At 39.3% G+C, this 72,089-nt stretch overlaps 1 protein-coding gene across 3 annotated transcripts; it reads left to right on the forward strand.

Moving 5' to 3' along the window:
- Positions 1-10,576: 10,576 nt before the first annotated feature.
- On the forward strand, positions 10,577-46,928 carry TXLNB (taxilin beta). 3 transcript variants are annotated; one of them, XM_061207333.1, is made up of 11 exons: positions 10,577-10,592; positions 12,817-13,269; positions 20,001-20,092; positions 25,397-25,567; positions 29,571-29,765; positions 31,597-31,716; positions 35,490-35,564; positions 42,243-42,335; positions 44,450-44,545; positions 45,789-46,304; positions 46,653-46,928. In XM_061207333.1, the coding sequence occupies exons 2-11, from the start codon at positions 12,831-12,833 to the stop codon at positions 46,926-46,928; spliced, it is 2,073 nt and encodes a 690-aa protein (XP_061063316.1). In that variant the 5' UTR covers positions 10,577-10,592; positions 12,817-12,830. The 3 variants fall into 3 exon arrangements, with proteins under 3 accessions (XP_061063316.1, XP_061063314.1, XP_061063315.1); XM_061207331.1 differs by lacking the exon at positions 10,577-10,592 and having other exon boundaries at positions 12,831-13,269; positions 45,789-46,544; positions 46,632-46,928; XM_061207332.1 differs by lacking the exon at positions 10,577-10,592 and having other exon boundaries at positions 12,831-13,269; positions 45,789-46,457; positions 46,632-46,928.
- Positions 46,929-72,089: the final 25,161 nt, after the last annotated feature.

Genomic DNA, 72,089 nt, shown 5'->3' on the forward strand with positions numbered 1-72,089 from the left:
CTTCTTACCAATAAAGCTTCATAGTTTCAATTAAGTGTATGGTTTTTGTTTAATTATTTGCTTGTTGTTGCCTCCCCCCTCAAAAGATACTCATTCTTTAGATTCTAAGATCTCTGAATTTTACATTTTGAATTTTAAAAACGTTAAATATATTAGTAGCCTGCCAAGTGTGGTTTGTTTTGTCTTGCTTTTCTGTTCCTTGTTTTTCTGTTTTGTTTTGTTAATGCACGCACAGTTATTTATGATTATTCATATTTAAATATGTACTCTGGGGGGAATCAGTCTATTTTTATCTGCATCCTGTGACTCTAAAAGTAAGGTTCAGGCAGTGGAAGTGTTGATTTCTGTGAACAGACTTCTCCTGGCGAGGCCCCTTTTCCCGTTCTGTGTGGGACACTGCAGGACTGCACTTCCTTAGGTGAGGACCCAAACCCATTACTTCTAGGCTGTGCTCTTCTAATCCATGGGGATGTAGTGATCCATCTCAGGGACTTAATCTTATTTCCAGACAACCTATAGAAAACCTCTTTTCACCAATGGGGACCTCATAGGAAGGTAGATTTGGGGCTAAGAGTGGAAGTTTACAGCTGGGCTTTCATTACTTTTTAATAATAGTTACATTTTCCCACAAGAAAGTCTTTGAAGAAGTCATCTTTTGCACTTGGTGGCACCATACAGATAGCTGAGAGGATTCCCCTGCATTTTTTCTTCATGCTTTTAATGATTTTGCAATCTCTCTTGCATATCTGTGGGGAAGGCAGTTAGGAATTTGTCCTTTCCAAGGATACCATGACTGCATCTGGCCATAGTTCCAGGTTGAGTCTAGGACCATCATGTTGCAGAAAACCAGTGGGGCCCACATTTATTTTGTTTGAACGGTGACCCCTGGAGTTAGGCAACAAGGCAGCTCTGTCAGGATTCAGCTACAATTTAGGATCATAACTGATAAACAAGATTAACTGATTAACATGATTAATTTCATACAATTCAAATTGATACAGAATGGATTACAAAATGGTTTAAAGATGAATGGAAGAGGTGAGGTGCTTCCTTTCCAGTTCCTGAACTTGAATCAAGGCCCGCACATGGTAAATTAATCTAATCTAGGGACAACCAGTCACAAAAGATATTTAGAACAGGAAAGTGTTCTTAAAGGCTAGGCAGGCAGAGAGACAAACTCAATTAATAGTCTGTTTCTAAAATAACAAAACCTAGGCATCCGTGCAACACAGAAGGGAGGTAAGGAGGTGACATAATAAAGAGGATTAAAAAGCCAAGGATCAGAGTTCTAACCATTCGCTCACTCCCTCCTCTCCCACTGACCACCTCTGCCTTCTCAGGGTTTGTGTTGTTCCAGAGTCTATCAAAACCACATCAAATTATTGTGGAGAAAAAGACCACACACTTAGAATTTAAAAATAGGTCCATACTCTTTGATAAGAACTGCATTGCACGGAGGAAGGAAAAGAGTACTCACCACATCGTAATTAGGTGACCACCACACCCTTGTTTTTTAACACATCAAAATGACAGGCTTTCCTTTAAACATAATTTCAACCTTAGACCCCTTCTTAGAATTGCTTTGTGATCAACAGCAGAAGTGGAGCCTCATGACACTCAGGTAGGGGAAAGGAGAACTCATGAGCCTTAGGGAAGAAAATCAAAATCAAATCAATCAAAAACTAACACTAAAAGTGTTAGTTACCAAACCTTAAAAAAAAAAGCTATTTGAAAGAGATGCCTTTGGCAAACCTTTGAAAGGAGGCACAGTGCTTGTATGGCAAAACACCATGGATCTATCATTTTTGGAGAATTGATTCCTTTATTTAACTATTGGCAAGCAGTGCTGCCTTATTAGGAAGGGATGATTTTTTTTTTCATCAAATCTCATCTACCTGAGGATGGATCAGGGTGGCTCTGGACAGGACCTCTGAGTCCAAGGGAGGTGGGAAGATGATCTGTGGGATCCCTTCCCTTGTCAAGATTCTGCAGGTGCCACTATAACCATCAAACCCCAGAACAAGGAGGAATGAGAAGAGGGGATGGAGGAAAGAAATACACCTGACAGTCAAGTCCCAGTGCAAAACCACAGGTCCTCAAAGTTGGGAACATCAGCAACTGACATTTCAGTCAGTCTGCATCATTGCCTTCTTGTCATTAATTTTGGTATCTTATGACCAGAGTTCTTTCTAAAGGGATATATTTCCCAAGTCTCCTGTGGGGAACATGAGCCAGAGGAAGTGGGACACCATGAAGTGACTGTAACCCTGGAGTTCGGGAATTCTGCCCTCAGGGTTATGCTAGAGTATTCAAATGCCAGCAGGGTTTTCCCGCCAAGCTGCAGCAACAAGCAGACCACTACCCAAAATAGTATCCTAGAACACTGCTGGATAAACTGCTGGTGACACAGGTTTAGACAGGATGGAGGGGAGAAACATCACCATGCTTCAGCCATATGGTCTTCCAGCCCCCTTGCCGGCAGGTTAGAACAGTGAAGCCTGTTCTGGAGAATGTCATTGCTGCAGTCCTTGGCGGCCATTAAAACTCAGCTCTACCCTCAGTGCACACATTTCGTGTGAACAGGCAGTACACAGTCCCATGCTCCTGGGTCTCTACTACATTCAGCAATGCAGTAGGGAGGGACTCTTCAGAGATGAATCCAATATTACTGCAATATGACAGATTTTATTCTGACCTTCCTTGAACGAAATATTGACATGAGCCAAATCTCCCTTGTGGAATGCATGCAGCAAATCTTTTTAATTGAGATTAGAGAATCTGTGTAAAGGAGCTTACTCTAAAATTTATCTGCATTATTTATAAGAAGAAATTCATGATTAAATTGTTATCATGAAAAAATATTTAAATGTAAATATTTTTACACTTAAGAAGTGGAGCTCTTCTTTCCAAGTGTGGCACCCAATACTTATGCAAATTTCAAATGATTTATTTTATTCGTGAAAGCTACTTCACATTGCCCTTTAACAGAGACAATCCTTGTTTAACTAATTCTCACTTTAAAGTAATAAAACTAAATTCTTTTCATAGGGTGTGAATCATACATTTCACTTCTGGAGACCATCTACACACAACTAGTACAAATTAAAGAGGTATCACCATAGGAATCGAATATTGTAACTTGCTGCATGGTTTTGTATTTAGACTAATTGAAAATAATCTCTGCTTGGCCACAAGCCCACACTTTCCCCTATTCTAGAAACACAAAGGTGATGTCTGCTGAGGGAAACAGAGTGCACAGACTTGCTCCTTACCCCAAGACAAATCTAACCCAGGTCAAGTGTATATATACCATGACCAAGAAATGATAAAACAGATTCTCACACTTAAACTCAATTCTAAACAGCAACAATTTCAAAATGCTATTAGTTTAGAAAATATTAATTCCCATTTCACAGGCTTGACTTAAATGCATCATTACTGGAATTAGTTAACATAGTGTTCATTATATAGATCATATTTACTGTGTTAATCTCAGATCAACCATATAACATAGGTAGTCCCATTTTACAGAGTAAGAAATTAAAGCTGAAGAAATTAAAATAGAGCCTAAGTAAAAGACAGAACTGGAATTCATATGGAAGCTGCCTAATTTTCAGGATTATAGCCATAATTATTGTATGATTTCTGCTTCTCTTAAGCCCGTGGTAGAATTCATAAACTCTTATATTTGAAAGAGATCTTAAGTGAGTCATTTAATCTAATCCTCTCCCACTGCTCCCACCATGCAGAAATTTCTTCTTCAGTATCTTTAAAAGAAAGAACAACCAGGCTTTATTGGATATTTCCAAAATTGGAGCTTCTTTCTTTGGAAGATAGTTCATTTCATTGCTGGACTATTATAATGGTTAAGTAGATTTTCCTGAATCCAAGATGACATTATAAAGATTTTTTTCTGACCTCTTTCTCCTCTAAAATTCACTAGCAAACAAGAACAAGAAACAGAAATAGAAACTCTAACATCAATGAAATCAGAAGAACTGAATCCGTAAACCCCAAACCACAATGAATGAGGACTACAACACAAGACATAATGGCAAATGATCCCACAGAAAAAGTGTGCTTGACAGAAACGGGGTTGGATGGCCACAGGAAAGGCAGTCAGAAAGTGAAAAGCAAGCTAATTTGCCTGGTAGACTCTGAAAAGACTAAAGAATTTCAAGTTAATACTCAGCAAGTGGTGATACTATCAAAAGTAATAGTAAGGCAGGGGACTACAATGGGATCATTTGATGGCTAATCTTTTGTTTGGTTGGTTATTGTATTTGGTTTTTTAACTAGGAGAACAGTTAAACCGAAGAGTCCCCAACTCCACATCACAAAGTCAAGTAACCTCTCTCTACTTTTTTGGGAGACCTGAGGATTGTTCTCTGGAGAAAGTTAACCAAAAAGGTTCTGGACTCAGGGATATGAGGCCCAGAGGAGGACAAGGTGAGGAACAAATTATAAAGTGGGAAGGAGGTTAAATACATGAGTCTCCAGATTAAAAAACCCATTAAGCACCCAACACAATAAATGAAAAAAGGCCCACATCAAATTTTATTATTGTGAAGCTTCATGATATCAGAGATAAAGAGTAGATTCTAAGAGGTTCCAGAGAGGAAAAAAGAGATAGATCATACAAAGGACCAGGAATAAAATTTTAAGAAAAAATTTGAAATGAATAGACAAGGGAATAATGCCTTAAAAACTCTGATAGAGATGTAAAAAAGTTTTATCCAAAATTTTTTTTTACATTTTGTAAAAAGGTTTATATCTAACCAATTAATCAAGTAAGTACAAGAGCAGCAAAAAGGCATTTGAGGCGTACAAAGTTTCCCGTAAATGCTTTCTCTGGAAGCCAATAGACAATATGTTTCACTAAATGAGGAAGTAAACCAAGAAAGAGGAAGAATGGAAATTAGGAAGCATGAGAAAGGTAAAGGGAATTCCCAGGATGACAGCAAAGGAAGTGCTAGGACCACAGCTGTGCAGCAGACCAAGAAAGTTACCAAACTGGACCAGAGCAGGAAGTCAAGGCTCTGAGGGTGTTCGTATGTGGAAGTGATATCTCCCAGAAATATTAGAATGTATAAAATTACCTGATAGATTTGATCTTGGAGGAAACTGCATAGAGAGGTATTTTACAGAGTTCTTGTACAGGTTGGGAAGACAGAGTGTTCTCAATACTAAACAAATAAAAAGAAAAGGTAATCATTAACTCGAGGAAAAACAGAAAATTGCAAAAGAATGGAACTATTGTCACAGTGTTCTACCTGATTTAGCACTGAACTTTATTTCAATAATGAAAACATAGAATATGAATTAAAAATTGAGATGTAATTTTCTTGAGAAATAAGGAAAGGAAAAGTGGTGTAAATAATTTAAATCTTTACCTATCATTATGGGAAGACAATAGGTAATGTCAAAAATTGATGAGTTGACAGATAGCAATCTAGGTATCTTATTTACAAATGAGAAGGTAAATCACAGAAGCAATATCTGTAATAGTTTAATATTTTTGCCTGGGGAGCTTTGGGGAGCATGGCAAAGTTGGAGGAAGGGATAGTGGGGAGAACAAAGGAATACCGTTTCTCGTGATAAGCTTTTTAGTATCATTTTCAACTATTTTCTTGTAATACTTACATAACAATGTTATTTTCAAAAAATAAACTTATTCCTTACAGTAGCTCAAAGATTGATTTTATAATAAAGCACTGAGCTCTATTAATTTGTCTTTGTAGTTACCTACTCCAGTTCTTTGAGCCTCTACCAGGTTACAGATAGATTCTTGGGAGCCACTAGTTAGTGTGTTTGTATATTCATTTTAATTGTAATTAATATGTACAGGCATACCTCATTTTATTGAGTTTTGCTTTACTGTGCTTCACATATATTGCATTTTTCACAAATTGAAGGTCTGAGGCAACTCTGCATCTAGCAAGTCTATTGGTACCATTTTTTTCTAACGGCATTTGCTCAGTTCATGTCTCTGCATCACATTTTGGTAATTCTCCAAATATTTCAAACCTTTTCATTATTATCATATTTCTTATGGTGATCTGTAATTAGCCATCTTTGATGTTATTATTGTAATTTGTTGGAACACCACAAACCACGCTCATATAAGATGTGGAACTTAATGGATAAGTGTTGCTTGTCCACCGACCAGCTGTTTCCCTGTCTCTCTCCTTCTCCTCAGGCCTCCCTATTCCCTGAGACATGACAATATTAAAATTAGGCCAAGTAATAACCCTACAATGGCCTCTAAGTGAAAGGAAGAGTCATACATTTCTCACTTTAAATCAAAAGCTAGAAATGACTAGGATTCGTGAGGAAGCCCTGTTGAAAGCCAAGATAGGCTGAAAGCTAAGTCTCGTGCACAAGTTGTGAATGTAAACATTCTTGAAGGAAATTAAAAGTGCTATTCCAGTGAACACATGAATTATAAGAAAGCAAAACAGCCTTCTCGCTGTTAGGGAAAATGTTTTAGTGGTCTGGATAGAAGATCAAACCAGCCACGATATTCCCTTAAGCCAAAGCCTAATCCAGAGCAAGGCCTTAACCCTCTTCAATTCTATGAAGGCTGAGAGAGGTCAGGAAGCTGCAGAAGAGAAGTCTGAATCTAGCAGAGGTTGGTTCATGAGGTTTAAGGAAAGAAGCTGTCTCCATCATATAAAAGTATAAGGTGAAGCAGCAAGTTCCTGATATAGAAGCTGCAGCAAGTTATCCAGAAGATCTAGCTAAGATAATTAATGAAGGTGGCAACACTAAACAGATTTTTAGTGTAGACAAAAGTCTTATATTGGAAGAAGATGCCATCTAGGACTTTCACAGCTAGAGAGGAGGAGTCAATGCTTGGCTTCAAAGCTTCAAAGGACAGGCTGACTCTCTTGTTAGGAAGAGAAGTTGAAACCAATGCTCATTTACCATTCCAAAAATCCTAGGGCCCTCAAGAATTATGCTAAATCTACTCTGCCTGTGCTCTATCAGTGGAACAACAAAGCCTGGATGACAGTGCATCTATTTACAACATAGTTTACTGAATATTTTAAGCCAACTGTTGAGACCTACTGCCCAGAAAAAAAGATTCCCTTCAAAAGATTACTGTTCATTGACAAAGCACCTGGTCATCCAAGAGCTCTGATGGAGATATACTATGAGATTAGTGTTGTTTTCATAACTGCTAACAAAACACCCATTCTGCAGTCCATAGATCAAGGAATTATTTCGACTTTTAAGTCTTATTATTTAAGAAATACATTTTGAAAGGCTATAGCTGCCATAGATAGTGATTTCTCTGATAGATCTGGGTAAAGTAAATTGAAAACTTTCTGGAAAGGATTCACCATTCTAGATACCTTTAAGAACATTCATGATTCATGGGAAGAGGTCAAAATATCAACATTCACTAGAGTTTGGCAGAAATTGTTTCCAACCCTCATGGATGACTTTGAGGGGTTCAAGACTTCAGTAGAGGAAGTAACTGCAGATGTGAAATAGAATTAGAAGTGGAGCCTGAAGATGTGACTGAATTGCTGTAATCTCACGGTAAAACCCTTAACATGAGGAGTTGCTTCTTATGTATGAACAAAGAAAGTGGTTTTTTGAGATGGAATCTACTCCCGGTGAAGATGCTGTGAAGATTGTTGAAATGACAGTAAACGATTTAGAATTTTACATAAACTTCGTTCATAAAGCAGCAGCAGGGTTGGAGAGGACAGACTCTAATTTTGAAAGCTCTACTGTGGGTAAGATGTTATCAAACAGGATTGCATGCTACAGAGAAATCATTTGTGAAAGGAAGAGTTAATCAGTGCGGCAAACTTCACTGTTGTCTTATTTAAGAAATCACCCCAGCCACCCCAGCCTTGAGCAGCTACCATCCTGATAAATCAGCAGCCAACACTGAGGCAAGACCCTCCATCAGCAAAAATATTCCAACTCACTGAAGGCTCAGATGATGGCTAGCATTTTTTACCAAAACAGTATTTTTTAATTAAGCTATGTACACTGGTTTTTTTTAGACATAATGCTATGGCACCCTTAATAGACTACAGTACAGTGTAAACATAACTTTTATATACACTGGGAAACAAAAAAGTTCATGTGACTTGATTTATTGCAATATTAGCTTTATTTTGATGGTCTGAAGCTTAACTCGCAATATCTCCAAGGTATGCCTGTGTAAGTCAATTCTGGATTATCTGGGTAGCTGTCATTTCGGTGTTACCATGTATATCGTTCATTTTGTGCCTTCATTATCATGTGTACATCTAGTTAAGTTAGCACCAATTATTTTAATAATTGTAGGAAGATGAGAAAGAGCAATAAATGATGCATTAATATCAAAGGAAGTCCAGTTGAAATTACAGCAGGTCATATGAATGAAACTTATGTAGTAATCTGAATGGACCAAGTGTTGATGAAATTGAGTCATTTCATAAAGCCTATTGTAGAAGAGTGCCAGGAACTCAAAAGGACCAGTAGTCAGTACCATATTCATGTTGCAAGTAGCAATTTGGGTTCAGCAAAATATTATCTGTCACATAAAAGTAATGTTGTTATTTTGAATTGTATTTATTGGTTCTGTAGGGTTTTCTAAATAATATATTTTTAAATTGTATCATATAATAACTAAGTATCAGAAGTTTATACCTATTTTTGCATCAGTATATATTGGTACAAATAATAATATAACTTGTTTCAGTCATGGTGAGTTCTTTTTCTTCCTGTTGAAATTAATTTCAACATTAAGTTATTCTGTTAAGAGAATATGTACATTACTTAAATTTGAGAAGCACTGACTTATTGTTTGTATTTACTGAGAGATCTCTCCGGGTTGGTTTGCTACAATCCAATATGAAGTATCACTCACTGTGGCCCTCACCAAGTACTCACTAACTTCGAAGGAAGTACTTTTTTCTCTCACCCGTTTTAATTCACCAACTTTATTATCAAATGATGTAGCAAACAGCTTCACTGTCTCCCTCTCTGGAATTTCTTTATCCTGACCTCCACTTACTGGGTACTCATCTATCTATAACCTATGCCTTCCCTGAACTCAGAGAAAGGGGTGAAAAAAAGTTGGGGAGTAGGATATTTCAGTTTCCTCTTGCTACTATAACAGGTTACCACAAATCTAGTGGCTTATAAACAACACAAATTTCTTCTTTTACAGTTCTGGAGGTCAAAAATCCAAAATGAGTTTCACTGGGCTGCAATCAGGTGTCAGCAGAATTGCATTCCTTCTGGAGGATCTCAAGAAGAATGTGCTTCCTTGTCTTTCCCAGCTTCTAGGGGCTCCTCACATTCCTTGGCTTGTGTCCCTCCATCACTCTGACCTCTGCTTGGATCATCAAATCTTCTTTTCTGACTCTGACCCTCCTGCTTCCCTCTTTCATTTACAAGGACCCTTGTGATTACAAGGGACCCACCCAGTAATTCTGGATAATCTGTCTACCTCAAGATCCTCAACTTGATCACGTCTGCAAAGTCTCTTTCACCATGTAACATAGCATATTCACAGGTTCCTGGGATTAGGATGTGGAAGTCTTTCTGGTGGCATGATTCTGCCTAACACAGTGGGTATCAATATGCCCAGCCAGTCCCAAGAGCAGAAACTCTGATGGGGGAACCCAACTTGGAAAAGTGTGGGAACACATTCTCCAGAAAGAGAAGAAAAGGGGAATGGACGTAGGTTAAGAGAAAGAGGCATTATATGGTGAATGAAGAGGAGGTTCTTCTGAGGAGGAGGATTAAGGAACAGGTTGAAGGCTTGAGAAGGTGGGAAAGACTTGGAAAAGTCGCTGTGGAAGGTGGGAAAGCCTGCAACTAAAGAAGAAGCAACTGCTTCCCCAGGGCTTATCTGAGTAAAGGCAGTTACCTGAGTAAGACGTGGGGTCTGAGGTCACGCCAATTAGCATGTACATGAAGATGGCACTAAACCCGGTGCCAAAAGAGCTGTCTAAATTTTTATTTCAAATTTTAGAACAAAACCAAACAATGACATCAGAATTAAAGTGCTTCTACCATCTCCTTTTTGTTATGCCATGTTTCTTCTTTTTCCTTGATTCCTATAAGAAACTTGACACTAATTAAGCTAGCATAAGAAGGTGGTAAAAAAAGAAGATGAATCATAGACCACACTGGAAATAAACCAAGAAATAAGAAAAACTGATCTCTGCCCCAAAGAACAACAATGGTGAAAAACCGCGCTAGCAAAGGGGCTATGTACTGAGAGTTTAAATTTTTTAAAGGACAAAACATGGAGTCTGATAAGATGTACCAGATGCTTCTCTTTTCTAAGACATTTGCCCAGGAGACAGCTACTAAAGCTTGGGTGTATTTCTCTCTTGCAGTGTCACAGGATGTTCCTCTCCCCTCTCCACCCCCTCCCTGCTCTCCTGCTGCGTGTGTGTGTGTGTGTGTGTGTGTGTGTGTGTGTGTGTGTGTGTGTGTGTGTGTGTGGGTTTGGTTTCTCTCTCCCTCGTAGGAACTCAGCCCCCGCCTGTCTCCCGCTGTTTGCTGCTGCTCTGACTAGCTTGCTGCCTCTTGCCTCTTCTTTCTCTCTCTGCTTAGCGCCTTGCCTTCTGGTAAGTATGACAAACACTCCCCCGAGCGCTGTGAGATGATGTAGGGTGCGGTTTGTGGTGTTCGAAACTTGCAACTTTGAGACTGCCAGTGAACTGTTAAAGAACTTTCCATTGTTTTATTTACAATTAAAATGTGTTGCTCAGGAAGGGATGTGTGTGTGGTAATCTGGTGGGACTGCCAGGACAAGTGAAAAATTCTCTCTCAGAGGAGGCAAAAGATGGGCAATGAAGTTTATAGAAGATAAAACAGAAATAATTTCTTGCTGTAAAATTGATTGATATAGAAAGAGACAATTTAAAAGTAACAGAGTTCTTTGACTTTGTTTTTTTCCTCTTGTGGATTTGTCTTAAGGCTACTTTTAGGAATTGAGTTGTCCTGTGGTTTACAACGACTCAGTTATTCTGTTTTAAAGTAAATGTGGAGCATGAGTTTAAAGGAGATCCATGGACTTAATATAAAAAACATCAATGATTATGGCTTCTGATGAATGAAGAATAAATCAAATACAAACAAAACACTTGCATTTAGACTAACCACACTAAAATTCCTAGGGACAGTCGGTTTTAAATTCATTGCTTTGAAGTTTGGTTTACTTTAGATTTTATTTCATCCTCAGGAGGCTCCCTAACACTTTAAAACCCACATATGGGTTTAAACCAATAAATGTTTACTGTTTTCAATTTGATTTAAAAAGTATTCTCTTCCCTTGATTTCCAAAGATGAAGTGCTAAAGGCCAGGGCTCCTTTTAGAAGAGCTTAAAATAACTTCTGGCTGGACAGCAGGTGCCATGTGTCTTTCTCCAAGTTCAGGGGAAGCATAAGTTATATATAGATGTGTGTGCCCAACAAGCAGGGGTCAGGATAAAGAATTCCAGTGATGAAGACAATGAAGCTGTTTACTGCATCGTTTGATAATAAAGATGGTGAATTAAAATAAATGAGAGAAAAAAGTACTTCCTTCAAAGTTAATGAGTACTTGGTGAGGGCCACAGGTAGGTGGCAATGTCTGTACACTGAATTTTCTGCTCTTGTTTGCATTCGAGCATTTGACATCGCCTGCCCTAAGAACCAGAGGAGGAAGCTGCACAGTACATGGAGCAGTAGGTTTTAGTTTTCGCTTTCGTGCCACCGCAACAGCAAAACCTGTGTGTTATTAGGACCCTGCTGCTAATTAGCAGCATCACCATTAAATATTATTTACAAATAAAATGCACCATAACTTAAAGGTCTAAGCCAAAGGTATTGCAACACTAGAAATGGTGATAGCCAGAAACCCTCAGCCCATTCCTCACCCCCTATTTCCAAAGAGCCCATATTATACCTGGATTATTCCCCTAGTTCATTCCCTCCCTGCTTTTTAGACATTTCTACTTCTTAAAAAGTATTGTTATCCTAGAGCTCCTTGACTGAGACAAGAAAGTTGTAATCTGTTTTTTTTCTAAAAGAAAGTCAGTTTTTATATCAGAACAAAAAGGTATAGAAACTCAAGGAATTGTTATTATGAGCATCACCATGTTTCCATACAAGTTCATTAGTTAATTTATACCTTTCCTCATTCTCTCTTATTCCAAAAATGAGGCTGGTTTGAACCTCAGAAAAAAAAAAGTGTTTTTCTGATTGACAATTACACGTTGCTCATTTGGGAAAAGGAAAATACCAGACAAGCAAGTATCTCCTGTATCCAATATAATAATTCATTTATATTAATGGACTCATACTAATCAATATGGATTAAAATAGAGTTTAGAGTGTTATCATTATGAATGATTTTAGTAAGGTCAATGGCTCTTGTATTCAATGTTTTAACTTTGGGGAAAAAAGCACCAATTTAAGTTTAAACATTAAATGTATACATCTATGTATTTATAACGATTGTAAATCTACATAGAATTATATAAGAGAATGGTAACACAAACTGGCTATTCTAAGCAAAATGACAAATATGACCATGAAAAACGGTATCTTGAATTACTCTGTTAACGTCAATAATAGAAGATACTATTGGAATTTAAAGACCAAAACCAAAAATATGCTCATAGTATGACTCGATTTGGAAAGATGCTTTTCACTGTTCCTACTCAACTAACTGCAATATTGATGGTTTGTGGAAGTACATTCATTCTATGTTAGAAACTGTAATTAGTAGGTGCCCATGTGGGAATAGCCTTACCATTTACCTGTAACTGGGTTAACTACATCAACCCTGGCTGTGCTTACCACCAGATACCACTCCCAGTATGGAGACCAATCAGTCTGTACAGCTGTCGGGGGAGCCACAGTCAACACCTGTGGGGGACAGTTCAGTACTGCCCAGTCAAAATGGCCTGGAGAAGCAAGATGATCAGGACTCCTCAACCCCACTCCCAGCACCTGAGGAGGAGGCAGGTGTGCAGCCTGAACGGGGAGCCCATGATATCTCTGAAGAATTGAACCGACAACTGGAAGACATCATTAACACGTACGGGTCTGCTGCCGACACGGCAGGGAAGGAGGGTCCCACCACGGCCAAGGAGCAGCCTGAGAACACAGAACCACCCGACAATGAGGACAGGGGCTGCGAGGAGACCACTGAAGAGACGGAGAGAGACCCTCCGGCCTCTGGAGAGCCACCCACAGCCAAAGAGCCTGTCAGCAATAAAGAGCAAAAATTGGAGAAGAAAATCCTAAAAGGATTAGGCAAGTAGTTACGTTCTAATGTATGACTTTTCTTTGAATTATTCCTAAAAAGGGGCACTTCCTCCAATCTTTGCTAAGAGCCACATCTCATATTTGGATTTTACCACAATAGCTTCCTTCAGGATCACCAGTACCTTACTGTACTTATCCTCAGCCCCTTAGTAGTGTGTTCCATTACTACATATATAAGATATTTTTTAATTTAACAAAGCTCTTCAGAAATGTATTAATTATAGAATGTTGAAAATCTCAGAAAACAATTTTACTCTCATTAGTTCACTGGTTCAGCAAATACTTACTAATGCCTAGTCTTTATGAGGTACACAAAGATAAAAAAGTCTTTGGTTAAGGAGCTCTAGGTCTGGAGAGAAAAATAGACATGTACACTAATTGTTATATAGGATAAGTGCTACAACAGGCACAGGAAAATTGTTAGGAGAGCATGGAGGATTGGTAACACCAAAAATGGCTGTGAAAGAAGGATGAGAGAGTCAATTTTTTAGCTACAAGTGAGAGCATGTTACTGCACATAGGAGCGTCCCTCTGCCTGTCTTGGTGAATTTCACTGAAACACTCACTACAATCACCACCTCCTATGTGATACATTCCCTGACACGCCCAGGGAGAGTTAGCATCACCTTCCGTAGTTCTCCATGAAATTTTCTGCAGCAATCATTTGTTTATATACCTGCCTCCCAAGCTGGAGGAAGAATCTATTGAGACAGTGGTCACATCTTACTCATTTCTGGAAGACAGTGTAGAAGAGTAAAAGATCATGGGCACTGGAGTCAGAACTGGGTTCAGACTCCAGTGATACAGGTTACATGTAAACCCCAAAGTATGTCTATGCTGTCATAGGACCTCACTTTGGCGCTTGAAACCACTGCTGGCAATGCTTTCAAGAAGGGCTAAAAGACACATTCAGACAGCTACTTTACGTACTCAGCATAAAGATTAACCCAGGTAACACCAAGTTCTAAAGTGCAAGATTAGAATCACTTTAGTGTTTTGGAACTCTGGGAAACAGAATAAAGTTGCTCTGTGTTACAGAGCTATTTTTTCTTCTCTATCCAAGGCATCTGAGAAATAACCTTTTGCATTAGTCATTGTTAAACTTTCCATAAGATAAAACAAAATCACATCGCAGAGGTAAATGATTTTAAGTATTCCTAACCAGGAAAGTTCTTTGGCTTTATCACTTTGAAACTACTTCTACATAGGAATTTGTATGTGTTATAATGGGGGGATAGGTATGAAGAAAGCAGGGGTGAAGTTAAAGATGACCAATTTTGGTTTCTACTCTGTCTTCCATGAGTTATTTCAAAGTCTGTATTAACCTCATACTTACCAAATAATCAAAAAAATTTTTAGAGAAAGAAAAAATTTCACAACTAATTCTGCCACTTTCTATAAGTTACCAAAGTTCAACTGAATGTGTTTATCAGAACCAATGTTTGTGATCAGAGTGCCCAGGTGGGTCCACTCTAATTACATGTGTATAAGCTGCTGACACTTTCATGCTGTTCCTCTGAACACTATCAGTATATTCTTCTAAACATTGTACTATTTCAGCTATATTATGAGTTAAAACAATATTTTTAAGCTAATTTAAATATTTTAAACATCATTTCAATCAGCTGCAAGTGGTTTTAACAGGTTTCTTGGCTATTTATCAATTAAATGATACTACACTATGGTCTAGACCAATGATTTCAAACTTACTGTGCATTGGAATCAAATGCAGAATTTGTCAAAAATGCTGTTGCTGAGCAGAGAGGTTCAGAATTGGTAGGTCTGGACTGGGGCCAAGGCACCCTGGGTAATTTTTTTTTTTTTTTTTTTTTTTTTATTTATGGCTGTGTTGGGTCTTCGTTTCTGTCCAAGGGCTTTCTCTAGTTGCGGCAAGCGGGGGCCACTCTTCATCGCGGTGCGCGGGCCTCTCACTGTCGCGGCCTCTCTTGTTGCGGAGCACAGGCTCCAGACGCACAGGCTCAGTAATTGTGGCTCATGGGCCCAGGTGCTCTGCGGCATGTGGGATCTTCCCAGACCAGGGCTCGAACCCTTGTCCCCTGCATTAGCAGGCAGATTCTCAACCACTGCGCCACCAGGGAAGCCCCCACCCTGGGTAATTTTGACACAAACAGATTGTGGAAGCAATGGTTCTGATGCTTCAGAAAGTTCTTCCTCCACCCATTTGGAGAAAATATAAAGTGCCAGCTGTGGTCTTCTTTTAGAAACTATTTGGAGCTTTTATAGAATATTAGTATGTCATTCAATCCATACCTAAAGATATATCTTTAATCTTTGCTTACATATTTGATCAAAGATGAGTCTTTAATTATTGTATGTTTATCAGATAACATTTGCTTTATGGATATTTTTGAGATACCGAAATGTTCTGACTCTCTAACCCCAAATTTTCCAAAGTATATACTTTGGGATATTTGAGATTTCAGACCAAGCTTGTTTCCTAACTGCCAGAATTCTCTGACCTTTAATATATACAATAGTGAAAAATCTCCAATAGTGATGGGCACAGTTTACAACATTTCCTAAATTTATTGGACCAAAAACACCCTTCTTTCACAGAACACCTTTGAATATTTGGGAAATGTCTCTACAACCCAAGCACTCCAGACTTGTTTTTCCTTTACAGGCTGCATATCCTCCCACAGTTAACACATTATACACTGGAGCAGTTGGGGGAACACTTTAAAATCTCTTTAGTTGGTGGAGTCACTTTCTCCTTGGCATTGACCAAAACAAAAAACAGATTCCACATTAGACAGCACCATGACATGTCCTCTTAACATCTAAGTATCCCCCTTCCTTCCCCCACCCCATCTTCCAGCTCACAAGTGTCTTATTAATCTCTTCTCTGTCAACATTATGTGGGCTGCACAAGTCCCACATAGTAAGAAGCACAAAACAATGATAAAATGTAATGTCCCTTCTGATATTTAGATTGATAACTGATTGAGTAGGAATTCATAGGTTTGAAGCAAAAACCCACGAGAAAAACAAAGCTGATCCACAGGTCCATTCTGAGCTCAGAATCTATCTAGTCAACCCACTGATTTACTGAGAGGGAAATTAAAGCTTAGAGAGTTTTTTTTTTTTTTTTAATTTATTTATTTATTTTTGGCTGTGTTGGGTCTTCACTTCTGTGTGAGGGCTCTCTCTAGTTGTGGCAAGTGGGGGCCACTCTTCATCGCGGTGCGCGGGCCTCTCACTATCGCGGCCTCTCTTGTTGCGGAGCACAGGCTCCAGACGCGCAAGCCTAGAGAGTTTTAAAGTCTGCCCCCCCAAAAAAATTATTCAACTAATTGATGTGGTTGTGAGATTAGTCATAAAGAAAGCAAGGTGCAGACCTGAAGTCACTAATATTACAGGGCCAAAGATATATAAAAATAATTGGTATGTTGGTTGAGGAGCATTTAATTGAGCTATAGTTCAGTTAATTGGTTTCATCTTTCCAGTGACAGGTGAGTTTCAGTTCTACCTTCTGAGTACCATCTTGACTAGGACATTGATTTTCTAAAATCTTTTCGGCCATTGACTTACTCTGCCTTAGAATGGTCACCTTCCCAGGTAGTCTGTTTTATAAGATTTTAGCTTGATTTTTCTCTAGTTTCACTCTGAGAAGGAAATAAACTGTTGCTTTGATACAAATGCTAAATTTTCTGGAAGAAATGGTAGAAAACCAGAAGAATTTAGGAGAGAGAGGAATCCACAGAGACTGAAGGGTCCATGAGTAGATTCATAGAGAAGCTCAAACTTAGGCCAGATCCTGAAAGGAGAGGAGGGTTTAGAGGAGTAAGTGAAATAAGGGAAAAAAAAATTTGTCTTGGGCAAAATGATTAGTACTTTCTTCTGACCCAAGTTGGGAATGGATTTATTTATTTCTTACTGCTTTTTCTGATATTATTCTTTTTTATTGTAAGGTTTTGCTTTATTTTGTTTTCCCTGGAATAATCTCCTCATTATTAGGCTCAAAGTTGTTTTCTTTTTAAGAAAGTTTTCTTTATAGTTACAGCTAAGAAATTGCTAGCAGTTTAAACACATAAAGCCGATTTTTCCTCTTGTGTCTGACACTGTCACCAAATGACCCCATTTCCTAAAATTGTAATCATAGCCTTTCTTAGAAGATGAGTGGTTCTCTGTCTATCCCCCTCCTCAACATAATCCCACACAGCACTCTAGCCCAGTGAAACCAATGGAAGTTTACAAATTAAGCTCTCTGATGTTACAAAGTTACGGATTCTGTACATGCTTGTCTCCAGTTTCTTGGATTTTTTTGTTGAAATCATTTTTGAAGGGTGGACTGATGCATCTGAATGTTAAACTTCTATACAAAATAAGAGAATATGAGAGCAGAAAGACACCTCAGTGAGTGTGACAATTAAAATAAAAACAAAAAAACACCTGTTCTCATCATTAAAGAAAACAAAAGGGGGAGAAGATACTGAATGTGGAGAGAAAAAGAGACCCACTGGACTCACTCAAGACACGATACGGTTTTCTACGTCGATACTCACACTGAGAGGTATGCTAAGCATACATTACATGTCACAGGGGAGAGCAAGACCTGTCTTCCCTCTAGTTGATCACAGAGTTGTCTTCTGGACAGTGTTTACTTGACTTACATGATATTAGTGTACAGGTTGGCTTTGTTCCATTATTACCAAGATTTACTAAACACTTGCCATGGGCCAAACACTGTGCGGGGTCCTGGGCCAAATCTGACCAACAGTGTAGTCTCTTGCCTTTAATGGATGATCCTCCAACTCAGGACAGCAGTCATCACGTGAGCACAAACTGAAGACAAGGGTGAGGGGATGGCCTGACCAACACAAGTCCGTCCCTGCTGCTACAGAAATCACTCAAAGCCACGCCTGGTGGCGGCAGAGCGCAGAGCTTACCAGTTTAAAGGCAGTGTTATGCCACAGGCCATATTGGATTGCTGGTGGGGCACCACTCACCCCCACCTTCTCCCCTGTCTCAGACTGTGTCTCTAATCTGAGCTGACTCACTGGGCAAATATAGATGAAACCAGCTGTTAGGAATGAGGTCACTTTTTTCAAAAAAAGTTTCCTTTAATTTCTCTAGGTTTCCCTGGCATCAAAATTCCACATGGGAGTGGAGTGATTTAGAGCAAGTAGACAAACCTTGGATTCAAGCCTTGGCTCTGCCAGTACTGATTATGTAACTTTGGACTTCTCTGGGCTTTCGATTCTTAATCTATAAAATTAACCAGTTCTCTGGGTGCTCTTTGAAGTTCCTTCTAGACCTAAAATTCTTTGATGCCGTTAGTTACCAGTTTTAGCAAATGAAAGTACAAGCTGCCCAGGGAACTTTGAATTTCAGATAAACAAACCATTATTTTTTACTACGAGTGTGTCCCATGTCCTGTATTTCATCTGGCAACCCTAATTCCATGATACATCTGCCTCTCCAGGATGAAAGCAAAAATTCCAGCAAAGGAGACATGGCTGTTCTTGAGGGAGAGGCTGTCAAAGTTGTTAATATTCTTAAGCAGATTTATATCAGGGAACTTGGGCTCCACTGTATGGTCTGACCTCCCAACCCTGATTAGAAAGGGTGGCTGTCACAGGTGGGTGAGGACGGGGCAGCTGCTCCACCTTGACCCTACTGTTGGCAAAGATACATTCAGTGGTACATACACGTAGGCCTCGGGGTCCGGCTCCTGCCTACAACGCTCAGCCCAGTGGGCACTGAAAGACAAGATTTCCAGGCATCACAGAAAGGCTGACCAGGCAGTTTGAGCTGAAGAGGACAAAAGGAAGAACAATGGGGAAAGAAAAGAAAGAATCTGAGGTTCACTGTCAAATAATCATGAACAGATGAGTTTTTAAATGTAGCATAAACTCCAACTGGAAACAGAACAGAGATTAAGGCCTGGGTGAGAGAAGGGAAGACCCGGGGAGGCTAAATCTGCAGCCAGAGAGACACAAAAAGGCCTGTGAAAAAGGCCCTGCCATGTCTTGGGTCCATTTTCTCTATATTTTGACTTTATTCCCCACTTGTTAGGAAATACAATCAGAGTCATTCCACCCAAACTTCATGGAGTGGGCTCATGGACAGAAACAAGAGAATTGGTTCCCCCCCAAAAAAGAGCAAAGAGGTACTAAAGGAACAAAACCAAAAAAATGGGCAGACTAAACTGTCATGTTTCTCTGCTTCCGGTTGGAATTTTAACAGCTCCATGTATTAATGCTGGCTGTTTCACAGTAGTCAGATATTTGGATAGGCTGGTTTGCTTTTTTTTAGATAATTAACATGGGGAAGTGGATGATTTATTCTTTCATAAAGTCAGTGTTTTTTATTCTTTTGAATATTTTCAGAATGTTCAAAATCCCTTGGAATATTTAGAACATGGGGGGAACTAACAAGAATGGAATCTTGGGATGAAAATTTGGGGACTACCCTTATAGCAGACATTTATTGAGAATCTACCATGAGCCTGACACTGTACCACACATTTTTACAAACTTCTCATCTAATCACTTATTCTGCAAAATAGGTATCATTCCTTCATACAGGGGGAAAAAAACCAAAATTACATCTGCGGCTCAGACAAGTGAAGTGGCTTGGCCAAGGCTGGATAGCAGCTAACAAGCAGACAACCTGAGATTCTAACTCTTATCATCTGACATCAAGTTCAACACTTATTTTTTAAAATGTCTTTATGGTTTTTGTTTTCTTTTAAGGCAAAGAAGCCAATCTGCTAATGCAAAATCTGAACAAGTTGCAAACTGCTGAGGAAAAGCTTGATTTTTTATTCAAGAAGTATGCTGAATTGGTAAGTTCTTTGATTAGCCCTTTTTGTTAGGAAGATTCAAGCTCTGGTTAGAGCTGAGAAAAGGATGCTGTTAGTTTTTCAGGTATATCATTATAGCTGGTTACCTCAGACAAGTCAAAGCCAGAATTCATAAAGGCAGAATTTTTAAAAAAGAAAGAAAGAAATAAAAAGAAACAGAAAAACTGAGGCATAACAGCAAAAGGAAGAAAGAGGATACAGTTGGAGTCTACTTCACCTTCAATTATGTGCATAATTTGGGAGATGGAAGAGAGAATCATAGATAATTAAAAATTGTGACTATTTAAAAGTTCTTTTTGCCTTTGCAATAAAACAGAAATACACTAGAATAAAGGCAAACTTTCATCCGGTTCTTGTACACAGATTTTTTGAGGGGGTGGTCCCCTCAGGAAGGCAGAGGATTGAGTTAATCCCACCCCTCAGTTTGTGACACATTCTCATTTATTCTTGATGACTTTATTGATTGATTCATTCATTCATTCTCTTTGATCTACATTCTTCTCCTTGTCCCCCACGATGGCAAAGCATATGACACGGATTGTTTTGTTTCTGGTTATAGGTCCTTCCATGCAGTCTCCCTCTCAATAAGGTAGGACTACTGGCAGGAAGGGAAGCCACTCCCAGCCTGCAGAGAATCTGTGAAGTGGATGGTCTCCTGGCCAGTACTCTTATAATAGGCCAGTTGGAAGAAAGAGGAGGGTTCAGTGAAGCCAGCCCCCCTAGTTTCAGTGAACCCTCACAAAAACTGGCTAAAGGAGTTGCACCTGAGGTCCGTGCACCACCCCTGAGGTGTACGAGACCCACTGAGGAGATGTGGTGTCCTCTCAAGTGAGGCTGGGCAATGTACCTCTCTCTCATTTCTGCTTCTTTTCCTCATTTTTTTCCACTTTCTTATTTCTTTTGGAGAAGCAGTGACAGGAAAATGAAACTTAAGCCCCTACACACAACAAAACAATTCCTCCAGGCAGTAGATTGAACTGCCCCTGAAGGCAGATTTACCTTACAGCAAAGAAGCTTAAGAGTCAGTGCCTCTCACTTGCATGGGCCCCTCTGAGGCCCTGAACATAATGCTCTTTTTTTAATTTTTTCCTTTTTTTTTTTAAAGAAGGTCTCCAAAACTGAGACCCACAAACCCCTCAGGTCTCTGCCTGCATCTTATCCCTATTGATGGAGTAGAGTTTAGTGAGTGATTTGTTTTCCTTCTTTTTTTACTCTAATTTTAGCACTGTGATCCCTATTTATTCTTTCCTTTCTTCCTTGTACCTCGATGCATCCTGTTATGCTGAACTGTCATGCAATAGACCCAGAGAAATTCTGAAACCCTGAATGACTAGTGATTGTTTAACTCTACCAACAATACTTTTAAATTATTTTTTAATCACATAAACCACATCACAATAATATAAGGAAAATGCTGAATACACAAGTAAAAATATCTCTAATCCTACAGTCTAAAACACAATCGTTGATTTATCTGTCTTCCTTTCCAGTTCTGCCATACATTCAGACATACCTTTTGTATAACTACCATCATAAGGTGCATATAATTTAGTATCTGTTTTTTTGGCTCATATGACAGACATTTTCCCATGTATTTTGTAGTCTTCATAATTATATTTTGTCAAAGCTATGTAATTTTCCATTAATTGACTTTATCTACTGGTTCTCTAATTTGGGGACATTTAGACTCCTTCCAGTGTTTGTTTTACCAAATGCTGCTGCAGTGAACATCATCATGCATGAGATTTGTTCGTTCTCTTTTATGACCCTAGGAAAAAGTTTCAGAATTGGGATTACTAAATCAAGCAGTATAAATGCTTTTTTTAATGGCCATATTGTTTTCCAAAAGAATGGTAGAAATTTATAAAGCAAGTATTACTGTATCAATTTTATTGCAACTTGTTTAACATTGGCTGTTAAACCACTCATGAACAATTTCAGTGCCATAAAATGGTAGGTGTCAAATTTAATATTTTTCCCCCAAATCTGGCCCCATCCTCACCTGTCCATCCTTGCTCTTTTCAATAATTACTACATTGATTTCCCTTTGCCCTTCAATTTACTCACTCATACCAAGGCCATTCATATTTAGTTCCTAGTGCCATGTTCCATACTTGGATGAACTGGGCATCTTGTAGACTACTACTCTTTATGTTGCTGTAGCCCCACAGCAGAATATCGGGAAAGAACCACTTATCCAGTCTTTCCAAGATTTTCTTCATGAGCCAGGGCTGTTCACCCTGGTCTCCAGGAACTCCCCAAGCCCACTCACTCTCCTAGCCAAGAAGTCAACCCCAGAGAGGTCATTTTTCCAGAAATTCTACTCAATTCAAGTCTTACTATACCTTGGCATTTGTATCATAACCTATAATAAACTTTTAAACTCAAAAGATCATTCTAGAAAAAATGAATAGGAGAAAATTGACCCCCAAACCCCATTACATATCCTTTTCAGAAAGGAAAAATTATGAAGAATTTCAATCTTTTACTTGGACACTAAAAGCTATTTTCCCTGCTCACTGATTCAGATATTAATACAGAGAGTGTCTGAAATACAAGTGTTAACATAGAATAAATCATTAAATTCAAGGTTGTGAATCAAACTGTCACCCTAGCTCACTCCTCCTTACAGATTCTAAATCCTGTAATATCTTCAGCTATTGTATTTATTAATAAATAAGGACAAGTTCATTAATAAATAAGGACACCTCATGACTAAATTAAGAAATGACCTGGAAGAAATATTTTTTGCAAATTTCCTCCATTTAAAAGTAGTTACAACGTTACTACTTGGCATTAATTTTACTTTTTTAACTTAATAATAAAAAAAGAAAGAGAGAACAAGAGAAATTCCAGATAAAAATCTTATATGCCTGTTATAATTGTACAGAAGACACATGTCTAAGGGTATTATTAAATCACAAGGCCAGCATTTGACTGAAGTTGACCCAGCTGCAATATGTTTGCTTTCATTCATTAAGAAAACCCATATGCATTCACATAAATCTGAAGTATTGAACAAAATTAGCCACACTCTAAAAAAAAATCGTCAGCAAGTTAAGGGGTTCTATTTAGAGCAAAGCAAGACAGACCTAGCTATATGTCAGATGTGTATGATCCTGCCTTAAAACTAGAACATTTAAATGGCCAGTGAGGTATAGCACAAATCATCTCTTCCAACTTATGAAACACATGCAAGGTATCCTCCTCCTGATGCTCAGATAAATCCACACATAGGGCAGTGTTCCCCCAAACAGGGAAGTTTTGCCAACCATGCGCCAGTAGGCAATGTCTCTGGAGATACTCTGGATGTCACAGTTGGGGGTGCTACTGGCATCCGGTGGGTAGGGGCCGGGGAAGCTGCTAAACAGCCTACAATGCAGGGGACAGCCTCCACAGCAAAGGATGATCTGTCCTCAAATGTCAACAGTGCTAAGGTTGAGAAACCCTGACAAATGGTTTAATCTTCCAAAGGTAAAGTCTGAACCAAAACGGCAATAACAATAATAACAACATATAAATTTCAAGAAAGGACAATAGGTCATGTAAAGTACGAACACAAGCATGAGAAGTTTCACCCCTGTCTAATAACTATGGTGCAAAATGAGGTTAGCATGAGAAATATATAATAAAATATAATTGGTTTTCCAATTGAACCTCAAGAAGGATACCAATTTCAATCAATATTTATAGTAATATGGACTTAGATTTTCCTGATGCTAATTCTCACTAATAAGTAAAAACTATCCTGAAGTACGAAGATAGAATATCATGTATGAATACCCCCAGCTTAATCTGGCAAGGGTTTATCATGGACATTTCAGGCTGATGGGAGGGAGGGAGGAAAGGATTAAAATAAGATGCAAACTGAAGAAAGTGTGACAGTCCTGTTCATCTAGTTCAGAAAGAACAAATGCTTTTTCAAGACAGGGTAACTGAGACATGTATCAGGGCTCACATTGTGTGTGTATCCATTTGCATCTGGCTCTGCGAGGTACCAGGAGCACCTGGGGTCCAGAAGCATCCAGAGGCTCCCAGGCCTTTTCCTCTTCATTAGCCAACAAGGTCATTATTAGGACGAGTACCCTCCTGGCCTATGCACCATTCAGGTTCTAAGGGAACTAAGTGCAGCAGAGGAAATGGGTCTGGAAAAAGGCTCCAGCTTGTTCGTGGCCACACTGATCGTCAATCTGGGATCCACACTCCTACTACGCTAGTTTCTGGAGGCTGAACCCCAAATTCCCCCCATTCCAACTAGATTTCCATAAAAATGTGTTGCCAAATTTACCAGATAAAAATACAGAACGCCCAGTTAACTTTGCATTTCAGGTAAACCAACAAAATTTTTTTTTTTAGTAAAAGTACCTACCATGCAATACTTTGGATATACTTTTACTAAAAACTTATTCCCTATTTATTTGAAATTCAAATTTAACTGGGTGTCCTACATCTTACCTGGCAACCCTACCTCAGAACTTTAGCATCCCGAGATGGAAAGCCCAGGGGTTCATTGGTTTCATTTTCCATGCTGCCCTTGATTTCGATACTTTAGCTGTGGCTGCTGGAGGAGTGTGAGAAGAGGCCCCACCTGTGCTCAGCAGAAACAAGTGTCATGGTTTATTCACCATAAGCACAGAGGGTGAGGGAGATGGGCAGGGAGCAAGGCTTGTTGAGCATACTTGCCATGTGTGCTATTGGGTTGTGCAGTGGCTATTTCTGAAACTTTGGTGACAGATCATCAATCCTTAAGTAGTCGTGGGGTACATTCTCCGCTCCCCCTTTCTCATAACCACAGACTTCATCTTCTGTTTGCTAGGAAGCTGCTTTTCGCTTTCCTACTTTTAAAAATAGTTACTAAAGCTTGTCTTGAGAAAGAATTGGGAAAACTAAATGTAAACCAAGCAGACACACCATTGACCATCCTCCTAACGCAAGGCATTATCATGAATTCTGAGACATGCTTTTCTATACTGACTGACTTCATTAGACTCAAGAAAGATAAAACTGTTTAAAGACCACCAAGAAGGAGATCAAAGCAAAAGAGATCAATAATAAGAATGATGAAGGAAAAAAACCCACAAATGTTATGCTCTTAAAACCATATCTACAGGTACTGCCAAGTTAACATTTATGAAGTTCTTTTGATTCCAGAGGGACAGTGAAAATAGCAAAACATTTTCCAAACAACCATACAGGGGTCTTTAGGCGTTTCCTCTTTGGGTCCTTTTCTGCCAACTCAACAGAGATCCCTGCCGTTTTCTTTCACATTTGCATCCCCACATCCAGCTGGATGAGCATCGCACTGAGCAAAGGAAGTTAAAACTCCTCCAGAAGAAACAGGCACAGATCCAAAAAGAAAAGGACCAGTTACAAGGTGAACACAGCAAAGCTATCCTTGCACGAAGCAAACTGGAGGGTCTGTGCCGGGAGCTGCAGAGACACAACAAGACACTGAAGGTATGTGTCACCAAGGCCCCACATAACACACCCTCTTGCACGCTCTGTAGGCACAGGCTTCTGCTACTTATGCTAAGGGTGTGAGCTCTAGAATCAGAGAGAATTGGGTTCAAATAGTAGCCCTGCCACTTGCTCACCTGTAACTTGCAATAAATTATATTACCTCCCAAGCCTGTTACCTCATCCATAAAATGGGGATTATACCAACTTCGCTGCGTGATCAGGGAAAAATTAAATGAGGCCACACATGTAAGGTGCTCACATAGTACCTGATGCGGAGCAGAACTTTAGTAAAATGTGTGCCATTCTTCTTCCTTATGTTGAGTTTGTTTTGTTTTGTTTTTTTAAGGTAGGCCTTAGTTCTACTCTTTAAAATACAAATTTATAAAAATTCAATATTTTTTGTATGATAATGAAATCTGCATGACATGAAATAAATTGACACAAAGCTCACTGACAGAGTAAGGCAAGATTCAGAGCTAAAATGTCAATAGTCATCTGAAAAAAGAAGCTACTCGAAAAAACAATGAAGCTCTTCAAGCTTAATTATTCAATCTAAAAATAATAGACTGATCACTTCAGTCAGTCTGCATGGGTTTCATTAATTACAGCGTAAGCCTCTAGCAGTGTGGTTAATCTGATTACACACAGACACTAGCTCCATTCAGTGAAGCAAGATGCAGGGCTCTCCAAGATAATACTGCATGCATCCACAATCCCCTTTCCAGCTGAAGATCCTAAAGCTTTTGACAAACAAGAATTAATTAGATAGCAATAGTCTTGTGAGATAGTTATTACACGTGTTTAAAAAAAGATACTTTAAGAAACAGATTAAGATCATTGCTAAGTTTTTACAATGTAGTTAGGAAGAAAAATAGAATAGGATAATGGCTCCTCATATTCCAAAACTGTTTTCTGATATCTGGGAAATGAGAGGCCAGTGTGATGAACTCTAACTCTCAAATTACGAGTTGTAGGAGATGGGCTTCTGGCATCTCTTTAATCATTGCACTGGGACAATCGAAACCCAGGTTATATGGGAATGGGGTCGTCATCCTCAACTTCAGATATGTAATCAAGTAATAGCACTCTGTGCTTACATAAATCTCCTGGCTTTCAGTAGTGTTGTATAGTAAGGAGATAAAAGTTAAATTTCCTTTAATGATGTGGATGGAATGATGTGGCTTGATCTCTTTGGACAGCATTCAAAGACAGAATGACGGAAGTGGCAGGAGATCCTGTAGCTATACCCACACACCCTCAGTAATGGCTTCCAGTTATGGAAATGGAATTAAGTAGCATTATTATGCCAGGACTTGTGCTGAGTGCTTTTTACATATGCCAGGACTTGTGCTGAGTGCTTTTACATACACATTAGGTGTAATGTTGCATAAGTAACAATTAGCTCTAGATCATTTATGTCTTTACTGAATTTTTGTCTTGTTGCTCTATCAATTGCTGAGGGATGGGTGTAAAAAATCTCCTACTATAATTGTGAAATTGCCTACTTCTTTCTTTTAATTACATCAATTTTTGACTATAGGAATCATCTAGTTCAAGCTATTCATATGTCTATATGTAAATTAATAATTTATTGATTCATTAAATAAACATATACTGAATACCCATGGATTGTGTCCCAGGCACAGCACTGGTTCTAAGATGCACAATGATGCTTGAAAAGTTTTCTTAGTTATTTCAGATTTTGTCCCTCAATTTTCTTTGCATTATTAATTTTCACTTTGAATTTTGTGCATGATAAAGAAAATTTTATCTCAGACATTGTCCAAATGATTGCATTTTCTTTACCAGTGGACTCAAATTTTATGATTGCAGTACATTTATTTTTCTCTCATTGAAAAACAATGTAATGTAAAATGCAAGACGCCATTCTGTGGGCCAGGATTGGGTGCTACGATGGTTTGACATGTGTTTAATGCCATATTAACAGCCATACCTTCTTTCTCTAGCCAGTGGCCAGTGAAAAACTCAGACTTGCTGGGTAGCATGGGGTAGTCCTTTCATTTACTCATTCATTCATTCATGGATGGAATAGTTATAAATGCAAATGACATTCAGATCATGGAGTATAATTATACGACTAGGAGGTTGTTGGCTTCTAAACCAATCGGGAACAATAAGGAGACAATCACTATCACATGTATATTCAACTGCTCTTAACAGACGCCAAAATCACTTTTAGTGAAATACATATAGTAAGTGTTAGCATTCAAAGTTCAGGGAAATAACATCTCCGATAGTTAATTTCTTCAGATTAGGAAGGTAGATTTCTTCTACAATGTCCCTAAGAAATTTCCACTCAATAAATGTTTATACCATGAATAAATTATGATTCTGATATCAGGAGTCATATTAGAGTTAGAAAATATGCAAATATTGTAGGAGAAAGGGGATATGTAATGATAAATTAAAATATTTCCAGAGCAGGTATTTTCAGCATCAACTTTTATTTTGATCACATTATCCTACTGTCATAATAAAGACTTGCACAATTACTTCTGTTTCAATCAGCATTTCTTTTTAAAAATCCTGTTACATAATTTGATCATGGTAGGCAACTAAATGCAGTATAATTTTACTTGCCAACAATGAAGCAAGCTTTCATAATAACAATTAATCAGAACTAAAGGAATCCTAAAATGTCTGTATCACTTGTCAGCAGTATCTCTATCTTTGGTATGATGTAGCGAGATTAAACCCTTTTATTTTAAAAGAATGAGAGGAATAAGTACAACACAAATAACTCTCAGTATAGATATGGGGTAAATTTGGGTACATTGTTAGCAGTTAGCAATGAAGGGGGACTTTTGATTTAGGAGAAAAGAGAACAGAAATGATATAAAAGTTAATTTTCAATTCTTAAATGTTAACAAAGTAGAAGAGGGGAAAATTAGATATTTCATTTTCGAGTTAAAGAAGATTTGAAACATAATATTGCTTTCAAATTCAAAATTTACACTGAACATTTCAATAACCCTATGTGACACACTGGATGATTGTTCCTTCAAAAAATATCCAGCATAGGGGACTTCCCTGGTGGCACAGTGGTTAGGAGTCCGCCTGCCAATGCAGGGGACATGGGTTGAGCTCACGTCTGGGAGGATGCCACATGCCGTGGAGCAAGTAAGCCCGTGCGCCAGAAATACTGAGCCTACACTCTGGAGCCCGCGAGCCACAACTACTGAAGCCTGCGCGCCTGGAGCCTGTGCTCCGCAACAAGGGAGGCCACCACAAAGCCCGTGCACCGCAACGGAAAAGTGGCCTCCGCTCGCCGCAACTAGAGGGAGACCACGTGCAGCAACGGGGAGCCAACACAGCCAAAAATAAATAAATAAATTTATATATAAAAAAAAATATCCAGCATATTTTCTAAGATTTCCTTTTACATTCTTGAATTGCTGTAATTCATCTATGGTTATCTTAGTTTCCTTTTCAAGCTTTTTGATGAAAGTTTTTTTTTTTTAACTAAAAGAAAATTTATATTGTGATCACTTATATTTTAAAAACTTGGGGAATACAATTATGTGATTAATATGCCATCATTTTTATAGAGACATAAGATCTATTGTTCTTTCTATACCAAAGCAAAGGAACACATGATATGTCCCATCAATCAGTAAAACCAAGTGGCCTTTTTTTCCAGGCTATAGCCAAGAGATCAGAACCTTAGGGCTGCATGTCTGTTAGAAATCCCTGCAGTTTATTCACTCAACAGGGGACCCGTTGTCTTTAAAACAAGCCTATTCATCACCAACTATCAAATTCAAGGCCCTTGCTGCACCTGCTCTGAGTGACCGTGTATTCACAACCGAAACCTTTGCTCAAACATTTATTTTGGGGCTGAGCAATGTTACCTCTAGAGAGCTGAGGAAAAACATCCTTCTTACCCTGCACACTAATCTTTCATTGACCAAACCCTGAGTTCCGTAAACCCTGGTGCGTGTAAACCAGCATAACAAAAGAGTTTGCCTTCTATCCACAGGAGGAAACCCTTCAGAGAGCACGTGAGGAAGAAGAGAAAAGGAAGGAGATCACAAGTCATTTCCAGAGCACCCTCGCAGATATCCAGGCCCAGATCGAGCAGCAGAGTGAGCGAAATATGAAGCTCTGTCAGGAGAACACTGAGCTCGCAGAGAAACTGAAAAGCATCCTTGATCAGTATGAGCTCAGGGAGGAGGTGAGAACCACATCAAACAACTTAGAAGCACTGCATGTAAAACCGGATCTGGGGTGTGAAGGTGGGGAACTTGGTTAATGACAAAGTTATGGCCAGCCCTCTCGATTGATTAATATTTAGGATTGGGTTTCTTTTACTAGCCAAAATAAAAACAGACGGTATTACAAACTACCTGGCTGAAAGTCATACAGGATTTCTTCAAAACTGGAATCACTGCAAAGCAAAGGTAACAAATAGAAAGTGGTGGGCCGTGAACACAGTTATTCTTGAAAATAGTATTTCTCAGCCTTTTTGAAATTCTCTCTACAGAACCAAGAAATACCTCACACACTCCCTCTTAAGAATTACTATGTCATCTAAATTAAAAGTCTGCATTGTATACACGCCACAATCAAATAATATATAAAATATTACTATATATAGTAATTATAGTAATAAAGGCATTATTATTTATGCTTAGCTTGTGCCAGGCAATGTGCTAAGTATTATACTTTACATACAATATGTCATTTAATTGTCTCAACGATCTTATCCACCAGATGATAACATATTATCCACATTTTATAGATGGGAAGAAGAGGCTACGAGATTCAATCACTTATCCACAGACACAAAAGCCAAAGAGTTTTGTTGTCAATGGTTTACATTAGGGGAACTATAAGGATCTTTTATTATTCCAAAATTATACTTTAATATTCAATATGTTTTTTAGACTCCAGATGCCCCCTCAGGATTCTGATATATCATATCCCTTTTCCCATCCCACCCAAATTTTAAATATCTGCCTTAAAATGTAATATAACATAGTCAAAGTAGCCCTGTTGGCAACATGCTAAGGTTTTATCAAGAAAAAAACTGAGCCAATAGAAGGTAGTAATAGCAGTTAGGTAAATCAAGAAACTCCTCACAGTAAGCCATAATGCCATGCTACCATTTTATCTTGTCACGAAGATCAATCCTGCTCCGAAGTGGAGGTTCAGGAGAAAACAAAAGGGAAGGAGCTAAAAAGAAAATGTCCATACTCTTCAGAGAGATCTCATATGGGAATGGCCTGGTAGACTAGTTGTATATTCCTAGGACTGGTTCGAGGTAAGGCCCAAGGATGGAATTCCACATGTCCTCTTGCCAATGGGACCTCCTAATGACCAAGAAATTCTCCACACTGAGGTAGAGTTGGAAGTTTCTCTTCACCAAGGTAGTCAAGAGGTCAAAAGGCATGGAGGAGGCAGTAGCACATCTGCGTGTCAATTCACCTGTGACCCTCAGCCTTGTCTTGCCCACCAGAGAAACAGAGCTGACGTCAGGGGCTCCTGTTTCAGTCCCAGACCCAAGGCCACAGGCTGTTACCTCAGGGCTTCCTCACCACCCTTTGAGGCAAGCATGTAGAGGAGAATTCACCATGATAAACTGAATTAATGTTGTGATTAAAAGTGGTTTTATATTCACAGAAAGAGCCAAAATACCAAGTGATAGTGCTGTAGCCCTTGCAACATACATCATTGTCTGTGCTGCCTAGCATAATTACTAGCGCCGTATCTAATAGTTACCAAATTTAGAAAAATACTGTTAGGGCCTTTTGGAGTTAGCATTGCTGAACTCTGGTACCTCCACCTTTTGCAGCCACTTTTGTGTAGTGCAGAATGCAGGGGACTCCACCAATTTATGACTTTCATATAAAACCATAAGCGATGCCAATGCATTTATTCCCCTTTTTTTTTGTAAATCTTAAAACCCAGCGAACACGTGTTTATGTCAACATTACTTTTTTTTTACATTTTTTTCAGCACCAATAATAAGTCAAGCTTGATATGTGCACTTTATTTTTCCTTAGCACCTGGACAAAATATTTAAACACAGAGAACTGCAGCAGAAGCTGGTGGATGCAAAACTCGAGCAGGCGCAAGAAATGATGAAGGAAGCAGAGGAGCGACACAAACGTGAAAAGGAATATGTACTTATCACCTGAGTCTGTGTGCTTGTCTGGTCTGCCTTGGGGTCAGAGAACCCCTGAGAATGTTGTTTTTGACAATGGTCATAGAGCACTAGACTGATGGAGAAAGAGCCTAAGCTTCCCTGGAGAATGAAATTGGCTAGCCCAGTAGGAAATACTGTACCTCCACTGTTTTTTACCTAAAACAGTCATGCATCCATTCACCAAACCTTTTTCAAACACCTTTCATGAGCTATGCACCCTTCTAGGTGCTGGGGTGTAGCGGTGAACAAGAAGGAGAAGGCCACACTCCAGCATGAATCTAACTGGGAAGAGACGCAATAAACAAGAAAACAAATAAGGAAGGATAATTTCAGATAATAGTAAGTGCTACTAGGGAAATAAGGAGGAACCTCGAATGGGGCAGAAGGAGAGGACCTACTTTAGACTGGGTGATAAGGAAGGCCTACCGAGAGGAGGACGCTTGCGCTGCGCCCTGCCTGATAAGAGGGAGTCAGAGAGGAGGTCTCCAGCAGCAGTGTCTGTAGAAGAGACAAAGATCCTAATGCTGGAACCAGCGTGGCATCCTCCAGAAATTGGAAAAGGTCAGGGTGGCAAGAGCAGGTTAACCCAGTGGGAGAAAATTTCAAAATAAAATTGTATACGTAAACAGGGGTCAAATTGTATAGCTTTGTAAGCTTGAAATGTAGTTTGGATTTTATTCTAAATATAATGGGAAAGTACTGGGTAGTTTTAGCAAAGGAAGTGACATGATCTGCTTTGCATCTGTAAAAGCTGAATTTGGCTCGTAGGTGGAGAGTGAACTAAAGAGGGACAAGAAAGCAAGAAGAGAGCTAGGCAGCAATCTGGGCAAGATCTGATGACGGCTTGGATTGGGGAGGTGGCAGTGGAGAAGGAGAGCTGGATGTGGATAAAAGTTATGTTTTTAATGTAAAACCAACAGGCAATGCTTTGAACAGGAAGACGGTGACAGTGAGGAAAGGAAGGAGTCAAGGATGACTCCTGAGTTTTTGGTTTAAGAAACTGAGTGGTGGCTTTTACTGACATCTCATTAACCCCAAACACTCCAAAAGAGATGAGAGAATTGAGGCTCAAAAAGGATATGTGACTTGTATAAGGTCACACACTGCTAAGTGACCAAGATGTGTTGGTCACGTCTCCAGTGTATCTGTCCCTAAAGCCCAAGCTCTGTGATAGTACATCACACTCAGAGGTGTGTTTCAGAGTCATGAGTTAAAGCACATGTCTGTTGCTGGGGAGAGAGATTTGACATAGTCAATGGACCAGTCGTTCAAATGTAGCCATTTAACAATTGATCACAAGCTCTGCATTTACCTAAAATCAGACTACAATCATTTCAATTTGTTAGAATAGTAATTTTTTTTAAACTTCAGTTTTCAAACTTGACAACAAAAGGATGAATTCTGGAGAACATAACCTGGTGGACGTTGCATAATTTCAAATCAGATGTCCATGTGCTCTTAATAAAAAGACTAATTTATTAAATCCATCTACAACCTAGCTCTCAAAGTAAGAAATAAAGCATTTATTTATTAGTCAGAATCCAAGAAAACAGATACTCCACTGTTGATGTAATTACTCTCAGGTAAAATATGCTTCCTACAGAATATCAGTACCTTTGGTATTTAATATATGAGGCATGACAGAGGAACAACTAGGCAAAGATTCATGTGAGAGAGGCTGGGGGGCAGACACGGAGTGACTCAACCTTAGCAAGAAACTAGCATGCTGCCCCCTTTTCCTTCCCTGATTTAGCAAAACAGCAGGTACAAGTCAAAGAAAGGTAGTCCCCCTCAGTTCTTCAAAGCTAGCGGCTACCTTCCTGGGTTCCAGCTCTGACACTTCTTTTTGAAAGTGATGAAATATCAAGTCAGAGCTGTGGGATAGGGGAGGGGCCATTCTTCATTTCAAGAAGAACAGGCAGCCTCCTTCTTCCTTCTTCATCGGGAACCACCCATCACAACAGGGCCCCTGTGTGTCAAGCAGGGGCCGGCCGTGTACATTGCAGCCACACAGCTCAGATGGCCAGAGGGAGCGCTGCAGGTCTTCCACTCCGCAGCTGCCTCAGACCTCTCTTACAGTGAGTCAATTGCACTTCTATAATAATTGATCCTCACTGCTCACTGGGAGGCATGGAGGGACATATACAACCCCCTTTTACAAATGGAGAGGTCAAGACTAACTTGGATAAGAAAAAAGATGCCTCCAAGTTTTTACAAATAATGATTTTATTATTTTTGGTTCTGATAGCAAAAATGAACATTTTTTTTTTTACAACATGAATAAACAAAAAAAAAATTTATATCAGCCTATCTTGAAATAAAATAGAAACTTCTTAACTGACAGCCACCTGACTGACTAACCAGGTTATCCATGACGCTCACCGTTCTCTGGAAGCACGCTGACAGATGCCCATAGCGTGCTGAACCCTGGGGCTAGTTAGCCACTCTGGAATATCTATCTACACGTGGTTGCCCATGTTAAGTAAGATAGAGCTTACTAAGAATCGGGTCTTTGCTCCCAAACCTTTTCTTCCCAGTTATCCTTGGTTTTGTATTATGTAAATCAACAGAATGATACATAAACTGATGAAATATGTATTAAAAGAAAGAGTTGTTTCTAAAAAAAACTATGCTTAATGATTTGAAAGCCTAGATGTAGGCCAATAGCAAAAAAACAATTGTCAACTTAGATGTGAGCAACTATAAAAGACCGGAAGAAAGTTGTAAAGCTCTAGAGAATTATCCAATCAAGCTGCTTTACAAACATCTTAGGTCTTCAGGTTCTAGCAGTATTGTTTTAAAACAATTATAAATCTTATATGCCATATTATAGATATGATTTTTGTAAAAACAAGCAAAAACCCTCCGAATTCCAATCAGAAGATCCATACCCAAAACAAAGATCATAGCCCTACATCAAAATTGATAAATAAATGAACATACATCTTAAGTTAAAATAACATGTCTTACATATGTATGTGTCATTTTTACGCCTAAAACGACTTTTTCAATTTAACCCATGAGTTCCAGTTCTGATCGTGTTTCACATGAGGGCTTTGGTTGTATCTGAAGGGCAGCCTTATGGGAGAGGGGTGAGACTTCTTTTGTAAACCTTATATAGGATTTGGAGTAATAGGTCAAATTTCTAACCTGGTGTTTCTCAAAGTATAATCCATGGACCACCAATAACTTGGTGTTTCTCAAAGTATAATCCATAGACCACCAATATCCAAACCATCTTGGGTATTTGCTCTAAGTACAGATTCTAATCACACCCTATACTTCCTAACTTATTTTCTCTGAGAAGGATCTGCAGTTTAACATGCCCCTGAGGAGATTCTGATGCATACTATGGTGGAGAACAGTGGTCTAATATAAAGGAACAGTTACTCACAACAATGCCCCAGGTGGGAATATTATGGAAATGTTCAAGCAGAGGCTGAATGACAGGTTGGCCAGAATTGCTACAGACAGGTCCAGAATTTGGTGGGAGGTTGAATTTTGTGTGATTCATGCTTGAGTTGGAGACTTTTTTCCTTTTTTTTTTTTTCCATTGGAATCACTAATTTTTAGTTGAGAATCAAACTTTTTAAACTAGTTGTTTTCTTAGCTTTCTTAGATTCTTTACAAAGTTCCCCCAAAATTACTTAAGAGGATTACTTAGAAAGTAATTAAGTTTACACACAAGTTACAACAAATGGTAATCTAAAAGATAATTTGACAGTCTTTCCATGCATTCTCTTCTCACAGTTGCTGAACCAGGCAGCAGAGTGGAAACTTCAGGCCAAAGTGCTGAAGGAACAAGAGACAGTCCTGCAGGCTCAGGTGAAGTAGGGGGACAACAATGCATGGGGGTGCCCTCCTTGCTGTGAACCAAAGGTAGTCTGCAAGAGGCCTTCCATGTGGGAGGGGAAGTAGGGACAGGAGTTGGAAATGAAGAATAACTTCATATTTATTATTTTTAAGTAAAAATAAAAGTACAATGTTATACCTAAGAAAAATAAATGCTCTGCACCAACAACTTCTAGTCAAAAGGTCTGTTGACATATCAATACAAATGAGGGTCAACCAGAATAAGCTGGTGGCCAGGTCCTCGCCTACCTGTTCATATGTCCTCTCTCTCCTCCCCCATTAACCTGTCACGGTAAGGGTAAAATGTAAACTGTCCAGATGCACCATGTATAATTGTCAATACTGAAAATTTCCTTACTTGTTTGACATTATTTATAATAAAAGGAAATTAGAAAAATAGAGTCAGCACCCATGTTTTTGTGCTATCAGAGGTTGGCCTTGTCAGTGCCAAATGATTAGAGATGGCAGACGTCAGAAACCATTTTGATTTGGCTTCGTGATGTTATGTGTATGTTTTGATTAGACTATGGGAATTCGTATTTCAGGCTCAAAAATAAAGCCTCATGCAACAGCTGGCTCTAGAGGAAAGCCAGACCTATCCATCTTTCTGGTGCCCTTGGGGCTCTGCCCCTCCTGGCAAACGTTCCCTGTCAGGTTCCAGGAGCGCCATCCTGCCACAGAGGGGCTCTAGCTCCCCTGCTGGGAGAAATGCCCAAGTGCTAAAGGGACTGTAAAATCTCACAGAGCAAATTCACAGAAAGCGAGAAAATCAGAAGCCTTCCAAACTGGGCAGCATTAATTTAAGATTTGAATAATTCACTTGTAAATGTTTATGTGCTGACTGCTGAATATTTTTTCATTGTGAAAAAAAATGAACAAGTTCAATGAATACGAGTTCATTTTTTAAAAAGGAAAGTAGGAAAAACAAGAAACTTAAAATCACAAATTATACCACTACACAGACAAAAACATAAATAACATTTTGATATCTAACCTTCCTAAAGCACACCTTTCCAATGTGTGTACAAAACGCAATGATGAATTGTTTCCCCCACTAATATATCAAAATAATTTTAAAATATTAATTACATAGAAATACGAACCGTAGTTTTTTTTCACTATTAATAGAATCGAAGGACTCAGAGTTAAAGGACTAAACTCTAAAGTTACAAACTCAAGGTCATCCTTTAGGCAGTCACGGAACACATCATATCGTGGTGTGGGGTGGGTGGCAGGCAGTGGCAGTTTTCTAACCAGAGGCAGGCAGGGGGGAAAGGAGGTGTGACCTCATTGTCCAGTGGTGGGGGGCTGCTGGGGGGAGAGTCCAGAGAAGCAAGTCAGGGCTTCTGGCTCTATCTCTGTCCCATTCACAGCACAGAGCCTTGAGGGGTACAAAGGCAGTATGTGAAGCTATTCATTGTTCCATCTGTTATAAGCAATCTCTATTCCTCTATGCTAAATGAAGAATAGATGAATACCATTAGACTCTAGGCTAGAGAGTGATTCATTTGGCTGGTATCAGAAACTAGGTCTTTAATGACCTGTGAAATAACATAAAGGTGTAATCCAATTTCCCACCTATACCCACTCAAGTTTGAAAAAGTATGACCCAGGGTTCTAGACTTGCCAGTGTTCCTCGTTCATCCCTCAATACTGGGTCGAGCCCAGGGACCAGGGTCAGAATCCTGGCTCTTCTACTGTGAAGCTGTCTGATTCTGTGCAGCTCACCTAAACCTCCATGGACCTAAATTTCCTGGTCTGTAAAATAAGGATGCTGTAATGGATCAATGATCCCAAGCTGGAGTCCTCTGACCTCTGGGAGGCCCATTACTTTTCAGTATTTCCAAAACCTAACAGCACATAAGGCAGCAGCTACTATCTAAAATGTAGTTGCTTTTGACATTATATCAGCTTTTGCTTAGCAGCGTGGATGGCAGTTATTCATATGTTTGATTAAATTTATAGAAGGAAAATGAGTTAATGAATATGTAGTATATGCAGTTTGTTTTCAAGTTATGCACTCAAAACACTTAGTTCAGGGCTTCCCTGATGGCACAGTGGTTAAGAATCCGCCTGCCAATGCAGGGGACATGGGTTCGAGCCCTGGTCTGGGAAGATCCCACATGCCACGGAGCAACTAAGCCCGTGCGCCACAACTACTGAGCCTGCGCTCTAGAGCCCACGAGCCACAACTACTGAGCCCGTGTGCTGTAACTACTGAAGCCCGCACCTACAGCCCGTGCTGCGCAACAAGAGAAGCCACTGCAATAAGAAGCCCACGCATCACAACGAAGAGTAGACCCCGCTCACCACAACTAGAGAAAGCCCGCGCGTAGCAACAAAGACCCAACACAGCCAAAAATAAAAATAAATAAATATAAACTAATTTAAAAAAAAAGAGTAGACACATTCAACAATTTAAAAAAAAAAAAAACACTTAGCTCAGTGCCTGCCCCCATAGTAAGCGTAATTAATTCAACTAATATTTATTGAGCATCTAAGTGCTAGGCATGGTTCTAGATGTTAGAAATATAGTACTTAATAAGAGAATCAAAAATCCTTGCCTAATTAAACTCACAATCTAGTGATAAAAATAATATTAATTAAAATGCTAACAACTGATTAGTGTATGAGCTAATATTAGTATTATTTCATAGGTAAGGATCCACATAATGATATATGAGACAAAAGAAGTCTTTATTTGAAAAAAAGTTTAAGAACCACTGGAAAAGATGATCTCAAGACCATGTTCAGCTCTAGTTTATGAATGTAGAGAATATCCAGAGCTGAAGAACTCAGCTAAACTAGATAACCCTGCCTCCTCCATCACCTTGCTTTCCATGGCATGTGGCTCTCTCTGTAAGGACCCTCCCTTGTCTATCTCTTTTGTCTTCAAGGCATTTTCAGAACTGCAATAATTACTTAATCATCACGAAGAATATAGAGGCCCCAAATCCCTATGTGTAATAATGTTTAAATGAGCTCATCTTGAAAAATATCAGCATTATATTTTTAAAATGTTTAAACCTTGAAAAACAAAGTCTATCACAGATGATCTTGCAAAGCACTCAAACACTTCCTTTGGTTTGACAATTAAAGGAGTCGGATGGTAGGAAGGAGAAGCCTTAGTCCCCATTTCTATGGTCTGAGCAAAGGAAATATCAAGGATAGATTGTGTTTTCCTAGGCGGAAGTCACTTTTCAGTCATAAGACAACAGCTTGCCAATCTGGGGCATGATTCTCACTTAGGGAAGAGATGTCTAGCTTTCAATTATACAAACCAAGCCAATAGAGTAAATGTCAGAGATGATCAATGGGATACAATTGTGGCTACAAATAGAGTGTTCATTGGATCGATAAGGATGAAGATGGTAGTAGATGTGGGAAGTCAGCAATACCAACACAACACAGCAACACAGACACAAAATACTACCCCAGGGGAAAGATCAGTGAGTCAACTGTTAAAGATGGGTAATCATAGTCTTTAATCTCAGAAGGCCTCACCTTATCTATATAAGATGAAAGGAGATTCCTCTGCAATTACTATTATAATTGAAATCTCGCAAGTTGGCTAAGACAATTCCTGGACACATTTCTGTTTCATATATGCTATGAATGTTTGTAATTAAAATTTGTGCTCAGGTAAAAGAATGTGTGTGCCGCTCCGCCCATTTAAAAGTGAAATGTCAGGGCAACTGTTGCTGTTACTAACCCTAGAATAGTTTGTTTCTATTTCTGCCTCTGGTAAAAATACTGAGGAAGACCTCTGGATGTTCCTTCCATGCTTCCCTGAAATACCAAAGTGAAAGAGGGAATATGACACATCAAACATGCATCATGTCAGCATAATAGTGAGAGGGAAAATATGACCAAACACATATCCATAAAGTAAACAGGAAGTGTGCATTTTAGTTCATATCAATAAAGAGTGTCAGAGTTGGTTACCTGAGAAAAGTATAGTCCATACAGGTTTTGCCACCTATGACAAAGAGGTCAAATAGGAAGAAAAGCAGACTATTAAAAACAGTCACTAAAAGGAAGAAATGGAGAGCTATTGTTTAACAGGTATAGAGTTTCAGTTTTGCATGATGAAAAGTTCTGGAAATTGGTTTGCACAACAATGTGAATATACTTAACAATATTGAACTATACACTTAAAATGGTTAAGATGGCAAATCTTATATTATGTGTATTTTACCCAATTTAAAAGATGAAAAGAGAGAAAAAGTTGATGGTCACCAGAAAAAAGCCAGAAGTGGTAATGAAGTGAGACACTACTCCTTGGAACTCTGGTATATCTGTCTTCTCCATGCCACAAGAAAACGTGGGGAAGGGAAACAAAATCTGCCCAATTTATACACCAAAAGAACATTTTGCCCAAAGAATGGGGAGAGAGCTGGCCGGGGTGGGTGTGGTTGCCCCCGTTGAGCCTGTCAAGGTTGCACAGGTGAAATGGACCGCACACGTGCCCACTCCTTCCCTTCCCGTCTGCAGCCTACAGCTAGAGGGCTGCAGGAGAGCGTCTGGGAGGACCAGCTCAGGAGACCATATCGCGAACCCCCTGTACTTCTGCTGGAATTACTGAAAAGCTAGAAAAAGAAAGAGAAGAAAGTAAGGAAAAGAAGTCAACAGGAGGCTTGGCCAAAAATACAAATGAATGGATTTTGTGATAGGTGAAGAGGATCAGCTGGGGGTAGCTGTCCCCACCCTACACCACTAGACCACGGGCGGTATAGGCAGCCAGTCCCACAGGAGCTTACCCTCAAGTTGAGGGACTTGACCTATTCATGCACCCTGAAATCAATTCAGTGGATCTCAGCCAGTACTTTGGGAAAAAATGAAACAATTAAATAGAATATGTCAAGAGTGCATTGCACCTAATGAGCAAGTACAGTTGACACTTGAACAACATGAGTTTGAACTGTGCTGATCTAATTACACGTTGATTTTTTTCAATAGTAAATACTATAGTACTGCAGTATCCAAGGTTGGTTGAATCTGCAGATGGGGAACCGCAGATATGAGCACCCGGGAGTACAGAGGGCTGACTATAAATTATACACGGATTTTTCACTTCATGGAGGATCAGTGTCCCTAACCCCCTGAGTTGTTCAAGGGTCAGCTGTATTGTCTTATGCACTATGTGTGTAAAACCCTAGGGTACCTTCCTGGCCATGAATTCCCTTCTGCCACTTTACCCAGTCTTTTAAAATCTGTATGCCAAAGAATCATGAGAAAAATTTTAGGCCACTACAGTTACCTCAAGTTTTATCACATACCCACAGTGCTAATGATTGATTTCAAAATGATGGTCAGCTGTTGTTTGACTTGGGAAAATCTGTGTCCTATGAAAAGTTTTACGTTATTTTGTTGTTCTTGTGTACTGCTGTAAAACCTCTGCTCTTCTGAATCATGTGAGAATGAGCCATTCTAGATAAGCAAATTTTCTTGGTTCTAGGGGTTGTTTGATTCCCACACACTCCCTCTAACTCCCATCCCCAAGACTGGGAACTCTCCAACCTACTGGCTTTCGGTCAGTCACTCTACTCTGCTTTTGAAAGGACAGTCTCACAAGTACCACCAGCCAGTTGGCACCCAACTGAGGACTTGAGGCTGTTCCAGACACTCAAGAGTACCAAAGTCTCATTTGAAAATGGAAACTTTCCATGTTAGTAAATAAGAATCATCCATATTAAATCTCCACTCACTCAAAACGTGCTATCCTAAAATTATTTTCAAAAGCAAGATTTTATTATTGTATCACTGTCAGTAACAATCAAGTATTTATACACCCTCCTTCCCTATCCTGCCCTATTCCTACCCCAAATACTAGCCTCGGAATTAAGGATGTGGAGGTACAAAGGCTCTTCTCCATACTCCCAAGCTAACCTGTATGATGTTTTTTTGGTGCAAATTAGAAGAAGGCATTTCTTCCTCAAGACTCATTATTTCCATCTATAAAAAAAATTGGTATAATAAACTGATTTTGTTGAAAAGGGACAATTAACTGCTGTTAGCTAGAACACTGTATTCATAAATACACAAAACCACAATGTCAAAAAGGGAAATGACAATTGCTTATAATAGCACAACCTGCATAATGGCAGCAACCCTAGTCCATGTCTGGCCCATACTTGTCTACATTCTTGCTTCCCTCAAGATCAAGTTCAAGGCTCACCTTCTCCACAAAAATGTGGCTCAAATGATCACCTGCCACACTCACCTCCTTCTCTGATCAGTACTTAACTGACTTGGTACTTTGTATTCACTGTCCTATAATCAAGTTGTCTTTGGGACTATCTTCCTGTCAGGAGTGCAGGTCCCTCAAAAAAAGGAACTACAGGTTAAATGCTTTTGTACACAGAGTCAGTGCTTATGTTCAGTGCTCAAAAAATGTTTGTTGGTAAAAGTTATAATGAAATGGTGATGACATATTTTATTATTTCATTTTTCTTTAAAGAAGTACTTCAATCATACTCACTGACCTAGGCTGATCTCGTAGTAAAAAAAATTGAACGTATCATTAACATTGTATTAAAAATTACCTTAAATCATTTTTCTTCTCAAATAATAAACAATGACATGTTGTTTTGTTCTGGAAGGATTCTGAAAGCAGTCCTAAAACAGATCTACTCTTTCCCCTGTTTACAGCTTACTGTCTACTCTGGAAGGTTTGAAGAGTTTCAGAGCACGCTGACAAAAAGCAATGAGGTGTTTGCCACCTTCAAACAGGAAATGGAGAAAGTGAGTATTGCTTATCCCCCACGAAATACTGACATCTTCTAGTTTGACAGGCAATACTCCTTTGGGTTCATTTTTCTCTTGCTAAGATATTTCAGTGCATTTCATGAAGTAATGAAACACTTATACATGCAAATGAGATTTGGACTGTATTTTTTTATTGGTAAGTATCTGGTGAATTAGTCTTAGGAAGAGTCCGAAAACACTAGGATACATTTTCACTCTGAGGAAGAATATTTTCTTTTTCTAGGCCATGGAGAGGGTAAAAAGAAAAGATAAGAGCTAGAAATTTAATATTATGTTGTTTATACTGAAATTAAAAACTAATCTTTTAAAGATTAAAAAAATTAACTTTCATACAAATATGCAAAAGCAGAATGTTAGAGTAGAAAATACCATTTCATAGGATCCTTCTCAGAAGAGAATATATGTAATAAGATATAACGGACAGGGGCTTGAATGAGAACATGAAGTCTGGGTGTGTTTTTACCCATCAAGTAGCAGTGAACAATTCACTTAACTTCCCCCTTATCTATAAATTAAGAAACGATTTCCCTTGCCTACTTCACAAGATTGCGAAGTTCAAATAAGTTAATGTATTTTTAAGGGTCTTAAACTTTTTTAAAGTCTTTTACAAATATGAGGTGCTAATATTATTATTGGACATACTGTTCACATTTTGTTTAATTCAGTGTCTTCCCAAAATAAAATCAGCATTAGAATTGTGTTTCTGAACAGGCACTGGCATTAACCCTCTTTAAGTGTAGAAAGCATTCTTTGAAAAAATTTCCATAAACTAATATGATAAATTTCACAATTCATTGTGAAATACAATGAATACAGCTTTCCCACTCCACGATGGATCCATCCATTTAAAAAAAACTTTTTTAATTACAGAGTTTTAATTTGGAATAAATATTAGAGTAGGAAAAATGCTGTTATTTATTGCAGAATTACATAGTTTTAAGATTGGAATAAATATTAAAGGAGGAGTTTTCTATCTGGAGTTCATTTATAGGTTTTTAGTAGAATTAGCAAAAAAGTTTGATATGCATATTGCATTTCTTTAGGTGTGGGCTCATGGATTTCATCAAATTCCTAAAGGGGCTGATGACTTTTAAAAGTTTAACTCAGTTAAGAAATGATCAAAATAAAAAAGCACTCAAGGCTCACGTAACTTCTCTATAGGGCCCAGGGGCCAACTGTCTGGGCCCAGCCTCTAGCCTCCAAGCAGACCCAGCCTCAGGCAGGTTAGCATGAAGCAGCCAGTGCCCAGGTGTGGTTCATCCAGGGTAACTGCACCTGAACACACGCCTTGTCCTTCACTTCAGGCAAGCAGAGAGGAGATCCTATAACCAGGAACGTGAGTAGTTTCAGGTCTGAAAAAGCCAGGCTGCATTTTATTAACTTCTGGATGCCCTACACCCAGCCCCGGCCTGGCAACTAGCATGCACTCTGCACATGTTACATTAAATGAAATAACTCCAGCCCTACTCTTCTGCTAACTCACCTGAATACTACTCCACCTCTCTGAACCTTAGTTTCCCCGTTTATAAAGTGGAGGTGAAAATAGAACCCTCCTTGGGGGACTGTCTCAAGGATGAAAGCAATAACGCATGTAATCACATTCTGTGAATCCTACTGCACTCTACAAATGTGAAGGCTGAGAAAATAGAAAGTTGCCTTTGTGTGGCTACTTCTCAGATGTGCCCAGATATTATCAACATTTTAACATCTGAAAAGCCAGGCCGACTTTCTCACTAATAGTCTTCCATTCAGTACAGTAAATAATCTAAATTTCAAGCTTATTCTTGGAACTCAATAAAGCTATTTTTATTTTAAACAAAAGAAAAAGCAATGACAAAACAGAAAGGCCCTAAGTAGTTTTCCTTTCTCCTTAATTGGGTCTGGTGCAAGTAAGTCTGTTCACCACTGACCTAGATGATTCAAAAATAAATCATGACTCTCTCCACTCAGTCATCATTTCTTGACATCGAATTTTTGCTTGCTTCAGCAGCTGGTAACGAAAGGACTTTTCTTGAAGTCACATACGGAACTGATAGTTTCTTTGATATATTAACTCTTCAGAATTAACATTAAAACACTCATTTTTGTAGACCACTAAGAAAATGAAGAAGCTGGAAAAGGACACAGCCACGTGGAAAGCTCGGTTTGAGAACTGTAACAAAGCTCTGTTGGACATGATTGAAGAGGTGAGGAAGTTTTTCCCCTTGCTCATCTTCCCTTGTCTAGTCAATATATTTATACTCAGAAAATAATTATGGCCTAATACCACAAAATAATTACTTTTGAAAAAGAGCTGAATTTTTCTGGGATGTGGTATATGATATTGTAATAAAAATAATTAGAGCAAACGTCAATTTAGTAATTTAGTCTCAGGTCCAGACTCATAGTGTTGTGACCCTAAGTCACATGCCTATTTGTTGATGCCAAAGCTGTCCCCAAAGCAGCACCACACCTGCTGGACTGTGAATGCCTTAAAGGCAGGATGAGTGTTTTACCTGCCCTTGAATTTCCCTGGTGCCTGACACATAACAGGCGCAGAATAAATTAATTAGTTGATTTGAACATAACTGAGAGAAGACACTAGCCCAAGCACCCAGGGTATGTGCTATTTTATAGACAGATATGGAGATATATTGTTTAATTCCTCCAACAGGTATTTAAATACTGATATTACATCAGGCTCTGGAGATTCTGAGACCATAAAGGCAAAGATACATGGTCCTTAACCTGAGAGGCAGGGCTTTCAGGTGAAGGCCTCTCCACGTAAAGAAGTGGAAAAAAAAAGTCTTAAAAGGTACAGAGTAGCACAAAGGTGGGGCTGAAGGAGTAAGATGATTTCGTGCACAAACACACCAACATTTCTAGAGAAAAGGAGAATTGAACAGTTCGAGCAGCATCATGAATGAGTGTGTGGTGAGTTTCTCTGGATATAATTACTGTTCTAACAATTCATCCCAAATTGCAACCAATTCCAAAGAGATGTGCTTATTATTCATAAACATAAATCAAACAGTTGCTGGATTAGCATATAGCAGTTTATCTACAGAACAGATAAGGTATTGCTGATGGCCAAGACCCAGTCTCTCTCAATCATTTTGCCATAAGCTTCTACTTATGCCTTCTAAGTCTTAGAAGCAGAAAATTCATCTATTATAAGATTTTAAAAGCCCTAGACTGAAGCAGAGAGAAGCTTTGCTATCTTTCTTCTCTAAAGAAAAGAATACGTGGATTAAAATTCTACCAGAGTCTCCAACACAGTACAAAAATAGAAGTGATGTCCCTGACCAAGTATCTGTCCAGCCACCACCCTGTGGTCAGAGCCTAATAGACAAATTCCTGGACAAATGGTTTTGCTTGTCTCCATAGAGCATCCTGGCAATTTTGCTTTTCATGTCGTTTTATGAGTGTGTGTGTCTGTTTAAATCACAGAAAGCATTGAGAGCTAAAGAATATGAGTGCTTCGTGATGAAAATTGGAAGGCTAGAGAACCTCTGTCGAGCTTTACAAGAGGAGAGAAACGAACTCTATAAAAAAATTAGAGAAACAAAAATGCCTGAAAAGGATGACCAAGGTCAGCTCACCTCTGACGACGACGAGCCAGAGTCAAATACCTCTGTGGGTGAAGAGGCAGAGGCGGAGGAAGCCAACGGTGTTCACAATGCTGTGCAAAATCTGGCCGCCGCCTTCATGGTCATCCATCGTCCAGAGTCAACCCTCGATGCGTCCAAAGAAATCCAGACAGAAGTCAGCAGTCCTCAAGGGGGTGGCGGCACGGCCCTCAAGGGGCTGGAACAAGCCCCTCTGAGCTCAGCATGCCATTCAGGGAGTCCCCTGCATCCCCCAAGTCCTCAGGCTGAGGCGGAGGGAGGCAACGAGGCAGAACCTCCCCTCAGATCAGGGTCAGGAGCACAGGCCCAAGGCAATGGTCCCCCTGCTGGACCACAGGCTGATCCGCAGCCACGGAAGCCAGAGACAGCATTTTCCAGCCGGGCCCCGGAGCCTCCGGCAGAGGCGTTTCTACGGGTGATGGAGGCCAACGGGCAGCCCCGGAAGCCAGAGGCAGCAGCTTCCGGCCGGGCCCCGGAGCCTCCGGCAGAGGCATTTCTATGGGTGATGGAGGCTGACGCGCAGCCCCGGAAGCCAGAGGCAGCAGCTTCCGGCCGGGCCCCGGAGCCTCCGGCAGAGGCCTTTCTACGGGTGATGGAGGCCGACGGGCAGCCCCGGAAGCCAGAGGCAGCATTTTCCAGCCGGGCCCCGGAGCCTCCGGCAGAGGCCTTTCTACGGGTGATGGAGGCCGACGGGCAGCCCCGGAAGCCAGAGGCAGCAGCTTCCGGCCGGGCCCCGGAGCCTCCGGCAGAGGCCTTTCTATGGGTGATGGAGGCCGACGGTCGTGCCCCGCCGCCGGCAGCGGGAGAGCACGTGCCAGCTGGGGGGTCTAGATGTGAGCCCAGGAGGCAGCCCCCAGCAGCAGCAGCAGCAGCAGCAGCAGCAGAGGGGCTGCCAGGAGGGGCCTCAGCTGGGCCCCCACTGCCCGAAGTGGCCGACACCAATCTGGAAGGAGCCGACTAAGCCTCCTCTGCCTTCTGAGGCTGTTCTTCCCGACTTTCCATCGTCCTAACAGATTGTCTCCTGAAAGAGGCATTAAGGGCTGGGGACGTCTAATGGAAGAGACTTATTTAGAATCAAGACATTTTAAAATGTTATGCGGAGTACCTTCAGCCTTTGCTATTTGTTCTCAATTTATAACTGATTTGGAGCTTTTCTATTTAACACTGATAGTATAATTTTCTCAAATGGCAACAAAACATACGAGTAGCAAATTTAAATTAATTTGCCATTAAGATGTTACTTAATTCAATGTCTTAATGAACAGTAAGATTTGGTGTTTAAAGACTCCATTACAATATATAAATACTGAAAATGTGATGCTTTATTTATTTCCATAGAGTTTAATAAGTGCCATAGTAAGTAATGGATGACCAGGTTCCATTTAAACATTATATACATTGTGTGTGTGTGTATATGTATATGTATGAATATATACATATATGTGCTTATGCACTTATATACACGTGTATATTTTATACACATGTATGCAAATATATATTACACATACATTTCTATCATCTCTTTTTGGCTTTCTCTCATGCAGAATATTTAGATGCTTATCAAAAAATTTATCTCTTACTTGCACTTGGGACTACAGTAGACTAATGCTCTGTGAATTAGAAATAGGTTCAGAACACAAATATTAGGCTACATAATGTTGGGTAAAAAAATAAGTAACCCAATGGTAGGTCAATAAATTCAACCAATGGATTAAATGACAGAACAGCATTGGGCTAGATTGCAAGGCTATACAGAGCACATAGACACAAAGATGGCCAAAAGAGGCCCTAAAAAATGGGGGAACAATCACAGCAGTAGACTGCTCACCTCTTGCAGCTGCTTCTCCTACACAACTCGGCCCATTGCCTTGCAACACCCTCATGTGGTGAAGCAGCCCACTCACGGCTTCCTGCAAGGAAAGGGTTGGAAGTGGGAAAGGGAGCTGGGGATGGAGGGATTGAGGGCCCTCAGGCTGAGAGTCTGTGCTCTGGTACCTCGCCTTTTGAGCTAGAGGTCTGGAGAGAGCATATTCACCTGGCCCTGCCAACTCTTCAGTTGCCTCCCTGTTGTCTACCACTCTCTCCAGAGGGTTTCCCCACCACCTCCTGCTGTCACTGCCCTAGTCTATATTCTCAAAGCTTCTGCTCCTTCTTTCCAACCCTCTCCTTGGCAGCAGGAAATTACATTCAGCCCTCATCTCAATTATGGCTTAGTAAAGGCTATTATTTTTCCAAAACAAATCCGCACAGGGTCTAAATATGAGTGATGAGGCTTGCAAACCAACACATTTTCTGCTTTGATGAATTCTGTACAGCCAGAAGTTCAAAGCAAAGGACAAGTGGGTCCCTACTCAAAATGACTTGAAAAATAGGTGAGGATTTAGGAGATGCAAAAGCTAGAAACACCTGGGGTTGTCTACATGAGTATTACATTATTATTGTGTGACAAGAACCTCTAATAATACTGACAGCATGAATTACTCTATCTAGAGTAAAGAGAGACTGCAACAAAGAAATAGGAGGGAAGAGAGGGAGTAGGGGAAAGGGAGAGAGAGGGAGGGAGGGAAAAAACAGATCTAACCCAACCCTACCTTAAAAGTTGAACTCAAGTAGAAAAATGGTTAAAAGCAAGATTCTCTACTACTCATCCAAGAAATCATTTTTCAGTGTTGCATGTGGCTGTCTGCTAAAGCACACAAAGTGCTTGTAGGCAGCAAACATATGCTATAAGAATTGTAAACTGCATAATATTTGTTTGAAGCAGACAGTGAGGGTAGTAACAAAATGCTAGTCAGGAAAAAAAAATCAGGAAAAAAGCATATGCTATTTGAGAACCCATGTATTTTTAAAGGCTTAAAATTTTATAACCACAGGGTATCCAGCCAAATTCAACATTAACTGAAAATCTTAGCTATTTAAACATTCATTTAATTCAGAGCCAAATATGCACTACAATAATCCAGGAGGGTCTCCTTTCCCATTATTTACAGAGGCTGAACTTCCAAGAATGGGGTAATATTAGATAATCATAGTAAAGTCTCACTCTGAATGTTTAGCAAGAGAAACAGGCAGGAGAGGAGCCAAAATCCAGTAAATCAAATATTCTAATACCCAAAGTTCATTTTTTTTTTAATCCAAAAGCTTTTATAGCAACACATTACTCACTGTGGTGTATATCTTGGGCAGATTTTCAGATACAATAACTTGCCTGAAATTTGCAAGGCTTAATATAGGCTTTGGGAGAATTATTTTAATATTCAAAGTATGTTTTTATTATAGTCCTTTGGCCTTACTAATTATAACAATAACTCATAAGACCCAAAAGAGTAACGAATTCTGTTCTTTATCAAGGTCATATAACTATTTCTAGAGATGCCAAGTCTACTTTCCAGAAACACTGAAGTTATTGGTGTTTTCCAAATTAAATAACTATAATTTGTGTATTTATTAAAAAGGCACTTCTCTTCCCAAATGCTCCAGTAGTGGTTTTAATATTTTTCACTTATATTTATTTTTACTTATGTTACTTCTGTGTTTCAACAATACCTAACAAAGATTGTGGTTATATTCTCTTGGTTGAATTTTTGGTCTATGAGTAGAATGTACATGGAATGAACACTTTGAAAATCTTGGTGTGGGTGTGTGCGCACGTGTGCGGTCAGTGAGAGAAAAGAGGGAAGGAGGAAGGGAGAGAGAGAGAGACTGTGACGGCCCAGGCCTAATGAGAGAGCAGAACCCAGGCTCCTCGGCCTGGCCATCCGCTGCTGCAGACCTATCACACTTCAGTTCCAGTCTCCCGTGAGACCATGTTTCCACAAACTTCTCTGGCATGTGCCCTCTCAGAAATATTCTGAGGAGTAAGGGAGGGAGTGTAGAAGGTGTCAGCTTATTTTCCTTTCTCTACCTGCTTCAAGACTTTTCTCTAACAAGACAGGAAGAGGCCCACTGTTCTGCCTTTTGCTTATTCCCTCTCCCCAACCCATCTTGATCCGGGAGGGGCTTCTTGAACCCAGCATTTCCTAGCATGCTTGGAGAAGAGGGTTGCTTAGCTGGAATGAAAAAAAAAAAGATTAAACCTTGCCTTTTTCATATGGTATAGATACACATTTTTAAAATAGCTCTTTTTTTTTTAAATAATGAAAGTATTATGTGTTTGTTGCAAAACTGAAGCTGCTTTTCAATAAGACTAAGAGATAGCGAGGAGAGAGATCATTTCAGGAAAATTTCCTTAGCCCCTGCTCTAACCAGTAGTTAAATCCAGTATTTAGAAAAAGTGAAAGTAATTAAAATGTAAAGGATTCACTAAAAGAAGATATGAAATAAAAATGATAACTCTGGTCTCTAAAATTTGTTCCCATCATAAACTGGCAAGTAGGATTTAGGAAGTAAGTAGGCAAGTAGAGTATATAGGTTAAATTTTCACAAGGCTTAACTAATTTCCGTTTCTGAACCTGAAAATCAAAGTTATCATTAGATCGACCATGAGAGCATTCTGTGAGAATAGAAACATTCATAAGTGATAGCAATAAAGGTTTTCCTCAGCACTGTTCAGTTGTATCCTCAATACCTGAAGTCGAGTCTCCTTGGTGGTATCCCCTGATAGAATTTCCACAAATGATAGCTACTGATGCATATGTGTGCGAATGTACACACACACATGCACACAACACACATGTATAAAATTTGACATAGATTTAATTCTGTTCCTATAGGTGAGTCTTTACACCTGTATTTTCAAAGGATACCTACTATCATTTTTCCTGACAAGGACAAAGTATAAAAAGGAATCATTTTCTTCATGAATAAGGATATTTGACAGAAACATTTAACTAGCAAAAGAAACCTACAAATTCATTGATCCATGGCAGAAAAACTATTCACAGAAGCTGTTTCACTCTATCAGGAGATAAGAAAAAAGATAAATCACTTCAGCAGGACAATCAACCTTGGCAAAATCTGAATGAAAGTCCTTCCTGCTGGATATTAGAGCCTCAGACTTTCTATTAACACCGACGTTGATCCCATTTAATTAATTTATTTATTTGCAATATATGCAAGTATTTTTGAATGAATGAACTGTTTATTATATTTAAAATTTTTTTACTCTTTTTTAACCCTCAATTAATTTTTTAATTAAGTCCACTTTTTAAAATTTTTATACAGTTTTTAAAGGTTACTTTCCATTTACAGTTATTATAAAATATTGGCTATATTTTATATTTTAACGTTGAATTTTTAAAAGTGGCATATCATAATGTTCAATTACCTCATATCATAATTAAAACATACCTAGGTGTCAGATTCATTATTTCAGAACTGACAGTCAATGGATGACATAACAAATAACACAAAACCACCATAACAAGCAAAGCAAGAAGACATATGTTAAGAGAGGGGAAGAAAGAAGGAGAGAGAGCTATTATATAAAAGAAAAAATAAAAAAATAAAACTTTAAGACTATTAAGAGCAATAAAGGAAGTGGCACATCAATTGGTGGTCCCTTTTGTGAAAGCAGGATTATAATAAAGGGCAAGAACCATAATAACATTCACACACCTCCACACCGTAATGTCAACTTGGGGAATTTTTTACAAACATGTTTCTCAGTGTTGTTGTTTTATTATCTTTCTTCTTGTTTGCCTTTCTTTTAAAATAATAAATGTGGTCTTTTTAGTATTAAAATAATAAAATTATAGAACATTTAGAAAATAGAGAAAAGAGAAGATTTACCCAATACTCTATCACCCTAACAACCACTGTCAGCATTCACTATATAATAGAGTATTTTATTTTATTATAAATTTATTTTATTTATTTATTTATTTATTTTTGGCTGCGTTGGGTCTTCGTTGCTGCGTGCGGGCTTTCTCTAGTTGCGGCGAGCGGGGGCTACTCTTCGTTGCAGTGCGCAGGCTTCTCATCGTGGTGGCTTCTCTTGTTAGGGAGCACAGGCTCTAGGCGCGAGGGTTTTAGTAGTTGTGGTGCGCCAGCTCAGTAGTTGTGGCACACAGGCTTAGTTGCTCCGTGGCATGTGGGATCTTCCCGGACCGGGGCTTGAACCCTTGTCCCCTGCACTGGCAGGCGGACTCTTAACCACTGCGCCACCAGGGAAATCTTATCATAGTGTATTTTAAATTACCTATCTTTTTAATTTAACGTTGTGTTAGTTTGTCTTTGGGGGAGGGTGCAGTAGTTCAAGTGAGAGTAATAGCTGTTAATAGCTGCCAGCTTTGTGCGTTCACACTGTGTATTCAAATTTTATATGCTTACGTGGAAGCAAATTATACTATTTTTAGAATAAGCATGACTGTGCAAATACAAATACACAGCACACTTATATGTTGTTTGAAAAAGTTATGCCATGCAATGCACTTAAACGTTCCACCGCACATATACAGATTTCCAAGTAAACCTACTGGACATGGGCTAGAGTAAGACGTCTAATCTTAACACAGCTCAAAAAATTATATAAATATCAAAAACCAACTCTAGAGAAATACAAATGTCTTAAATAACAAAACAAAAAAAAAGTCGAACTCCAGTCTATGAAGTGACAGGAAACATATGATAATACCATAAATCATTGCATTGGCTAAATAAAGGTCAATGATCTAAAACAAATCTAATCTCTTTAAAGTTAATGAGACAATTAGTGGCTTTGTTGCTCTAATGAAATGATGGTCACCATCACTAGCTATAGCATATCTATTAAGTAGGGCAAGGCTAAAAACTGTTGTGACCTGAGTTTGCTCTAATAACTACTAGGCAGATGCAACCAACGATGGAATATTCAGGGATCCCATATACTAAGAAAGGCAGAGTGAAATTTATAGAAATAGTACAACAGGGATGCTTTCATCACATCTAGAGTCACAAGGTTAAACATATGTTAGATTGGAGGACTAGCAGTGTGATAGTATAGGCAAGATTTATTAGAATACAGCTAATGCTCTACCCAAACCAGTATAATTCCTCATAGACTATTGTAATATAGTGTATATTATATGTAAGACTTATTTTCTTAATAGTCTTATTAAGAAGTTATTCCCTGGACTTCCCTGGTGGCGCAGTGGTTTAGAATCCGCCTGCCAATGCAGGGGACACGGGTTCGAGCCCTGGTCCGGGAAGATACCACATGCTGTGGAGCAGCTAAGCCCCTGTGCCACAACTGCTGAGCCTGTGCTCTGGAGCCCGCGAGCCACAACTACTGAGCCCATGTGCCACAACTACTGAAGCCCGCGTGCCTAGAGCCCATGCTCCGCAACAAGAGAAGCCACCGCCATGAGAAGCCTGCGCACCGCAACGAAGACCTGATGCAGCCATAAATAAATAAATTAAAAAAAAAAAAAAAAAGAAGTTATTCCCTGGAATAAAATCAGTCAAGTCCAAAGTGAAAAGTGTAGGATAGCAATGGTCCAGGAATCAGGCTGTTGAGTCCCTTGTCCCTGATCTGCTACCAACCAGCAGGGTGACTTTGGAGAAATCACTTAATATCTCTGGGCCTCAGTTCACTCATCTATAAAATGACAGCCTTGGATCAGATGAGCTCTAAGGTTCTGACAGCTCCGATTAAATTCTCAAAAGACTTAGGAAGTTATGTAGGTTTTCTACTCTCCAAAGAGGGTTTTAGTATAAGAGATCTGCATATCACCTTGGGCATGTCTGTTAGAAGTTAGGCAAGGGGAAAGAGACAAGAAATTACTCTAATAAAAAGTTGTTTTTAATTTTAAAATTTAGACAAAGAAAATGTTAAGGGGTAAATCACAAATTCTTTGATTTTTCTCAATAAATACTGAAGTCTCTATGTGTGAGGTTCTGTGGTCGCCCCTGGAATGGCAGTGGCTACAAGGCTACACCAAGTGTTTCAGGACCACCCACACCTTGACTCTGACTCAGGCCTGAGTGTCCCTCCCACTACTTGTCCCACAAATTTCAGCAGCCAAACAGCAGGAAGGAAACTTCTAGGACCATTTTTGTTACAAATGCTACCCAGATCTCCAGGTGAGAAAGTGTGTGTTCCTGGTAGAGAAGGAAGTTTATATGAAATGTGTGTGTGGTTATTTGTGTGTGAATGTATAATGTGTGTGAGTGTGTACCTGTATGTGAGGGCATGTATGAGGATGCATGTGCAACATGTATCAGTGTATGTGTGTAGTTTTGTGCAGGGTGTGTGGTATGAATGTAGTTCTATGTGAATGTTTATAATTGTATGTGACTATACTTCTGCATAATAAGTTGACGTGAGCCTACATAAGTGTGTGGCTGTGTGCGAGTTTCTGGAGTGTGCAAGTTAATGGTGTGTGTGCGATGAGGCTGGGAACTGAAAAGCTGAAATACTATAGATGAGGTTTTAGGCATGTGGCTAGCTTGTTTTTCATAGGATCATGTCTTGTTGCAGACTTCTGTTTGCACAGCTAATCCTTTTTTTGCTTGCATACACCACCAGCCCAAGGTGATGGCCACCACTGACTCACAAGTCCCATCCTCAGGCAAGGCTATGGGTATGTCTGGGGAAATTCACAAAGACCAGCCATAGCTTGAGCAAGGAACATAGGCAGTGGCAGCAGAAAGGCTAACTTTATTCTGGTCTTTCTACATGCAAAAGAAATTTCTCACATGGTCACTGTTTCTAACAAAGGCGGCATCCTTGGAGGCAGAGTTATAATCTCCTCTACCAACCCCCTGAATATCAAGAATGTTTCTCTGAACTAAAAGCCAAGATCGTGCCCAATCTACTTATGCTTTAATCAGTGAGTCAGAGGGTAGCAAACCAGAGTTGATTGCAGATGCTAGCCGCTAGTCAGTCATGCCCATGACTCATCCTTTGCGCAGAGAGATTTTTTGCTCTGATACAATTCATCTCCCCAAAATATCTAGTATGGGCGAGCTGTGCTGTCATAGCTAGACCATCTGGCTGCTCCCTTGCCAGTCATTAGAAAACTGATCCAGAAGTCCTCCAATTCAGTCTGGGAGTAATTTAAAGCAATGCCCGAAGGAAGGAGGGTGAGAGTTTTTATAACAAATTAATTGCCTGCCATACAAGTTAACTGATGATCTTCAAAAGTTAAAAGGAACAAAACAACTAACCATAAATAAAATTAAAAGACAAGAACAGAATGGGAGAAGATAGTCACAATAAATACAACAAAGCATTAATGTCCAAACTACAAACAGAAAAAAAAGAAAGAAAACAAAACAAAATACAAACGGAAATCATACAAAGCAATAAGACAAACAACTCAGAAGAACGTGGGAGAGACAGTAGGAGCCCCCCACCCAGGCACCAGCGATGAGGGAGAGGGGGCATTGTCTATAGAGAATTTTAAAATGGTAATAAAACCAACTACAAGCCAGTCTTCTTTTTATCATCATCATGCACAGCAATCCTGAATAGCATCAGTGGTAAAATTGTCCTCCCTGGCAGAGATGATCACTCTTGCTGTGTGCCCCATCCCCCATTTGTACACCACTGGCGTGGAATAGGATGGGCAGTTCATAGAAGAAGAAATGCAAATGACCGAAACACATCAGGCCAATAAAAAGTAAAACAATGAGATGCTATCACTTTTGCTCATTAGACTGACAAAAATTTCAATATTGATAATATCAAATATTAGCAAGGATGAAGCAAACCAATAGTCATAACCTGTGGGTACAGTATTGGGTGTCTGTCTTTTTCTTGTCCATTTGGGCATTTTGGCAGTGTGCATTACACTTTTTCTAATGTGCAAAAGTAAAAATTATTTAGCAAAGAGCGGACACTTGGCTCTTGCCTGCCCGCATCCTTTCTTTGGAGGAAGCACTGTGTCCTGGATACACAGAGTCTAGATGGGGCCATCAATCACAGACCCTTAGCCCCCTCACCCATCCTAGCCTCCGGGGCAGCCTGAAGCAGTATCACACTCCATATGGTATTTAGTTCACAGACAGCAGCAGCTCCAGGATTTCCACAGAGGAGGGGGTTCAATCTGCTGTAAGGAGGGGCGGGAGGCTATTTGACATGTCATGAAGTTGCATTTGCTTCATGGCAACCACACTGTTTTTACTCTTATGTTATCTTGGGGTTTGTGGGCACTGAAGCCCCTTGAATTCACTGTGCCTAAGTTTACCCAGAAGGGCCCAGTGGAATCTACCTCTTGGTTCTTTCTGCTGGAATTCTGTCTACCACGTGAAGAGAGCCTTCGTGCAGAATAGTGTCAAGAGGAAGGGAGTGGAGTTGCAAGATGAGAGAACGGACATAATCCTGATAACCATATTTGAGCCCCTGAATCCAGTTGGCCTTCACAGATCAAACGTTTCCCTTTTTGTTTAAGAGGGTGTGAGTCAGGTTGCTGCCCATCTGCATTCAGAGAGCCCTGGGAAAGAAAGATGAGGAGAAAGCTGAAATAATTGAAGTGCGGCACACCAAAAAGAAGAGTTTACAATGATAATCATTGAACTTACATCAAGATGTTTTAAAAATCTTATTTTTCTCCTTAATTTCTCAACATATCTTTAAAATCTATTTATTGCAAAAATACTGAATTAGTACGAGAATTCTTTCGTGTAACCTACCACCCAGGTCAAGAAATAAAACGTAGCCGAGCGTCCTAGAAGTTCCCTCACCTCCACACCTCCGGAGGGAGCAACCTTCCTGATGTACAGCAACAGGGATTTGTTTTACTTCTGTGTGTATATATGTGTATGTATGCTGTTGTTGTTGTTGTTTGGGTTTTTTACTTTATAAAAGTATTCTTCTGTGTCTGTCTTCTTCTGTTCGAAACTACACATGTGAGATTCATCCATGTTACACATCCATGATTGTAGGAGTAGTTCATTCATTTTCATTGTCATACAGTAATCTATTATATGACTATTCCACAATTTATTTATCCATTCTAATGCTGGCTGACATTTAAATTGTTTCCAATTATTGGCCGCTACAAATAACTTTGCTGTGACATTTCCTAACTATATACTTAGGAGAGGAATTGTTGGGTTATATGGCATGTGCCTCTTCAGCTATAGGAGACACTACCAAATCGTTTTCCAAAGAGATTGTACCAATTATTTCAACAACCAGTGTATGAGAGCTGCCGTTGCTCCATGCCCTCCTCTTGGTACCATCAGGCAGTTTAATTTTAGCCATTTGGGTGTGTGTAACAGTATCTGATTGTCATTTTAATTTGCCTTTCCTGGATGCCTAATGAGGTTGAACATTTTTCTTATAGTTACTGGCCAAGTGGATGGATATCCTCTTTTTTGACATGCATGATTTTTTTCCCTTTTTTTTCCTACTGGGTCATCTGTCTTTTTCTTGTTCCTTTGTACCATTCTCATATTTCTGGAAAGAAATGCTTTATTAATAACTGTAATTGCAAATCAATTCTCCTATTCTGTGGCTCTGTGAATTTTTATTCTTTTAATGATATATTTTGATAAACAGAATTTCTCGATTTTAATGTTGTTCAATTTATCAATATTTTACCTTTTGACAAATACATGTGTGTCCTCTTTAAGAAATCTTTGTCAACCCCAAAATAATGAAGATGTTCTCTCACATGATCTTACAGAAGCTCTGGTGTTTACCAGAATTACCAGTCTATCTAGAATGAATTTTTGAATAAATATTGACATAGGGGGTCAGATCAATTTTTTTCTACGTAGATAGGCCATTCATCAAGCACCACTTATATAAGCAAAACATTTTTCTCCATTGCTTTAGTGCTATCTTAGTCATAAATTGAAAGTCCGTATGTGGGTGGGTCTTTTTCTAGACTTCTGTTCCACTGATTGATTTGTTCATGCTGGCACGAACACCACATTGTTTTAATTACCGTAGCTTTATCATAAGTATTTATAGCTGATAATCTACGTCTTCCTACTTTGTTGTTCTTCCAGGTAGTATTGGCTATTCTTAGCCTTTTTATTTCCATGTGTAATTTAGAATCAGCTTATCAATTTACACACACACATATATACACATACACACACAGGGATTTTTCATAGGGATTGGATTTAATCTATAAACCAATTTGGGGAGAATTTATATTTTTTACAATATTGAGTTTTCCAGTCCATGAATGTGGTAAGTATCTCCATTTATTTCAGTTTTCTTTAAATATTTTCCAATAACAATTTATCATTTGGGGAGTGTTTTTGCTCATTTTTCATTAGGTTTAATTCTAGGTGTTTGGTGTTTTGTGATGATATTGAAAACGACATAGCCAAGTTTTACTTTCTGATTGTTTGTTGATTTTACATAGAAATATAATTTTTTTTTACATATTGACCTTGCAGCTAGCAACTTATCAAATTCATTAGCTAATTCTAATAGGCCATTTTTAGATGCTTTTGGATTTTCTGAGCACACAATAATGTTATCTACAAATAATGTCATTTATTTCTCACTTTCCACTCATTATACCTTTTATTCATTTTTCTTAAGTTATTGTACTGGTAAGGACCTCTGATAGAATTTGAATATGGCTGGTGATGGCAGTCTTCTTTCTTTAGTTTCTGATCTCAAGGGAACACATAATATTTCACTATTAAATAGGATGTTTGCTCTTATGACTTGTGTAGACATTTTCTATCAGATTAAGTATGATCCCTTCTATTTCAAGTTTGCTATGAATATTTATTGTAAATAGATATGAATTTTATAAAATGTTCTTTCTGTATCTGTTCAGACAATCATGATTTTTCTTGTTTTCTTCTGTTAATGTGATAGATTACAGTGATTGATTTTCAAATGTTAAGCTAAATTTACATTTTTGGAATAAATTGAACTCCGTCTTGAAGTAATATCCTTTTTACATTAGTAGATTTGGTTTGCTAATGTTTTGTTTAGGATGTTTGCATCTATGTTCATGAGAGAGATTGCTTTAACTTTCTCTTTTTATAATGTCCTTGTCATCATGAGTTGGCAAGTGCTCTTTATTTGTCTATTCTTAGGGAGAGTTTGTGTATGTTAAGTGTTCTTCTTTCTTTAAATATTAGAATTCTTGGGTTAAGTCATCTGGGTCTGGAGTTTTTTGGGAAAAGGATTTAAATTATGGATTTAATTTTCTTTAATAAATTTTCCCATTGTTTCTATCAGTTACTGAATGCCATATTTTCAAGAAATTAATCCATTGTACCTAAATATTCAAATTTATTGGCACAAATTATTCATGATATCCTCTTAAATTTTTAAAAAATTTTGTAATATCTGTAGTATTTTTCACTTGTGATAGTGGTAATTTATGCCTTCTCCCTATGTCTTTTATAAGTCTTATAAGAGGGTTATCAATTATATTGTTCACAGAACCAACTATTGGCTTTTGGTTTCATCTATTTTATCTTTTTTAATTGCACATTTTGTTTTGTTTCATTAATTTGTGTTAATTTCTTGATGTTTCATTTGCTGTTCTTTTTCTAACTTCTTGAGATAGATGTTTAGATTATTTTCTTCCTTTCTTCTTTTCTAACATATGAATTAAAGACTACTTAAGAATATCTTTAACTGCATTCCACAAGTTTTGATCTATTATATTTTCTAATTGTCACTAGTTTTTCTTTGACATATGTTTAAAGGTATATTGATTCATTTCTAAACAGAAAATTGTCTATTTACCTTTTTTTAAGCTTTTAATTAATAGTTTAATACTGTTATGGTCATAAACCATATTCTGTAGGATTTAATTCATTTGAAATTTGTTGAAATTCTTTATAGCTCAGCATAGGTCAATTTTGGTAAATGTTCTGTGTGTAGTTGTTGAGTGCAATGTTCTATATATTCGGTATACAACAGTTTGGTCAATTTTCTTTTTATTAATTAATTAATTTATTTATTTTTGGCTGCATTGGGTCTTCATTGCTGCACACAGGCTTTCTCTAGTTGTGGCGAGCAGGGGCTACTCTTCGTTGCAGTGCGCAGGCTTCTCATTGCAGTGACTTCTTTTGTTGGGGAGCATGGGCTCTAGGCGTGCAGGCTTCAGTAGTTGTGGCACGCGGGCTCAGTAGTTGTGGCTTGCGGGCTGTAGAGCACAGGCTCAGTAGTTGTGGCACACAGGCTTAGTTGCTCCATGGCATACGGGATCTTCCCAGACCAAGGTTCGAACCGTGTCCCCTGCACTGGCAGGCGGATTCTTAACCACTGTGCCACCAGGGAAGTCCCAGTTTGGTCAATTTTGTTAATCATGTTGTTCAAATCTTCTTTATCTTGGTTGACTGATTGATTGATTTTTGGTCACTGGTTCTATCAGTTACTGAGAGAGGTATATTAAAATCTCCTACTATAATTGCAGACTTTCATACTTCTCCATTTTGTTCTACCAAGCATTACCTTATACATCACCAGGTGTATATAAATTTACAACTGTGATATTCTTATGTTGGAATGACCATTTTATTATTATGAAATGTCCCTTTTTATCTTTATTAACACTTGTTGCCTTAAAGTCTACTTTATCTGATATAAGTACAGGTAAACGAGCTTCTTTTGGTTAATATTTACATGCTATGTCATTTTCCATCCTTTTACTTTCAACTTTCCTGGATTCTTATACTTTGCAACATGCACTTGTGTACAACATAGAGCTGGGTTTTGTTTTTTTGTTTGTTTATTTTGTTTTATTCATTCTGACATTTTTTTCTCTTTTAATTAGAATTTTTATTTATTTACATACAATAAGTGATATATATAAAATCAAACTCACCATCTTGCTATTTGTTTTAAATGCATTCCTTCTGCTTTATGTTTCTTTTTTCCCTTTCTTCTTGTGTCTTCCTTTAGACTATGAATTTTTCTTATTTTTATTATCCCATTTCTCCCTCTTTACCTGGCTATTTTTAATTATACAATATTGCATTATGTATTTAGTCGTTACCGTAGAGATTTCAGCATTCATCTCTGACTATTAAAGTCTAATAAATAGTATCAAATTTACCACCTTCTGGCCAAAGCAGGGCCTTAGTCCAGTTTAACTCCGTCTAATCCTTTTCTGCCTTCCCCTGATTCATCTTTCAGTTTATGTTCTCTCTCTTCAACTATATCTAAGCCATTGTGAAATGAATCCATTGAAATCTTAATTTTAGATATTAATTTTCAAGTTTAGATATTCCATCTGATTTCTTATAGTTTCCAGTGCAATTTCTATCTCATCATTTCAATTCTTGAACATACTAATCACAATTATTTTAACTTCCATGCCTGATAATTGCAATATTCAAATCTCTTGAGTGTTTCCCCACTCAGTTTTCAGTAATTTTCCCTTGAGGTATACTAGATAATTTTTGTCTGAATGCAGGGCATTTTCTATTAAAAATTTTTGAGATAATTTAAAGCTCTAGATTGTGTTATCTTCCTGAAGCGAGTTTATTTTTGCTTCCAACAGGCAGTTAACTTGGAGCAGATTATCTTACCCAATCATAAATTGAAGTGATTTGAAGTTGGGCTTCTGACTTTTTAAAGAGTCTTCTATGTCCTATGGTATAGTAATTTGAGGGTCCCAACCTAAAACCTGAGCGGTGCCAACACCCTAGATCACTGGCTGACCCTAAACACCAATTTTTGCTCTTCATGCCCCATAAAACTATTGGAAGCGTAGCTTAGCTTCTCTGCCTCTCAGCCACAGCTTGGATATTTGCAAGTGCCTTGAGGGAGAAAACCAGTCCGAATGTCACTTCATTTCTTTTTTTTCTTTTTCTTAAGGACCTTGTCCCTTCAAATTTTTGCTGTCTGAGTAGCACTCCAGTGCCTTCACACAGGTATTCTATGCATTTTCTCCATCTTTGCTAGTTGTTCTTGGAGGGAAGGTTACCCTGCAACAAGTGATTCCACCCTCACCAGAAGCAGAATTCTCACCCGGCTTGTCTTTTGAGCATCAACTTCATCATCTTGAGATTCTGGAAATTCATCACACTTCCTTTGAGCTCTAAAATTAAATGATTCCCTATGGCTTTCCTTAGAGTTTCTGTTTCTTTAAAGAACCAACTCTAAGGGATCTGTTTTTTTGTTTCTGCTTATATTTTGACCTTTATTATTATCTAATATAATGAAAATATTAAAGATCAACCATAGTTGAAACCAGACAAGTTTTTTCCCATGTGCCAAAGCATCTGAGGCCACAACTGGTCCAGCAGGAAAGTGTGCCATGATAAATTAATAATGTCTACCCTAGAGAGAAGTGGTGGCAGCATATTTGCCAGGCATTTGTCAGACACAAAGGAGATGATCCACAAGTGGATTCATCTCTCTGAGAAGTTGCTTTGTATCCATTCAAATTTTAAAAAGACAGCTACTGCCTCTCTCTTCAAGGTGGACAAGGATTTGCTAACATGGCAGGTATTCATCCCATAAACTGAGACCAGCAAAAACCAAATCCCAGTGGCTCATGGTTTCCCATCAAGTTGTATAAGAGTTTAAGTTTGAATTAGATAGGAAGAGGGGGCAAGCCAGCAACTGCAGAGTTTGACATAGAATACAGTTGTCTTAGTTCATTCAGGCAACTATAGCAAAATACCTTAGATTGAGTGGCTTAGAAACAATATAAATTTATTTCTCACAGTTCTGGAGGCTGGGAAGCCCAAGACCGAGGTGCCACCAGATTCAGTGTCTGGTGAGAGCCTGCTTCCTGGTTGATAGATGGCCATCTTCTCACTGTGTCCTCACCTGGTGGAAGGGGTGAGAAAGCTCTCTGGAGCCTCTTTTCCAAGGGCATTAATCCCATTCATGAGGGCTCCACCCTTATGACCTAATCACCTCTCAAGGGCCCCACCTCTAAATACCATCACATTGGGGATTAGGATTTTAACAAAGGAACTTGGGGGGAACACAAACATTCAGTCCGTAACATTGCTTGAGACTCAGCTGTCAGAAAATGGAGGGTAATTATGGTGACCACATTTTCTATACCCCAAACAGAGGGAGGCACTGTCTGAGGAGGGCTAATGTTCTTATATTAGCAATAAGACAGAATGTTAGAAGTTAGGACGGGCCAGAAGCCAGCACATAGGTATAAAAAATATAATTCTGTCACTGGTTCAAGATGTTCTTGATTTTCACTAATGTGGTTCCAAGACAGGGCTTTAGAGAGTTGGCCACATTGATGAGATTTTCCAGAACAGAGTTACAGGAGGGAAGAGCCTCCCTGCAGCCTGGTCTCAGCCTCCAAGCTGCTCCCGGACCCTTCTACAGGGAACCAGATAGCAGACTCCTAACCTGCTTATTTTAGACAGTGACTTCGCTTCTTGTCTCCAGCCTCACAGATTCCAAAGGCCTTTACTATGAACCAGCCTGCGAGCAGGGACAGTCAGAAGCGGCTGCCACCGCGCCGATCATGGGTTTGTGCAGCTGCTTGCCCAAGGAGCTGCTTTGAGTTGACCATCTGGACCAAACCCACGGCCTCCGCGCTGGCTGCCGCCGGCTCCGGCACAAAGAGAGCACGAGCGCCACCTACTGAGCACTGCAGACGTAGCCGGCGTCGCGGCTAGCCGGGTCGGCCCGTCACCCAGCCACGGGCCTGAACCACCTTTACACAGAGGTTAAGGTGGCCTCGTCTTCTGCCAGCGTTAGTGATTGTTTACCATGGTTAGGCTGAAAAAGTCTCAAGAAAGTTTATTTTGCTCTGAACAAACGAAACTAAACTACAGTTGGGATCCAGGCTGTATTCCACTTAAGTGAGCTGTGGGCAAGCCAGCCAGGGCAGAGTTTGACATAGACCACAGTTATTAAGGACTCACCCTGAACCAGATGCTGGATGAGGCACTAGGGACAGAAGGATGAATGATCTACACTAGACCAACAACAGAAAGATGATAAAGCTGTATCTGTACTCCTGACAAACCCACTCGAGGAACCCAGCCACAATTCACTCCACAGAGTATATCTCAAAGTATGGAGTTGGGGGGAATCCGGGTTTCCCATCTTTCCCTGTGGTCTATCCCCACTGTCACTAAGCTTAGATTAAGAAGTCATGATGACTTCTTTATTGTTTTGTTTTGGTTTGTTTTCTGAGTTACCAATTAACAAATAAAATATTTGGAATTTTGTTCTCAAAATAGCTGTTTTGCAGATGCCCTCACCATCCTCTTGGCCTGCCTTTCAGAAAATCTTGCCAGGAAAACTCTCAAAGTGCTAAATCCTTTCCCTGTATTCACAAACTCCTCTACATGTGCTAATAGCACATTTCTGACAATGATTAGGAAAATACATTTTTAAACGTTTTTAGTGCCTAATGACATCAGGAAATCTTACTTAAAATACAGACAGACAGACAGACATTAGGTTAGTTAGTAAATAAACACCCTATTAAGTCAAGACCCCAACACACAGTGATGCGGTCACACTTTTGCAGCTGGGCAGCAGAATCTGAGCACCCCAGGGGGCCCCTCCCTACAGAGAGATCCTGGTGTTTCAGCCATGAGGCACAGCCATCATCCAGGCATATTCTAATAAGCTGTACAGGTGAGCCTCCTCCTCTGGGAGGAGACCAGGTAAACGCAAATGATAGGAAATGGGCAAAGAAGTGCCCTGTTGGATGCAAGATACATAGACTTAAGGGAGAAATTAATATTCACAAACTAAAACTTCTTAAGCTACTAGTGTGTGAATTGTGTCTGAGGCCCTGCTTAAGTTTCTGGTATTTTACTATGATTTTACTTTTGAATACAGTCCAGGTGAGCAATAACTTGGGTATTAGGTATTAAATATTTATGTTAGCTCACATTTTTACCCATAAAGATTCAATCATCATGTTTTCCATCCATCCCAACCCCCTTCTTTTTGCAAGGTTCTGTGCAAAGTAGTTTTGAAAAATGTTTCCATCTGATCATTTTGACTGCTGACCTGATAAAATTTCTTATATGCCTTATTCCTTAATTTCTACAATTCAGTTTAGACAGGGCACTTACAGCAACTATCAGCTACTACAAATCCACAGTTAGCCATTAGGTGAGCTGCTGGGAGGACAGGCATACACCACTCTGGACTTCTCGCAGAACCTGCCACAAAACTCCAAGGCTGCTCTGGCTCTCGTTCTTTCCAGAATACTTGCACTGGCCTGAGGATTGGCCTTATGCTTCTCTAGTCTCTTTTTGAGGAGTACCGACTGGTAGGTACTGGGCAGGACCCAGAGGCTGAGGCTCAGCCTTCATTCATCCTCCTTCCCTTCCTTCCTCTCCCTCCTGCTCCATCCCTCAAGGTCAGCAAGAAACTATGAACTGTCACCTGACCGAGTCAAAAATGCTCAAGACTTGGGGACAGCCTTGGTGAAAATAAACAGAAAATGAAACAAAACAAAACAAAATAACCATACATGCTTATACAGGAGGGAAACTTAATACTCCAATTCAGCCTCTTACTCAGAGCTTCCGTGCCCTCCATACTCCCTGTCCAAAAGTTGTCATCGCATTAAACATCTCCAGTGATGGGAATTTATAACCCCAGAGCAGCTCATTCAGTGTTTAGATGAGTCTTCCTTATATCAGCCAGAATATGACATACTAATACTAGTTAACTTGTTAGATATTCAATTTTGTATATATAATACTTTTTATTCTCCTCAATAATGCAGTGAGGAAGATACTAATATGATCCTATTCTACAGATGAGAGAAATGGAGCTTAGAAAGGTTACATAACCTGCCCAAATTCATCCAAAAAGGAAGATTCAGTGCAGGATTTGAACACAGGCTGTCTGACTCCAGAACCTCTCTAAATTATTGAGTTTGCATAGCATAACGATTCCTGCTTCCTCTAAACGTCCACTAATTTAGTCTTTGGTTTACCCCTTGGGCCATGAGGGCATCTCCTTTCTCTTCCTCATGTTAGCCTTGACGTTCAGCATAGAGGAGGTACTGTCCCTTCTCCTAGCTAATTACCCAGGTCCTTCAACGTGCCTCGTAGGGCATGATTTTCATTTCTCTCATTTTCCAGGCCCTCTAATCTAAAATGCTCTATTTGGTCTATGTCCCTCTGAAATGTGTTACTCAGATCCAGCATAACCATCTCCTTGATGTGGTAGGACCAGTGCATGGTAGAAAGACGTGACCACTGCCTGCGCTCTAGACTAGCACCATCCAACACAACTTTCTGCAATGACGGAAATGTTCTACAGCTGCACTGTCTCACTTAGTAACTACCAGCCTCCCTGGGCTAGTAGGTGCTTGAAATGTGGTTACTGAAACCAAAGAACTAAAATTTGTGTTTTACTTTATTTAACTAATTTTATTTTACATAGCCCAGTTTGTTAAATGAATACCTTGTGGAGAGTGTAGTTCTAGATTCCACATTTCTGCATCACATCCTGATCCACGTTGAGTCAAATGTTCCCAATAAGTATGTCATCCCCATCATAACATGTAGCTGGCTTTTGGGACCTCTGCGCATATTTTACATTTATTTTTGACAAATGTCTGCTCGTGATCATTCCAGTTGTCAGCTTAAAGAAAAACACACAACATAAGAGTTGTAAGTTTAAGTTTTATTCTGGGTCTTGCTGAGGAGTATAGCCCAGGAGACAGCTTTTCAGTAGCTCTGAGGGAACTGCTCTGAAGAGGCGAGAGAGAAGCCAGTTTATATATGATTTTTGGCAAGGGAATACGTGTAGTCAAGCATACGTCTTGGTAAAAGGCTACTGCTAATCCCAAAGAACCAATACCTCAAGTTAATGATTTTAGTGCTTTTCTATGTATGGGAAGATGCAAGAATCTGGGTTCGCTAAAATTCTTCCTGAGATATGCATCTAACTGTCTAAGGGGCCTTCTTGTCCAAAGCACAGAGGGCCTCAACCTGTCATCATCTTAACTTCTTCTCAGGGTGCCTTGTCAGTCAGCAACTGCAGCTGGTTATGACTTAACCCTTGTAGAACTGGGTGCTGAGTAATGCAGATGGGATCAATGTTGCTAACCAGCTGACCTTAAAATAGGGAAATTATTCTGAATTATTGGGTGGGCCCAATGTACTCACAAAGGTCCTTAAAAGTGGAAGAGGGAGGTAGAAAATGATGTTGGAGTGATGCAATATTAGGAGGACTCAACTCACCATTGTGGACTTTGAAAATGGAGGGAGGGGGCCATGAGCCAAGGAATGTGGACAGCCTCTAGAAGCTGGAAAGTCAAGGAAACAGATTCTCCTCTGGAGCCCCCAGAAAAGAATGCAGCCCAGCCAACACCTTGATTTTAGCCCAGCGAAACCTGTGTCAGGCTTCAGACCTACAGAACCATGAGATAATAAATTTATGTTGTTTGAAGATGCTAAGTTTGTGGTCATTTGTTGTATCAGTGATAGAAAACTAATGCAAGTGGAAACACATTGGTAAGTTAGAGAAATAGCAAGGAAACATCACTGAAACAAAGTAAACAAGGGAAGGAGTGGTAACATATGCACTAGAGAAGTAATTGGGGGCCAGACCATGTAGTTTCTTGTTGGCCAGTCTAATAATTTTGACTTTTACTCTAAGAGAAAGGCGGAAGCATTACACAGTTTCAAGTGAGACTGTTATGTTGCAGATTCACTGAGAGGGCAAAAGGCAGAAGCAGTAAGAGGGACTGGAGGGCTACTGCAATGAGCTGAGCAAGAGACGATGACTTTGTCTCTTGACAGTGACATTGACAATGACCAAGCAGCAGCACTGGGCTGTGTGAAGTGTTTGGATTCTAAACATATTTCAATGGCTCAGTTGACAGGACTTTCTAAAATATTGGATATAGACTATGAAAAAGAAGAGTCCAGCATGATCCCAAGGATCTTGGTCTAAGCAATTGGAGTTGCCAGTAACTAAAACGGGGAGGGATATGGGAGGAGCAGTTTTGGAGGGAAAGATCAGAAACTCGGTGTGGGACATGTGAAGCCTGAAATGTCTAATAGACATTCTGCTAGACTGTATTGCTCGACATCATTCTCTCCCTTTCAGTTGATGGAGTATAATTCCCTATTTTATGGACTTTGGTCTTGGCCATCAAAAATCCCCACCTACCCTTTCATTCCTGCTCTCTGCTACAAGAGAATAGCCCAGACCAGACAGAGGTGGTGCCTTCAGACTGGTACCTAGAATGAGAAGACAGAGAAGATCCATCTATGGAACAAGGGAAAAATCTGAACCCAACCTATAGCCTGGAGCTGAGATGCAGCTGAACTACAAACCCATGAGCAAGAAATAATGTGTGTCAGTGTAAAAGCCACTGAAATGCGGGGTTCATTTGTTTTTGAACTAATGCAGCCTAGAGTTTAGGGAAGAAGTCTAGGCTAGATATGTAATGTAGGTATCCTCACTATGTGATTAGCATTTAAAGTCAGGAGACAGGAAGAGACCATGAATATAGATAGAACAAAGAAGAGGGTCGAAGAGTGACCACTGGGTACTTCACGGTTAAGTGAGTGGGGAGATGAAAAGAGCCAGGTGGTGAGGGATTGAGAGGAAGCTAGCCAGTAAGGTAAGAGGAAAAACTGGAACCTGTGGCATGGTGCCCTGGCAAAGGGAGTGATCGCTGTATTAAATGCTCATAATTTAAGTACAGTGAGGACTGAGAAATGACCACTAGCTTTAACATATGGAGGTCACTGATGAACTTCGCAATAGTCTTAATGGAGTGATCAAATGAAAACATTACTCTTTGTGATCCTGGTCACCTATTTATTCATTCATTCAATAACTACTCAGAGCACCTACTCTGTGACAAAGCACTATTCTAGACATTTGGCATATACCAGTGAAACAGACACCCACACCCACCCCAGAAAACTACATGCCCTTAAGGGGCTTAGATTTTATTAGAGAGAGACACACACAATAAACAATAAGCATAATAAATGAGACAGAAGGTGATGACTGCTATTAAAAAATAGTGCAGGAAAAGGGAAATCAGGGATGCCAGAGGACTGCTGTTTAAATAGGGTGGTCACCTTCGTAAAGGTGACATTTGATTAATAGCTGTAAAGAGCTTTCTGAGCTAAAACTATACTCCAAGATTTTATTTCCCTCAATGTCCTTAGTTTACATCCCTCAGCTGACATTAAATAATCAAGTATATCTACAAGACCTGTGACTTTAGAGGAGTCCCCAAATGTTAATTAGTTGAATAAATAAACCAGGAGTAAAAACCAGGATTCAGCCTCCACTTATTTCACTGTTACTCAGAATAATCCAATTAGTACTGTGATCTATCAGAACCACTCAACAAAGAAAACTCATCTTGGATTAAGTCTGATGAAGGTTCATAAGATATTATCAACTCAAAAAAAAAAAGCCATTAATAATAGATTATTAAAAACTGAATTACGGGGACTTCCCTGGTGGCGCAGTGGTTAAGAATCCACCTGCTGATGCAAGGGACACGGGTTGGAGCCCTGGTCCGGGAGGATCCCACATGTCGCAAAGCAACTAAGCCTGTGTGCCACAACTACTGAAGCCCGGGTGCCTAGAGCCCGTGCTCCACAGCAAGAGAAGCCACTGCAATGAGAAGCCCGCACACAGCAACAAAGAGTAGCCCCTGCTCTCAACTAGAGAAAGCCCGCGCGCAGCAACAAAGACCCAACACAGCCAAAAATAAATTAATTAATTAATTAAAATTAAAAAAAAAAAAAACTGAATTACCTGTACGTTTAGCTACTCATAGAAGAGGCTTAGTTAAGCAGACGTGCTAAATAAGAACACCAGCATTAGGATCACATGACACAGACCTGAAATTAACCTTGGTGTTTCACACGAGGCAGGCAAGGGCCAACAGCCAGTTTCCATTCTGTCTCGGGAACATGCCCTGTGATTGCTCATTCAAGACTGTTGATGTCTGAACCACACACACTCCACGGGGCTCCTGGGTACACCTCTCTCCTAGGAGAACCAAAAATGCATAATAAGTAACAGAATCATTTCACACATGGTTTCCAATCTTAAATTCTTTATTGAAATATATGATCCAGGGCTAGGGGCCAATCGTCGGGAACCTGTACATTAAGGTTTTTCATGGTGGAGAGGAAAGAGTTGTGATGAAAAAGTCTAGTCCAGCAAGGTCCAACAGAACTTTCTCCAATGAGGCAAAAGTTTTACAATTGGCCCAGCCCAGTATGATAGCCACTAGCCACACATGGCTATGGAGAACTTAAAATAGTGCAACTTGGGAAGGGGATTTTTATTTTAAATATTTTAAAATTTAATTAGAATGGCCACTTGTGGCTCTTGGCCACTGGACAGGATGGGACGGCTCTGAAGCCCTCGATTCTAAGTGATGCTTGTATCTGTTTCCCTTTCTACGGTAGGCGGATTGACAAAGAGGATTTTTAAGGTGCCTTCTATTTCTGACATTCTCTAATTCTGATTTTTTAATCTTAACTACTTAAATAATCATAAACATGATCACCTTTCTTCTAAATATGTGAGAGATGAAGTGACTTTTTACCAATGCCCCAGAATAAATGTCAGTTCTTATGACCTAGGTATTTCTTTCCTTTTAATATTTTGATATTTGATTTTCTAAAAGGAATCCCCAAAGGAGCAGGCATCAAAAACACAAAACCAGGGAACACAGGATAATGTATGCTATGGTATAACATGTGAAAAGAAAAACTCTTTGAATTCTCCCACAACTAGCTCTTTCGTGTCTCTGGCATGCAGAGCTGCTAGTACATTCAACTGTTCATTTAGCCGATGGGTAAGGCTCTGTCCTGGGCATTATGAATACAAGATGTTGAAAACATAGGCCCGGCCCTCAGGGCATAATCAGAGTGGTATCTGCTGGAATCCTATCACATGGTTTCCAGAACACAACAGTCTAGCATCATCTCTGTACCCCACATCTGGGCAACTTCATAACAATAAGAGCATCCTTGCTAAATGCTGACCCTGCAATCCTATAAAGCTCTGTTTTCATCTGGCTCTGCCCTCCCCGCTCCTGCACCCCCTGACAGCTGCAGAGACAGTATTGTTTTTGAAGAGTTGAAAGCTTACTTCCTTGGCCCACATTAGAAATCTGACCCAGAAGTGTATACTTTCAAAATGAGCACATCTCCACAAGCAGACCATTTACTTCAAGACATTTCTGATTTCCTTTCTTTGGGGTTTAATGATAAATTTTGAAATCTTTACATTCATAATTAGTATCTTGTTAATTAAAATTATATGTAAACCAAGAAAACTAGTAGTACCAAAGTACTTGTTCCAATCTCAAAATAGAAGTTCTAAAAGAAAAAACTTCAACTTGACTATTTTAAACATCATTCTTCTTAGACAAAATCATCTCTTTTGAATTTTAGCAATTTTGAATACACTTTCTTCCATAGCTTAGATGATTTGCTAGAGATATTTTCTTAAAACTTTCAACTAATGCAAATCCAAATATGCACATCAGCTTTAAGAGAAATCATAAACTTTTTAGCAACAGAAACAATATGCCTGTCACCTCCTTTGCAATGTTTTTACCCCGAAAGCTATAATAAAACATTAGTACTTCTTACACTAAGCATCATATAAATGCTTAATGTTAAAATCCCAATTTCAAAAGAGTAAGAACCAGAGCCTATATCCCGCCTACACAGACACCAGATTAAAGACATCTGGAAAATGACTGCGATTCCAACACAATTCTTCAAAAAGCTCTTGCTTCCCTGCACACAAAGTGCTACATATGCATTAATAAACCTGACAAAAATGTAAATGAGAGACATGCCAGGAGTGAAATTTCTCTTTCAGAATTTTTTCAATCTAATAAAATTCTTCTTAATTGAAAAAAGCAAACCTTGTAAGTCAAACGCTTTGTTAGAACTTCATTATTTTAAAAAGGATCTACATTTACAGTTTCATTTTGGTGTTAGGGTAATCACAGATGAACACAGTAATTTTGAACAAGATGTTATTTTAGTTGTACATACCTCGAGGAGTCTTGTCACCTCTCACGGAATGCCACCATTTCAAAAGTAGAATTCAGCAGAGTTTTTAAAAGATGTTCACAGCTATTGAAGGCGATCAGCCTTCTGAACAAATAATCATGACTCCTTTTGGCTCCTACTCCTGCACATAGTATGTGCTCAATAAATGCTGAATTGACTAGCATTTAGCGTGTCAAGCATGACATGTGAAAGATTTATTTTAGTGAGAAAGTCACAGATGTGTAACACCAAAAATTAAAGGCAGGGATAGATGCTCTTTTTTTTTGGCCCGCGGCAT

This window comes from Eubalaena glacialis, chromosome 12 (assembly GCF_028564815.1).
Source record: "Eubalaena glacialis isolate mEubGla1 chromosome 12, mEubGla1.1.hap2.+ XY, whole genome shotgun sequence".
NCBI classification, from domain to species: domain Eukaryota; kingdom Metazoa; phylum Chordata; class Mammalia; order Artiodactyla; family Balaenidae; genus Eubalaena; species Eubalaena glacialis.

Bases quoted from the DNA above. Each gene is read 5' to 3' on its own strand.
- TXLNB (XM_061207331.1), top strand. From the start codon at position 12,831: ATGGAGACCAATCAGTCTGTACAGCTGTCGGGGGAGCCACAGTCAACA. The intron at 20,093-25,396 runs GTAAGTTCTTTG...CCCCACATCCAG, and splicing joins TCAAGAAGTATGCTGAATTG to CTGGATGAGCATCGCACTGA. The intron at 42,336-44,449 runs GTGAGTATTGCT...TCATTTTTGTAG, and splicing joins TCAAACAGGAAATGGAGAAA to ACCACTAAGAAAATGAAGAA.